Here is a 72,089-nt window from a genome sequence, read left to right as displayed (position 1 = left end):
AGTTCTGTCTGCATTACACTACCCTCTCCCAAACAAATACGTTCACTATCCCTTCTGTTTCTTCTGTGTTAACGTGTCAGCAGTGACTCGTGGCTATGACAGCCTCCTCTGATGTCTTGGAAGGCTGTACTGACTCCTGCAGGATGTTGAGGAGGAACTGTGGGAGCATATGGTGAGAGGAAGCACTGCTACGGAACCCTCCTCTTCAAAGCAGCCATGCAGCAGCATCTGCATTTCTCCCACTGCGCTCATATATCCTCAGCAAATCTGACAGTAGTATCACTTGATCATTTTATATGATATCTTTATTGCAGATATACGTTTAAAACAGTTTGGTAGCACCTGAATTGGGGAGGATGGGCTCGTGGTAATGGCTGGAGAGGAATTAGTGGAATGGTATCAAATACATCAAACACATGGTTTGAGTCCCTATCAAATACATCAAACACATGGTTTGAGTCCCTATCAAATACATCAAACACATGGTTTGAGTCCCTATCAAATACATCAAACACATGGTTTGAGTCCCTATCAAATACATCAAACACATGGTTTGAGTCCCTATCAAATACATCAAACACATGGTTTGAGTCCCTATCAAATACATCAAACACATGGTTTGAGTCCCTATCAAATACATCAAACACATGGTTTGAGTCCCTATCAAATACATCAAACACATGGTTTGAGTCCCTATCAAATACATCAAACACATGGTTTGAGTCCCTATCAAATACATCAAACACATGGTTTGAGTCCCTTACATTCGCTCCGTTCCAGCCATTATTATGAGCTGTCCTCCAAGACAAAATGCACCAAACACACCATATATTTTTTGCCAAATGCCATGGGAGTGGCTCTGCAGACATTTGAGAAACAATAATAATAATAATAATAATTCATTTAATTTGTAAAGTGCTTTTCTCACACTCAAGGAAAAAAAATATATAATAAAAATATAAATCTTAAACACAGAACATTGTAAGCAGATCTGGTGGAAGGCAGAATTAACATACAGTAGGTCCTTGAAAGCTTTTCTGAACAACTCAGTCTTTAGCTGTGCCTTAAACGTTGCCAGACTGCAGCCCTGACAGTGACTGGAAGTGCGTTAAGATAACGTGTTGTTTGCAGCGGACTCTCCATGCAAATGGGGCTGGTAGTGAGAAGAGTTTGGCGTGAAGACAGCTTGTTGTGTGTGGGGGGGAATTCAGTATCTTCACTGAGGAAAACACTGACTGAGGAGTTGGCGATTGTCGATTAGTGTGTGATGTTTGTATTGTAACCTCTTGTGGCCTTGTGTATTTTATTGAACAGTTTGCAGGTTTTAGTCCCTCAAATGTATTGACACCCACAAACCTAAACACCTGTTGCAAGCATGCAAAACTTTGTGCTGACATCTGCTATCATCTCATCACATACTAGCACTGCATGGTGCTGAAGAGGCATTTTCAAAGAGATCCTTGGTATGATGATGATGAATAGGAGAAGAGAATGGAAGTCAGTGATTCACTCACAGTATTAAGTCCAGGATGTGGGAGTTACAGATATTGGATCTTAATTTGGTAACTCTTTTGTTGCTCCGAATTTTCCTGCACAGCATGAAATGTAAGCTTGTAGTGTATTTTTGTTGTTGTAATTTTCACTTTGAAATGTCAGACTTGATTTGCCTTAACGAAAAATGTTTACAAATATGTAAATTCATTATAATCCACATAATAATTCACATTTCCTGTTGCTGCAGAAATATTTTCCTGCTGAAGCAAACTGGCTCGAATGAAGATCCTACATCTGTAGACTCCCAACCCTCATTAGCGATCTGTCCTCTGTAGAGTGAGTTTCCTGTATCCCTTCACTGTTGGTAAACAGGCTTGTGCCAGTAGAGAAGAGACAGTGGAGGTCTGTTTGATGTGTGCCCATGGAGACTAGTCTGATCCCTGGCTAGGAGGAGTGGCTGTCTGTCTAGAGTCAGAGGGGAGTCTGGGAATGGAGTCCTGCCAGGCACAGACACATGCCTGTCCAGGCCCGACCAAGCCAGACCCCTTCTGCGGCACCGGGCACCAGCATCCAATCAGTCCTTGGTCCACCTGTCTGGGCACACTGCCGGCAAAGCTGGGGAGGCTAGGACCACGGCCAGCCAATCAGAGTCTGGAGGCTTGTGAGAGCAAAATTACAAGATTATGCTATAATGTTATTGCATCAAATGGTTGTTTTATGGAATAGAATAGTGTTCTTAGAACTCTATTCTGTCTGTGTGAACTGAGAGGAGTTTCTGAGATTGAACTCTAACAACTGATTTATGATGGTCTTGTCCTTTTTTGGAGCCCGCATTCCATAGAAAGAGTTGGTGTTTGTGTGCCGGAGGTACCTTGGATAATAATGAGAGGAACCTTGTTTTGGGGGCCAGACCCTGTTTTTCACACAATGAGAATAGTCTTTACAGCAGATATTGCCTGCTGTGAATGACTAATATCTTTCATAGGAAGTCTCACCTTGTGATCCATTCCACACATCTGTTGTTTGTCATGTAGATTAAGGGGGTGTATCTTCGCTATGAAATATCTTTGTATGCTTTGTGTCGGGGCTCTCAACCCATCAATCACCTTTTGGGGTCGACCAGCCATCGTTATTTCTCTATGCTCCCTTTCGCTAAGTTTTTAATAAAGCAATATCCTGATTGGTAATTGACCTTGTCTCTCCTCATTATTGATAAGAATTTACATGACAGGCTTTAGTGAGAGAATATGACAATCCTTAATCAAAAGCCATTGAATTCTAAGAATCCTACGATATCTACTTGTTCGTGGTCATTTGTTGCAGTGCTGGCAGCATGAGGTCGGTTTGACTGTTACCAATTATTTTTTAATCTAGGGTGTATCTTTTGCTTGACAGACAGACATGCATGCACATACGTACACACACACTCACACACTTATGCCAACACACGCTCACACATACATTCCATAGTGTGTCAGATGCTGTCTGTGGCCCCAGGTCATCTGTCTGTTCAGGTGTAGGTCATTAGCACATATAGGGCTAGACACAGGGTTGGTAACAGAGTAACAGACAAAAAGATGTCTGACTATGTATGCATCTGATGACCAACAAACTGACCACAACAGCATCATGGCAAAACACACTCTGGTGTCCAAGACAAGGAACGGTGCCACATTTGCTCTCCTCCTCCTCCTACCACATTGCTCCCTCTGCCTTCCCTCCAGCTGGCTCTCCCAGCGCTGCATCTGTGAGCCCTAGCGCTGTGCAATGATGAGTCAGTATTTGTTTTCGTGGCATTTTGCTAATGCTAACGTGGACCTGGGTGAAGAGAGAAAAAACAAGCAGCAACTGTCTCTCCATATGGACAGATCACAGATGACAGATGACAGAGGGCCTGGCATGGCATGTTGCTGGCTCACACTGCCCTTTTTATTGCTCTCTTTACACTTCTGCTGGGTCTCCTACTGTGTGTGTGTGTGTGTGTGGCAATCCTCTGATAAATCACACACTGGGTTAAAGAGATACTACTTTCTATCTTGTCTCTTAACGAGAACATCGTGATTCAGAACAGAGAGTCAACAATGACTCCTCTATCCCACCAGAGTGACATGCTGTGGCATTTTGATTCCCTGATCCTGACAGCCAAAACCACGAGATGCCTCCGCCACTGAAAGGGGAACATTTTCCTCACCTCCTTATTTCCCCTTACCTAGGCGGTCCCTGCCAGCCGTCGTGTCATCGTCAGTCTCGAAGGGAGGAAGAAAGACAGCATGGGCGTTTGCATGAGACCCCCCCCTCCCCCCGTTTCCTTCACTCACACATTAACTGGGATTTCATACATGTGCTAAGCCTTGTTAATGGGTTTGCCCGCCCTCTCTCCTCCTCAGAGAAGGACAGCATCCCAAATGGCACCCTACTCCTGTGATAGTTCACTACTTTTGACTAGGGGGCAATGTAGTGCACTATATAAGGAATAGGGGGGCATTTGAGACACACTACACAGGAAGTGGAGCAGTTGCCTGAAGGGGAGGAGCTGTCAGTCAGACAGTCACTTCCTTTCAAAGGGCCGTTTCAATCACCAAACACACATTACCTACAGCCCAGGGAGAGGGAGAAAAGGTTGTTTGTGATTCAAGGGGTATTTTTGATTCAGTGGATAATAATGGATACATGGTGTGTGTACTTCATGTCAAGATTCTCTCATTACATGACGTTATTGGTACCTTTGAATGTCTTGTATGTGTTTTGTAGTGAGTGTGTGTTTGTGTGTGTGTATTATTGTGTCTGTCTGTGTAGGTGAGGGTCTGGGTGTGTGCATGCATGCCTGTATTTGTATGTGTGTATGTGTGTGTGTGTGTGTGTGTGTTTGTGTTTATGCGTGCACACATGTTTCCCCATGTGTGTGATTGTCTAGTGTGCCTCCGGTAGCTGTGATGACCTCTTTGCTTGACTGTTGCGTGGGTTGCCATTAGTGCTGTCCTCCTGGGAGGTTGGTGATGTTTATTCCATGGTGATGACTGGGATAGTTATGTTTACTACTACCACTGCTGTTTACACCCACACATCTTAATAGCCTGACTGAGCTGTCAAACAGTAGCTGCTGATCAATAGCCCTGGTCCAGGGAGGGAGGGAGGGAGGGAGGGAGGGAGGGAGGGAGGGAGGGAGAGAGAGAGAGAGAGAGAGAGCGAGAGAGAGAGGTAGAAAGAGAGAGAGAGAGAAAGAGGTGGAAAAAGAGAGAGGTGGAACAAGAGATAGAGGTGGAAAGAGAGAGAAAGGTGGAATGAGAGAGGGAAAGAGAAGAGGGGGGAAAAGAGAGAGAAAGAAAGTGAAGGAAGGAAGGAAGGAAGGAAGGAAGGAAGGAAGGAAGGAAGGAAGGTGGAAATAGAGCGAAAAGAGAGAGAGAGTGAGAGAGAGAGAGAGCGAGAGAGGGGGGAGAGAGAGAGGGAGAGAGGGAGAGAGAGAGATAGGTGGATATGGAAAGAGTAAGAAGGAGAGATTGTACTCAGCATCTTCTTCTCTCCTGGTGACCTTCTTTCACCTCCTCTCACAGCAGAAACCCCATTGAGGGCCCCCAGTAATGAAACAGATGTCATCTCACATTGGCTCTCTCCATTTATCATGGGGTTATTTGCTGTGAGGCTGCTGTGCGACGTAAGACACCTGTTCCTGGAGCCACTCTACAGCTGAACTAGCTGCTTCAACAGGCTGGCACATCCTGGATAGAACTGGGTCATTTGGACCTTTCCCATTTGGATGTGGCAGCAATGGACTGGTACTGGAGGAGAGGCACTTCAAGCATTTGAATAATAAAGAAGCTTAAATCTACTTCCATTGTCCTCCAAGAGTGGTTGAATATCTTCCTTTGGTCTGAGATTCAAGAAGGAACCCTCGTGGCTAGTTGGTTTGCTATGACGACTGTGGTCTGTCTGGACATGACCAGAATACTATTTCAAAAAAGCAATGTTCTTTTAGATGTGTTTACTGTTCTGTAAGCCTTGACCTGTGTGACCACTGGGAGTATAGTCATCTATATATTGCCCTTTGCCATTACATTTCTGGACCAATGACCTTAAATCACTGTTATGTGAACTCTGTATGGACGATTGGCGAGCAATGTTAAATCAAAGTCACTCAAGCTAACTCTCACAAATGCATAGCAGAGCCCTGCAGTACTGTTTCTGTTGTTGATGGCTCTAGTGCACAAGGCTTGACCTTCGGTCTAACATAACATTGACTTTAGTCATGCTGACCAGCCAGCCTGTGTTTTATAACGTGGTACTAGAGCCTTAGCACAGACAAACGCATGCTGGTGTCATAGCCAGTTCTACTGTCTGCATAGTGGGTATGATGCAGTGACCTAATACACAGTATGTTCAGTATAGGTTCAGTCCTCATCAGCAGTGGGTGAAGGGGTTCACTGAAATAGACTGCTGACTGTCACTGGAGGTTGGAAGGACTTAACAAACCTGGCATCTCACAACACAAACATGCACTATCTCTGAGCCCCAGCTAATGATGCTAGGCAGTGTCTCAGCTGCATTGGAGCGGTGTGTGGGTCTCTCTTCCTCTCTGAGCGGTATGCCATGTGACCGCTTAATGCTGATTCCCCTCACCGCTCTGAAAAGATGTGTTGGTAAAATGAATTCTCTCTCTCTTCAATCTCCGTCTCATTGCATTAGGGCTGCCATATAAAAGCCATGTAGACCTTAAATTAGCCACAGACAGAGGTCTTAAGAAGTGGTCATCCATAGTTTCCATGGGTCCTCATCTGTCCCTGTCCATCCCCCATTATGGTGAAGAAGATGCTCTTTGGCTCTGTATCTGAACACACATACAACACTGTATCCTGATATCTGTAACAGCCAAGTGTCTGTGGTGGATATACTGCTATGTATAGCTTCTCCTTTGTATCACCTCTCCTTCGTCTTCCATCAAGTGTTAGCACTGCGGTTGGTCCCGGCTGGAAAATACAAAGGCCCATAAGGAATATGGAGGAATATCCACTCCAATATGGAGGAATATGAAGTCAAATTAGAGTGTTAATGGCGTCAAGGTCAGAGTGGGATCGCTTAGAGAGAGAGAGAGAGACCGTGGCGGTGGCCAACTCTGAGACCTGCCATCTCCCGATCCAGACTCCTACCCTTCCCTCTCCTCATTACTAGCCCGGCCGCCTTCATCCACGTCGCCATATTTTTCAACACACACGCGCTTTTATGAATGTGTAGCTGGTAGTGGAAGTACTGAGGTTAGCACAACGCACACACCTTCCCCTGGTTGGGAATTCCAATTACAGCCCTCTGCTGCCCATGTTGTGGATGGAATGCTAGTGTGAAGGAAATTATGCCTGCCGAGCACATATGACAACAGAAGCCAGAGAGGGACAATATTAACTGTGGAATTAAATGGTGACAGGAGAAAATGGCATTGAGCTCTACCATGGTGCTTCTGTCTCTGTGTGGAGGAGAGCGAGGGACTGCCGGTGGTAGGAGGAGAGCGATGGACTGTCACTGTGCTAGCCCTGCTGCTGTAACTATGCTTGCTGTCTCTCCCTCTCGCTGTCACACAACAGACATGTCTCATTGGAGCAGATGTCTGTTTCTCCAGCCGTAACCCTGACATGTTCCCATGATCAGAACAATGTCAGTTTCCCATTAAATTCCCATTCGATTTCTGCATGAAATCATCAGCACTGGCACACAGAGGATTATTAAACAAGATTTGTGGGCTTTTTCTTGTGCTCGCTTACACTCACTGTATCTCTCTCTCCCCCTCTCTCTCTTTCTCTCTCTCTCTTTTATCTGATTCAATCTCACCTCGGCCTGATAAAAGAGTGACAAATGTTCCCTTTTCTTCAAAACATCCTACTCCTCTTCCATACTAAAACTCTCTTTCTCTCCGTCTTCTATAAGGATAAGTTACATGCTGTATTGATCCCTCAATGTTACTTTTCTCCCCCTCAGTCAAGGCCTCAGTCAATTGGTTCCTGTCCAACTGCCTTCATTCGCCCTTCATCTCTCTCTCTCTATTCTAATCTCTCTCTCTCTTTCCTCTATTGTCCAATCTATCTCTCTCTCTCCTCTCTCACTCCCTGCTTCTTACTTCCTATTAAACAATCAAATCGGGGTCTCCCGGGTGGCGCAGTGGTTAAGGGCGCTGTACTGCAGCGCCAGCTGTGCCATCAGAGTCCCTGGGTTCGCGCCCAGGCTCTGTCGTAACCGGCCGCGACCGGGAGATCCGTGGGGCGACGCACAATTGGCCTAGCGTCGTCCGGGTTAGGGAGGGATTGGTCGGGATTGTCTCATCGCGCACCAGCGACTCCTGTGGCGGGCCGGGCGCAGTGCGCGCTAGCCAAGGTTGCCAGGTGCACGGTGTAGCCTCCGACACATTGGTACGGCTGGCTTCCGGGTTGGATGCGCACTGTGTTAAGAAGCAGTACGGCTGGTTGGGTTGTGTATCGGAGGACGCATGACATTCAGCCTTCGTCTCTCCCGTACGGGAGTTGTAGCAATGAGACAAGATAGTAGCTACTACAACAATTGGATACCACGAAATTGGGGAGAAAAAGGGGTAAAATTAAAAAATAAATAAAAAATAAATAAAAAAATCAAATCAAAGGGTATTTGTCACGTGCGCCGAACACAACATCACCTTACAGTGAAATGCTTACTTACAGGCCAACAGTTTAGTCGGAGCGGTTAGTCGGGCGATTTGAGGTAGTATGTGTATGAATGTATAGTTAAAGTGGCTATTCATATACTGTATAGAGTAGCACACAATGCAAATAGTCCTGGTAGCCAATTGATTACCTGTTCAGGAGTCTTATGGCTTGGGGGTAAAAACTGTTAAGAAGCCTTTTGGTCCTAGACTTGGCGCTTCGGTACCGCTTGCCATGCGGTAGTAGAGAGAACAGTCTATGACTGAGGTGGCTGGGGTCTTTGACAATTTTTAGGGCCTTCCTCTGACACCGCCTGGTGTAGCGGTCCTTGATGGCAGTAGTTCCTTGCAGTCGGAGGCCGAGCAGTTTCCGTACCAGGCAGTGATGCAACCATCATGCTCTCGATGTTGCAGCTGTAGAACCTTTTGAGGATCTGAGGACCCATGCCAAATCTTTTTAGTTTCCCGAGGGGGAAGAGGCTTTGTCATGCCCTCTTCATGACTGTCTTGGTGTGTTTGGACCATTTCAGTTTGTTGGTGATGATGACACCAAGGAACTTTAAGTTCTCAACCTGCTCCACTACAGCCCCGTCGATGAGAATGGAGGAGTGCTCGGTCCTCCTTTTACTGTTGTCCACAATTATCTACTTAGTCTTGGTTACGTTGAGGGAGAGGTTGTTATTCTGGCACCACCCGGCCAGGTCTCTGACCTTCTCCCTATAGGCTGTCTCGTCGTTGTCAGTGTTCAGGCCTACCACTGTTGTGTCGTCTGCAAACTTAATGATGGTGTTGGAGTCGTGCCTGGCCACGCAGTCGTGGGTGAACAGGGAGTACAGGAGTGTTGATCCTGTACTCTGATCCAGTGTTGAGGATCAGTGTGGCAAAAGTGTTGCTACCTACCCTCACCACCTGGGAGCAGCCCGTCAGGAAGTCCCAGATCCAGTTGCAGAGGTAGGTGTTTAGTCCAAAGATCCTTAGCTTAGTGATGAGCTTTGAGGGCACTATGGTGTTCGCTGATCGCAGAGTCAATGAAAAGCATTCATTTTGTCCAGGTGGGAAAGGGCAGTGTGGAGTGCAATAGAGATTGCATCATCTGTGTATCTGTTTATGAAAATTAAAGTGGGTCTAGGGTTTCTGGGATAATGGTGTCGATGTGAGTCATTACCATTCTTTCAAAGCACTTCATGGCTACGGACGTGAGTGCTACAGGTGTGTAGTTGTTTAGGCAGGTTGCCTTAGTGTTTTTGGGCACAGGGACTACTGTGGTCTGCTTGAAACATGTTGGTATTACAGACTCAATCAGGGAAATGTTGAAAATGTCAATGAAGACACCTGTCAGTTGCTCAACACATGCCCGTCTGGCCCCGCAGCCTTGTGAATGTTGACCTGTTTTAAGGTCTTACTGATGTCGGCTACGGAGAGTGTGATCACACAGTCATCCAGAGCAGCTGATGCTCTCATGCATGCCTCAGTGTTGCTTGCCTCGAAGCAAGTATAGAAGTGATTTAGCTCGTCTGGCAGGCTCTTGTCACTGGGCAGCTCATGGCTGTGCTTCCCTTTGTAGTCTGTAATAGTTTCCAAGCCCTGCCACATAAGACGAGTGTCGGAGCCGGTGTAGTATGATTCAATCTTAGCTCTGTATTGACGCTTTGCCTGTTTGATGGTTCGTCACAGGGCATATCTGTATTTCTTATAAGCTTCCGGGTTAGAGTGCCGCACCTTGAAAGCGGCAGCTCTACCCTTTAGCTCAGTGCAAATGTTGCCTGTAATCCATGACTTCTGGTTGGGGTATGTACGTAGTCACTGTGGGGACAACATCCTCCATGCACCTATTGATAAAGCCAGTGACTGATGTGGTGTACTCCTCAATGCCATCAGAAGGATCCCAGAACATGTTCCAGTCTGTGATAGCAAGCCAGTCCTGTAGCTTAGCATCTGCTTCATCTGAACACTTTCTTATTGACCGAGTCACTGGTTCTTCCTGCTTTCATTTTTGCTTGTAAGCAGGAATCAGGAGGATAGAGTTGTGGTCAATACCAGGGTTTTCATAGCAGTAAGGCTGAAGGGGATTCTCTTCCATCCAAATAACATGAAGGGTGGTTTAATTTTTCAAAACAATTAACACAAAGCCCCGAACTGAAACCCATTGGCCACAATGACACATTTCATTTGCAAAATGCATTAAGAATTTCAAAACATTAAATACATGACACAAAATCAACTACCTCCATCAAACATACAAAAAAATGATTTCTGTCAATTGTTACAAAATGTCCCAATAAATACTAACTACAACTGTCAATATATACGATAACATGGTTAACCCTCTTTTATATGTCTGGACCATTTATTGATACTATAATTATAGAATGCACCATGAAAGGCAAGTAAACATGTTATCACAGTATGTGTCACGATCGTCGTAGTGAGGAGACCAAAGCGCAGCGGGATGTGAATACATACTTTTAATGTTAGACGAATGAACACGAAGTACACTAAACAAACAAAATAACGTGACCGCATTCAACACTGAGTGCAAACATGCAACATCACATAGACAATCACCCACAAATTACCCAAGGAATATGGCTGCCTAAATATGGTTCCCAATCAGAAACAACGATAAACAGCTACCTCTAATTGAGAACCAATCTAGGCAACCATAGACATACAAAACACCTAGACTAGTAAACAACCACATAAACATACAAAAACCCTAGACAGGACCAAAACACAACAAACCACCCCTTGTCACACCCTGACCTAACCAAAATAATAAAGAAAACAAAGATAACTAAGGTCAGGGCGTGACAGTATGGGCTGTATTCTTTTGTCCTAAAATGATTTGACCAACGATAACCAATGCAGTCAAGAGCATGAATATCCAGAAACAAAAGGCTTTATTTGACCTTTCTCCATTTGAACTGGGAGCTGCACTATCTTCCTCTGTGGGCAGCTCTACCTCTCCCTTGTCCTTGCCCTCTGCCTCTTAATTGGTCCATTCTTGCAAACAGCAACTCAGAGGTGACCTCTTTTAAGCATGAATAAGGACTGATTGCTGATTGAACAATTGCACAAAGAAATGTTGCACACATTGCAGAAGAGGTTCACATTCATGAGAGTAATTTGTACCAGCTGTGATTTATTCAACTGAGTTTTGCATATTTTGTAGAGAGTTGTGTTTACTGCTTTGCACAAATGTGCTTATTGTTTGCAATGTGTGTGAAAGCAATGAGAAATTACTTTTTTTTTGCAAAAAGTAATTATGTTGTGCTAATTAGGTTATGGTGGAGATCCAGTGGACAACAAGTTTCATTAAAAGTGTCTTAGCAATTTAGAAAAACTGTAAAACATCAGGGGGTGGCTAAAAGACTCAGGGAGAACTTGAATAACTTGAAACCTACATCAAAGCTCTCTCTCCTCAGTATGCCAGAAACTCCCAATCCCACCAGTTTTTCCTTCTTCTTATCAGTGAATTTCCCCCTACTCTTCATCCCTCTTTCTTTTTCCCTCCCCTTCCTTCCCATGCACACTTTGAAGGGCATCCCCTTCCCTGGCTGTCACTGCAGGGCATCCATCCATGTGCCGCTAAACACAATGTGTAATGATGTAAACAGATAAGAATCCCACTACGACAACCCACCCGCCCGCCTGGGCGTTCCGCTGATCTACCTGGGATATTGGAGTGGAGCGGGGAAACGCCAGGCAGCAGTTTTTACTCTGGCGGCCCCTCCTCTCACCCTGCCACTCTCCATTTTCTACAACCCCATCTGCAGCCATCTCTCTCCCAGGTAGAAGGAGATGAAATGCAGACAGAGCACTCCCACGGACTCTCTCTTTCTCTCCTGGACCCTGTGTGTTTGGAGTGGAAAGGCGACTTAAAAGGCCTCCATCACCGGCACCCATTAAGAGAAGGAGAACAGAGGCATTAAGGTAATTTGGGTTACAACAGCATTTGGATTGGAGTGCGGGCCGTCACCTAGGGGCGGCAGGTAGCCTAGCGGTTAGAGCGTTGGGCCAGCAACCAGAAATCTGTGATTCTGCCCCTGAACAAGGCAGTTAACCTACTGTTCCTAGGCCATCATTGTAAATTAGAAATTGTTCTTAACTGACTTGCCTAGTTAAATAAATGTTAAAATAAGCATTGTTTAATTTGCAGAACACTTCCTTTGAGCCTCCGAGCTCTCTCTAGACCTCGGGTGGCATACAGGAAAGAGCAAACTAAAAGGTTTAAATGATTCATTTGAATGGGTTTTGCTTTTGGAGAAATCTACAGAATTCATTAAATAACATCAAGAAAAGTTACATCAAACAACCCCTTCATTTTGTTTATTATATTTCATACGTGTTATTTAATAACTGTATCAGTGTATGTCTGTTATTCAAAGAAAGAAGCCGTAACCCTTGAAATAATCATTGTTATTAAAGAAAGTCATTTACAGCTGAAAAGTCTGATGACACAAAGCTGATATTGTATTGAACCTTGCACCGGGACCCTTTGAACAAACATTTCCTTTGAACAAACATTTCCTTTGAACAAACATTTCCACTGCAGCATGATGTACTTGTATCCATACAAAGAAGCTCTGAGCTACCCCCTGTAATTATATTTCAATGTGTTTTATTCCCTTTGAAATCTTTATGGTCAAAAAGGCAGGCTCAGCACGGCCCCCATTGCAACATAAGTTCGGTCCACTTGCTCCACTGGTTTAGGCGGCAGGTATCTATCTAGTGGTTAGAGCGTTGGGCCAGTAACTGTAAAGGTTGTTGGATCGAATCCACAAGCTGGTAAAAACCTGTTGTTCTGCCCCTGAACAAGGCAGTTCCCTGGTTGGCCATTGTATATAAGAATTTGTTCTTAACTGACTTGCCTAGTTAAAATAAAATATATATTTAGCTCCCGTCTAAGATTTGTGCTCCACGCCTAAAAAACTTTGCTCCCTCAGCATGCTACTCTCAATAATGGATATTAAAGGGCCAGTGGAGCCAAAAAAATGAATTTCCCTTTTAATATATATTTCCACACTACGGGGTTGGAATAATACTGAAAATAATGGTAATGCTCTTTTAGTGTAAGAGCTGTTTGAAAAGACAGCCTGAAATTTCTGCCTGTTTTGGCGGGATGGAGTTTTGGCCTGCCTGGTGACATCTCCAGTTGGTAAATTAGTTAGACCAATAAGAAAGAGAGTTTCCAACCTCTCTGCCAGTAACAGCTAATTTCCAGTTTTACTCTCTTTGTAAGAAGCAATTTGTTTCTTATTGACCATTTTAATTGAAAACAATCACAGTAAGGTACTTAACTGTTACCCAGAAATGATTGGATATTGCACTGGACTTTTAAAGCCGTGATTAACAGTGAGTTCACAAGTACAAGGATATAGTCAGACCCCGCTTAGATAAAGCAGTGTATCTGTCTCGGCTGGTTGAAGGACTGGACCAAGGTGCAGCATGGTAAGCGTACATTTTGTCTTTATTAAAAATGATGCCAACAAAACAAAGAACAAAACCAAACCGTGAAGCTTTGGGCTATGTGCCCTGAACAAAGTCAAAGTTAACTTCCCACAAAACAGGTGGGGGAAAAGGGTACCTAAGTATGGTTCTCAATCAGAGACAACGATAGACAGTTGTCCCTGATTGAGAACCATACCAGGCCAAGACATAGAAATACAAAACATAGAAAAAAGGACGTAGAATGCCCACCCTAGTCACACCCTGGCCTAACCAAAATAGAGAATAAAAAGCCAGGGTGTGACAGTATCATTACATTTCTGTATAGAGCTGAAGCTCTTTGTTTAGATGATATGAGTCACAATCTCTTCTTTATTTAGATTATTCTATCTTATTGAAGCCCTCTCTCCCTTAACAATCTAACATCTAATCAGACTATTTGTTTGTTGGATTCTAGCTAGATAATTCAGTTTTCAACAGATTCATCTTACTTACCTGGGAACTTTCCTACTACAAGAGGGAATTGCTTGCTGGAGTTAGTTTAATAGAATAAAATTATGCTTGAATTGGAGAGCATGGGCACTGTATTCTAAGCAAAAACCTGAATCATTTTAGACAGTCAGTACTGTAGTTCCCTAGTGGAGGCTCTGGTTGGAGGTATGATAGCAGCGATAATGGTCTGCTTTATCCTAGTCAGAAGCGGTCAGTCAGGTAGAGGGTACAGGCTATCCCAGGGCAGCATAATGTCCACACTGAAAGAGTTGTCTTTCTCCTCTCCTGGAGTATTTTGTCTCTCTGTGGATCTTTCTGAACCTGCAGCTCCCTTAGCTACCACAGCTCTGCAGCCACTCTAGCCTCTAGCTCTCATCTCATGTGCCATCCACAGCCTTGTCTCTAGTTCACCCTCTGTTCCCAGGCACACCAGCCCATTTAGTCCCCCAGCATGTCTAAGCCTCCCTACTCCCATAGCCTATTAGGGGCTAGAACACCTCCTGGTTTCATAGCCCCTTGCTTTAGCTCTATGGTCCTTTTAGCCCTCAGCTTCCTATCCCCTGAGCATCCTACTGCCAGCCTCAGCTCCCTATCCCCTGAGCTTCCTACTGCCAGCCTCAGCTCTCTATCCCCTGAGGTTCCTACTGCCAGCCTCAGCTCTCTATCCCCTGAGGTTCCTACTGCCAGCCTCAGCTCCCTATCCCCTGAGCTTCCTACTGCCAGCCTCAGCTCCCTATCCCCTGAGGTTCCTACTGCCAGCCTCAGCTCCCTATCCCCTGAGCTTCCTACTGCCAGCCTCAGCTCTCTATCCCCTGAGGTTCCTACTGCCAGCCTCAGCTCTCTATCCCCTGAGGTTCCTACTGCCAGCCTCAGCTCTCTATCCCCTGAGCTTCCTACTGCCAGCCTCAGCTCTCTATCCCCTGAGCTTCCTACTGCCAGCCTCATCTCTCTATCCCCTGAGCTTCCAACTGCCAGCCTCATCTCTCTATCCCCTGAGGTTCCTACGGCCAGCCTCAGCTCTCTATCCCCTGAGCTTCCTACTGCCAGCCTCAGCTCTCTATCCCCTGAGCTTCCTACTGCCAGCCTCAGCTCTCTATCCCCTGAGGTTCCTACTGCCAGCCTCAGCTCCCTATCCCCTGAGGTTCCTACTGCTGGCCTCAGCTCCCTATCCCCTGAGCTTCCTACTGCCAGCCTCAGCTCTCTATCCCCTGAGGTTCCTACTGCCGGCCTCAGCTCTCTATCCCCTGAGCTTCCTACTGCCAGCCTCAGCTCTCTATCCCCTGAGGTTCCTACTGCCAGCCTCAGCTCTCTATCCCCTGAGGTTCCTACTGCCAGCCTCAGCTCTCTATCCCCTGAGGTTCCTACTGCCAGCCTCAGCTCTCTATCCCCTGAGCTTCCTACTGCCAGCCTCAGCTCTCTATCCCCTTAGCTTCCTACTGCCAGCCTCAGCTCTCTGTCCCCTGAGCTTCCTACTGCCAGCCTTCAGTCCCACGTGACCAATTTCCCCCTCAGCCCAAATGTTTGGCTCCCAGCTATCCTCCTCAGCCTTCTGCCTCCTGCTCAGACAGAGGAGAGAAGAGGTGTCTGTCTGTCCAGAGAGTCCTGCTGCAATTACCCTGATTAGAAAAGAGGCCATGTCGCTGTAGCTCGAAGTCAACCTGAATATGTGGTGTCCACTCTCTAATGAGGTTGGAGACGTTGCCTGTCCTTCAGAGAAGACAAAACGCATTCACACATGTTGGCGGTTCGGCACAGGGCTGCAAACTATCAAGAAATTGCTCAGCCAAAGTCTCTAATCTATACTGAACCAGAGAGGGAACAGGCTAATATTTTTGGCAAATAAATAATCCCTTACAGAAAACAAATGGACGAAATGTCATAAATCTGGAGCTAATTTCCGAACAAAATTGTTCCTCTCTCTCAGCCAGGTTTCAATGAAAGTCCATCCTCTTCCAGGTGCCATTTAGTTGAATTTGCACTGATGTGCCAGTCACTCCTCTTTAACTCCCCAGACTCTGGGTTGAAATGTGGTCTCTAAATGATTACCTGCAGTGCTCCACAGCCTCATTAATTATACATGTAGCAGAGCCAGAGTGTGATTGCAATGGGTGCTGAGCGATATGCCTGTCACTCAAAGCTCAGACAGTCGGGGAGCGATCACGTTGGCAGCACCAGTCAGCCTCCTCTCTGCCAGCCCCTCAGTGCTAAACAGGAGAGTGAGAAGGTATGACGGTGACGCTGTGAAAAATAACATTTGTTTAACCCTTGTACATCATCCTGGAGATTAGTGACTGGGCAGGCATTCATCTTATCAGTCAGGATCATGGAAGATGGGAAGGCAGGGAGGAGAGAGAGCCGTGGGAGAAAAATGGGTCCTTGCTATCCGGGGTTTCCTTGGGACGTTTCCTTGGGACGTCACTCAACTCTGACATTACCCCATTGAAGTTGGCATTTAAAATGGTTAAGGTAAGGGATAATGTTAGGGTTAGGGTTAGGGTAGGGGTTAAGTTTAGGGTATGGATGTCCTAAGGATCCCGGATAGCACAAACTGTGTGGTAATCTTTCATTTGAAACAGCATTAATTAAATACAGTAAATCTGTGGTCATTAAGAAAATACAAAAACTAAGAAAATTCTATATGGAATACATAGCAGTTAGTATTACTCCTCATACATCAGCCCTTTTCATAAACCTATGTGTAGTTGTGTGTTTATGTATGAAAGTCATGCCATTTACGATGATGACAATAGCATGAAAGAGTTTGAATAATTGGTTTGTGGTTCCGGCAACAGTAAACACATTCATCTAATAAACTGCACATATGAACACTGTAAATAAGCTTAAGTTCCTAACCCTTTGGTGAGCTCAAGTTGTTTGTATTCATTAGTCAGATTCCAGAAGGTTCTGTCTGTCTTTTGTACTTTTCTTCCCTCCTCTCGTTCTGGTGAGCAGAAGCAACAGTTCAGGGACAGCATCGCACCAAGAACGCAAATGATGATTGGTGAAAGATCCATTCTCATTAGACTCTGCCTGACTTTTCTTGAGTTATGAGTGATGTTGTGGATTGTGAGCTGCATGGTGGGCTCCCCTCAGAAACAGAGCTCCCCCCTCTCTCTCTGCAGCCCCAGAATCGTGCATTACTCTCCCCACCTCTCCTTCCCTCCCACACCTTGTGGAGTCCTGCTACTGTGAATACAGATTTAATCGTTCAGCTCTGCACATGCTAGATCCCAATCCAACACTGTTATCCCCACAGTCCACCATCCAGCTCCACCTACATAATTCTCTCATTCCCACCCTGTGTTTCTCCCTCCATCCCCTGCATCTGTCCGTCTGTCTGTATGACTAGCCGTCTGTCCAGACACTTCATTATGATGACAGACACCAGGTCGACAGGCAGAGTTGGAGGAGGGACCAGGGAATGTACGCTGCATACTTTCCTCTCCTCTTAAGTGGTCAAGGACATTGGCCTGGTGTTCTGTTCTGTTTCATAGCCGGCAGGTTGTACTAGCTCTTTCGTTGACATTCAGATGAGGATCATCCCTTAGGCCTGTACAGCTCTCCTCTTTCTACCCTCCCAATAAGAGCAGATATGAATTCAAAATGACCAGGCCAATCAGTACCTTAACCTCAGAACCTGTCAGAATCCTTAGGATATGGCAACTGTATTTTACCAGTACTGCATGCTGATTTGAAATGCTATTGGACATACGCATAACATTAGTTGCTTGAACTGCAGCTCTTTATTGAAAAAAATGTGCCAGTCTTTGGAGTTACACGTCTGTAAAACAAGTTCAAAATCCCAGATGTCAGTTACTCATCCCACTGTCTGTCGGAGGGGGGGTTATTCCCTATTTTCCCCCGTGTTTTTATCCCGCTGTCTGTCTGGCCACCATCGGGGGGGGCTTTTTATTCCCTAATTGCCCCCATGTTCTCATCCCACTGTCTGTCTGGCCAACATCGGAGGGGGGGGATTGTTATTCTCTAATTGCCCCCATGTTCTCAGCCCTAATCACTTAATTAGGAAGCTAGTCTCTGCAATTCAATTAAAGCTGTGTGATGGTGTTCAGAGCATCGAGCTGACCCCAAAGGCGAGGCAGAGTCCCCAGACAATTAGACTACACTACTGAGTCACCGTGTGAGGCTAAATGGAATTGTTTTATAAGCCTGGTGTGGAACAACTGGATTGGGTGGTCTAATGACGTACACAATGCAGTGTTCAGTTGAAATATCCTGAGAACATGATTGTGTTGTCATATTGATGGAGTTAAGACCATCTGCAAGGATCTGAGTTTGGGTTGTTGAGCTGTCATGATTTTCAGAATTTGATTTATCAAGGTTGACTACATGTTGATGTCAAATTCAGAGTTGATCGTGAAATATCAGCCTGCACAGAGAAGCACGAGATTGAACTTCACTCGACTTTCTACAGTTTTCCCGTTAATTAACACTATCAATGTTTCCCTTTACTGTGGAAATTGTGATCAAATCAACGCAATATTAGAAACTTTCAATACAACATAACGAAACAAAACAAACGATGCAAGAGTTAGTATGCAAAACTAACTAGACAATATATTATGTTGTAGGCAGAATGCATCGGAATAGGATTCTATTGTGTTGACAGGAATGACTCAGGCCTGTACTCTACACAGACCACTGCACCAAAACAAATCAGAGCTGCAGTAGGCCTATATGCAAATAGACCATTGCCATATATGGATCTGTGCCATTCACTTTGAACTGCTGTTTTTACAGCATAAGCAGTTGTGAGTAGATGCGCTTGTTTTGAGATCAAAGCGAGAGCTGCATTTAGCCACCTGTGCACATTTGTTCATATTCATTGCTAGTGAGTGAGTTATTAGCCCAGTGATAGATAATTTGTAGTCAACAATATGGGTGAATGTTTCCTACAAGAGCACAAAATGTGTACATTTCTAGACACTTTTGAAAAATGTGTCAGGTAAATAACTTTTTTTGTCTTAAAGGGGCAGTGTTGTATTTTGAGACCGGCTTGAATAATCTAAGTAGCCAATAGGCAGAGGGTAGCATAATTTGTCTGATTCTCTGTAATAATGGTATGGGAATACTTGTGCATTTTATTTTGTTGAAGTGGTTTCTTGCATCAAACAACACAACAACATTTTCAGTCACCTCCATGTCTGAAGGACAAGTGGATAAACAGGTTAATGTCAAGCCCTGCAGGTTTTTATCAAAAGTCACATGGAATGTAGGCTTACATTGGCTGCTACTGTGGGCTGAATGACAGAACAGCTATTTCCATGTTAAAATGTTATGGTATGCATTTTCTCCAAACTTGTTGATGGTGGGCCACTCTCATAGTCCTACATTATGATCAAATAGCCACAGCAGTCTAATTGACCACTCTTAAAACTAACTTAAAGTGGGTACAGACTCAGTGTTCACAGTGCACTTGTGTAATAACTGATAGCTATCAGCTCTACACCCTTATTACCACATAATGACATAGTAACACACAACTACTATGTTGTTACTACAGTTATTGCTGTGTAGATAATAGTCATAGGGGCAACTTAATGTAAAGTGCTCCCCAAATTCATTAAAACCACCAGATTTTACGTGTTAAGACTTTGAATGCCCTCATCCTAATCCTTTTGGTATTCAGGCAGCACATAATGCAGCCCATAATGGAAGCAACCAGATTTGGGGAGGGCAGTCTAAATTGAGAAATGGAGGGGCCGTGCCTTCAACCTCCTGGTGCATTGTTTACATGCCACCTAATTTAAAGGGAAATTGAATGCATAATTGCCTGTACATCTGGGGCATCACCTTGATAATTGAGAGGAGGGAGAGATGGTGTGATGTTGGGAGAGGAGGAAAGGGGGAGGGCAGACTTCTCCTCTTATTTTGTGTGGAGATCAATCAGACCGTTTCCCAGCAGCGAAGGAGAATAGAAACAGCCAATTTTTCTCCAGTGTCTTTGTGCTCAATTTGACTGTTCACCCTCTGTTTCTCTCACCCCTTTTTACTGTTCACCCTCTGTTTCTCTCACCCCTTTTTACTGTTCACCCTCTGTTTCTCTCACCCCTTTTGACTGTTCACCCTCTGTTTCTCTCACTCCTTTTTCGGTTCCCGTCGTCCAAGTGTTGAAGCAACAAGTTGAATCCTTTGCCATTGTGGCTGTTAGGGAGATAATGAACAGGCTTTTTAGGCAAAGTCGTTAGTGTGGGTTGTAATTCTCATACTCCATCTGCTCATTAGCCATCAATATTGTTAATTAGTGGCGTTAGGAGTAACAAACATCTGAGGTGGAGCAGCGTTGAATCTCAGATTTTCTGCTGTGGTCTGCCTCTTTCCTGTACTGTGGCCGTGACTCCATTCATTGTTGCCTGAGAATGGCCAAAGGCTTAGCGTTCAGAACGTGCGTGTGGTAGCGATGGAACTGTGGTGTACTTATAACTGACTTGCCTAGTTAAATAAAGGTTAAATAAATAAATAAGCCACTGAGTTCAGCTTGGGTCACATTACTTCCTGTGAAACTGACCGCTAACATCCCCATATTTCACACAGGGAGTAAGTGTAAGAGAATTTCCAGTCATCTGGAGATTTTCAGTACGTATACTGTTCTCTCTGAAGTAGAAAGAAGAATCGATATAAGTTTAAATATTAGACATGTGTAAGCAGAATGAAGGTAGGCAGCAAGGTAGATCAACAAGACCTGACTGGTCTGGGCCATATCTGATCTTGTGAAGGCTACTGGACAAGCACGTGGGTGAGAACATTTACAACATCGGCCTGAACTTGTGAAGACCTTTGGACAGGAACATTAGCTAATCAGTTATAGGCACCAGTAGGAGTGTGCATGTCACGTCACCAATTGAATCTTTGCCCCAATGTCTGAGCCAATAAGAGAATGGAAACTAAGCCAGACAACAAGATTCATAAAGTGGATTGACGATGTTATGTAAGGGTAAGACTGTATAAAAGTCAAGTACTAAGAATGGAGAGTTGGTTCTTCCATGGAATTGCTCAGCTTTGCTGCTGTTTGTAATAACGTCTATTTGAATACACAAGCTCCGCTATCTGAGAAGTATTTGATTCAATATTTCCATGACATAAGTAGCCCAGGTTCTCTTAGCTACGGTACAGGACGGGTCTCAGGTTACATTGAACTCTGTTCTATCCTCCTGGGATGCCAGGCTCACAGTCATTAGATAGCTATTGTTGAGACGTACACTCCACACACCTTGAGTGTGTCTCGTTAATTTCCACAGAGCCTTTTCACTTCCTCCTGAAAACCACGTGTCCGCCAGCTAAGTTGAGAACAATGGCCTTTTATTTTGTGCCATTTTGCAAGACGCTGATGATCTCGTATTTCAAGCCTGTTTGAAACCCCCTGAAAAAGAAATGAGTCCCAGGCAAAATGCAGAGGAGTTTATTTATTTAATTTGTCATTAATCATGCTGAACTAAATGATAAGGCGGCGTGCAGCAATTCATCAATGACAACAAGGGCAGCAACATCTTTTCAGTTGTTTATTGTGCACTATTGGCACTATTTTTGTGTTCTTTAATTAGGAATGGGTTGGCTTCAGAGTCAAAACTAAGAGGCTTGTTGTGTGTGTGCGTGTGGCTGTGGAATATAGGATGAGTGTTTTAATTACGATGCAGAAGCCTGCGTGTCTTCCGTCTGATTTATGACGGCAACGGAGAGGAGACACTAGATTGTTTTCATCGTGTTTCCTCCGACCAGGGAGGAGGGAGAGTCGGTTGCTCTTTTGATTAATTTCTTTTTCTGAATTTCCTACATGTGGGGAGAGAAGACTGTGTAGGACATGCACCAGTGAGTCTGGAGAGAAGAGAGAGAGAAAGCGAGAGAGATATGTCTTTTATAATGGAGAGAAGAGAGAAAAAAAAAATAGGGAATGAGAGAGAGAGAGAGAAAGAGAGAGGACATTGAGTTTGGTGGAATCAGCTAAATGTAAAAAATGTTTGATTTCAACTCGTCCTTGGTCCATATTTATTTAGCGTCAGAGGGCTCGATAGATATGCTGTTGTTATAGCTAATTTAATTGATTTGATTGACAGCTGTGGTTTTTTTTCAAGTGGAATAGACAGAAGAATGAACATGCACATTACAGTATAGACTATATTTATTTTTTACTAGTCTCTTTGCACTTAATATATTCAGGGAGAAGCAGAGATGTCTCTACTACTCTCTGCTGAGCCAAATACTGAGCTGAGATTACAGGACCAATGGCAGACAGGAATGATTACGGAGGTTAAATGACCTCATATTATCCCAAAGACTCTTTCTCTACTTCCCTTTCTGAGGAGAACCATCACCTCTACTTAGTTTATCCTTGGGGTAGAGCATTGTGTGGGCTAGCTGCCACTTGCCTGGTCTTAATCAGTGGGCCTCTGCCTGCAGTGGCTGTGAAAAATGATTGTGCCTCTGCAGGTATTGTGATTGGAAAAAGGCAGCCATTTTGTGCTCCTGGGGAAGGAGGACCTGAGGTCATAGGTTGCTCCTCTCTCTATGAGGAAATTAATAAAACACTCCTCTGTATTTAAAGATGGGAAAAATAGTTTTTCCTTTTTTTATGAAACCAAGTTCAAGCAAGATTTACGAAGACTCAACGGTTAACAAATTATTTCTGACTGACTGTGGAGGAACACAATGTAATTCAAGTGGCAGTACCATGATATTGGAATGTCTCCGTATTTCTCTGCTAGATATTTCAGCAGTACCACAGCTGCTACACCAGCCATGAAATGAATTGGTTGATTCAGAAAGTAATTCTGGCCTCTTGGTTTATTTATTTTTTCTTCAATGAATTTCCTCTGCCTCTGTAGACGGAGAGAGTGCCCTTTCACTCATCGGAGGAGTGCAGATGACCCTCATCAATTATTACCCCGGCGACACGGCCAGCTGCTGAAGTCTGTAGCTCGTCTCAACTCCCCCCTAACTCTCCCTTTGTTTGTTGCTATTTTATTCATGTCCCCTTTGCTTATCCCTCCAGTGACAAAGCCATGTCTTTTATACAAAGCAATTTGGGGTTTTATTGCAGTGTGTTTGTGGCACAGTGAGGTGCTGTCGGAGCACCGATAAATGTAGAGGACGCCGACAGCCGGTACTCCCACCCATCCTGCCAGCCACCCACCCACAGGCAGGGTAGTCCAGACACCAGCTTACGGCCCTTATGGCCTTCCTGTGTTCTGTAATGTACACAGAGAATTTGAACTGTCAAATATGGCCTTCCTGTGTTAGGTAATGTACACAGAGAATTTGAACTGTCAAATAAATACAACAAACACAATGCAAACATTCTAACAGGAAATTATGAGGAAAATAGAGTCCATTGCATTCATTGCATGTGTCCTGTTCCCGACACAGAGGAGTTCTTGCAGTGTAAGCATTTGAGTGTTATATTCTCTTCAGTGGCACAATTCACTCTTTTTCTCTCTAGCTTTTCCTCTTTTCTAAAATATAGGGCTCTTTTCCTCTAGTAAAGGAGGAGATTGCAGCCATCAATATTGATTTTGCTCAGCTCAATTGCAGATGATTGCGTACATTTCCATTTTAGATGTGCATAGATAATGATCTCTGCCAGTTAATCGAACGTTATCACCCACCCCCAGAAAATGTTAACGGTTGGTTCCTGACAGAGGCTTTAAGTAGATCAGTAGACATATTAATGAAAACGCCTGGGTCTCCTTAAAAAGTTTTGAGCCTCTTAAAACATTGATGGGCTAATGTCTGTTGAGGGAAGAAAATTAAATATGAATTGAAATCTTAATTTCACTGTTGATGTGTCACAGCCAGTGTTGGGGAGTTACAATAATAATATTACTTTTTGCGGTAACGAGTAATATAATGGAGTACTATTCTGATTTGAGTAATAATATTACTTTTGGCGGTAATGAGTAATATGACGGAGTAGTGTTCTAATTTGAGTAATACTATTACAGTTACTGATCAGATAGGTCTCCGTTACTTCTTTACTGTTATCATCATTTCCTTCCTATTACAGTTATAGATCCAAATAAATATTTGTGATGGTTATTATTCCCTCTGTTGACGCAATATTAAATCCCCCCGCCCCAGATTCTAATTGTTTTTGTCCTTAGTCCTTTCACCAAGTTCCTGTTTACATACACGCTATTACTACGAACAGTTTTAGTGAAAAATGTCAGAAGTGTCTAAAACATTGAGTTTCTCAGAAGTTCTTCCATTACTTTGATTTGGTAGAAGGACAACATTACAAGAATATAACTATAGAATGTAAACTGTGTCCAGGAGAGAAACATCTCTCCACTGCTAGAAATACAACTTCCAAGAAGAACCTGCAAAGCAACACGCCAAGACAAAACTCATAGTGAAAGACCAATATTAAAATCCAATATTGCTCAATAATAAGTAGTGACCATTCGCTCACAGAGTTGCATCAGAATCTCTGTGAACTTTAACTTTCAACTCAATCTTAACTTTTAAGATATATTGGTGCAACCGGCATACTATACATTCAAGCAGAACCAGTATGAGATCTCCTTATAGTAAGGATCTGTGGGTCCTCATCACCCTTCCTCATATGCACATTCTATGCACAGCTTTAACAGGGTCAGAAGACATTATTTCTGGGGTGACTGGAGTTTGCCTGATGAAATGTTGACTCAGCCTTACTGGTAGAAATGTGTTATTTATGATCCGCAATATAATATAAAGTCATTTGAGACCAAATCAGAGCGATTATGTTTAAGGAAATCATAACCATAATCATTCTTCAGCAAAATCATTGTCAGTGTTGTTGTCATTTATTTAGTGATCGTTGTCGTCTTTATCATCATCATTATCATTCTCGTCGTCATTATCATCATCATCATCATCATGCTTGTCGTCATTATCATCATCATCATCATTATCATGCTCGTCGTCATCGTCATTATCATCATCATCATCATCATCATCATCGCTGTCATCACCAAGGCATAAGCATAATGTAATTATCAGATGATACCCTGGTAAAATACCAGTCCCCTTTTCCCCAACCTAATACAATTGTGGTCACAGACATATAGGACGCCCCCACCCCGAAAACAACACACAGATTACACATAAATACAATATGGACACCACTGTGGCCCATCTACAGCTCATAGACCCAAGTACATTGAAGTCGGAAGTTTACATACACTTAGGTTAGAGTCATTTAAAACTCATTTTTAAACCAGTCCACAAATTTCTTGTTAACAAACTATCGTTTTGGCAATTCGGTTAGGACATCTACTTTGTGCATGACACAAGTAATTTTTCAACAATTGTCTTAGACAGATTATTTAACTTATAATTAATGGTATCACAATTCCAGTGGGTCAGAAGTTTACATACACTAGCTTGACTGTGTCTTCATACAGCTTGGAAAATTCCAGAAAATTATGTCATGGCTTTAGAAGCTTCTGATTGGCTAATTGACATAATTTGAGTCAATTGGAGGTATACCTGTGGATGTATTTCAAGCCTACTTTTAAACGAAGTGCCTCTCAATGACATCATGGGAAAATCAAAAGAAATTAGCCAAGACCTCAGAAAAAAACTGTAGACCTCCACAAGTCTGGTTCATCCTTGGGAGCAATTTCCAAAAGCCTGAAGGTACCATGTTCATCTGTATATACAATAGTACGCAAGTATAAACACCATGGGACCATGCAGCCGTCATGCCGCTCAGAAAGAAGACGCGTTCAGTCTTCTAGAGATAAATGTACTTTAGTGCGAAAAGTTATGTTTGGAGGAAAAAGGGGGAGGCTTGCAAGCTGAAGAACACCATTCCATCCATGAAATGTATTTGGCTAAGGTGTATGTAAACTTCCAACTTCAACTGTATGCATTTATTCTTAGGCGGAGAAAAACCTTTTAAACTACACAATTATTTACCACATCCAAAGTTTCTTTGGAATGTATGGTAACATACTGTACTTTTTCTTTTTTTCTACAGTATCTGCCTGTAAGTATTTTTTATTTTTACATTGAAGCAGTTCACTCTCATTCAGGTGAGAAATGTCTTAATATGCAAGGTAGGGTCTTATCTGTCTCCTTGGTGACCTGCACTCATCCTAGTAGGTTGAACACTGTCAGTACACATAGGAGTTCAGGAGATCTCTGAATGCTCTTTGGGTTTTACAGGCTAAGTCCTGTCTTTATCATTTCTATGCTAATGTGATTGAATACAAACAGAGATTGCTACAGTAGCCAGTTATGAAGTGTACTGTCCTTCCCTTCATGGTGGAGGTTGGCCTTGCTATTCTACAGATGATGCCAAACCAGTAGTGTGAGATGTGAGTTAATTTATATTCCCTATATCCACATGTCTACCCCTCAGAGAAAAGCCAGTCATTGTGTGCTAAGTCTAGAGGACTGTGTAATCATGCAGTAAGTTCAACGGAACTATTGATCAAGTGTGTTGTGAGGTTGCAATTCCTTGGGACTGTGGTTTGACATTTGCAGGGAACTTGACGTTGTTCAGGTCTGAAGACTCGTGTCCTCTGCAGCAGGGCCTCGGGGCCTCAGAGCTTACTGCTTCCTGGAGAGAGGCGCTCGAGACCCCAACAGATCCACAAACTGGTAAACCGACACAGAGGGGAGCATGCAGTCATAGAGTATAGAACGTACACACTGCACTGTCCTCTGGAATATAACGGTATATGAATCAACGTAACTGGAGGAGAGAGACAGTCAGATCCCTTTTACATGAAGGAAACCTTGTGGGGATATCACTGATGAACAAAACAGAGGATGAATGCTTTGAAGATTGCAGTTCTGCAGTCATGGATTATTCTTATTTGTATGCATGATGAAATGACCCAAGGTACTTTTTACATTTTTATATATATATATATATATATATATATATATATATATATATATATATATATATATATATATATATATATATTTTTTTACCTTTATTTAACTAGGCAAGTCAGTTAAAAACAAATTCTTATTTTCAACGACAGCCTAGGAACAGTGGGTTAACTGCCTGTTCAAGGGCAGAACGACAGCTCAGAGATTTGAATTTGCAACCTTTCGTTTACTAGTCCAACGCTCTAACCACTAGTCTACCCTGCCGCACTTTTGCAGATTATAAGAATTAAAGTTGGGATGGTATTTGTAGGATAATAGCAAAGATTTTAATTTGTATTGCATGAAGAGAAAAAATACATGTCTGTCCGTATGAATTTAATCTGTTTGTATCTGCTTTTTCAAACCTAATTATTCTAGTGATGTTATTGTGCTGAGTATGATGCCTAGTGTGTTGACATTGGTGTTTTATATCCTGACCTAGTGGTCTCTCCTGATAATCAACATATTCACACAGACCTCACCACACATGAAACAGCGCCCAGAGAGCGCTCAGAGAGGAGAGAGGTGGCAACCTGGTTCAATCCCTGGGAGACAAAGAAGGGAAGTGACAGATGTGTTTCTGCCTGAGCAGCAGAGGACAAGGTTCATATCAACGGTGAAACTAGGTTTCAGGGTCCAACTCTTGTTTTTTTCTGCGATCTGGTTCATTGTCCCCTGGGCGCCTGTGGCTGACAGTCTGTTCCAGACATGTTTTTGCATCGCTCTGCACCTGGACAGGGACATACCGCAGGCCAGAGAGGGGGGGGAGAGGAGCGGAGCTGCAACCCTGTGATCCAAATCTGTGAGCTCTTGGGGCCTGCGGCTCGCATTCTGCATTTGGTGTGACAGTGTGTCTTTCAGGGGCATAGTAAACACTCAACACTTCTTCTTCAGTTGTCTAAACCCAAATGTATGTTTCATGCTATTCAGCAGAATTATGTTAAACCCCAACTCCCTTGTGACAAATCACAAATGCCATTTATTTACCAACATTTTATTTATGATGATTCCTGAACATTACAGTCTCAGGTTGATGTTAATCATTGACCTGAATGACCTCAGATCACATCCTACTGTAGTTTTGATCTGATGATTAAAAAAATAAGAAGAAGATGAGGTCATTGCTCATGGTGTATCACTGCATTGTATGGGGCACAAACCAAATTAATACAAGGTGTTTTTCAACACTCTGTGCGCGGCTCATTCATTCATTAGGCAGCGAGACAGGGGTGTTTCGGTGGTGGGTCTGCCACGCTGGCGCTGCCTCATTACTCTCCCAAGGCTGGCAGGAGTGTACCACGTTGTGGAATATCTAACACCCCCTCCACTGTCCCCAACCCTGCCAGGGAGTGATGTGAGCTCAACATGTTGGAGTGTCTGCTCATTATTGCAGTATCATCATAACTCAGTCAAGGACGTTGTGTGTGGAGGAGAACGGGATAAGTGACGTAGAGCTAGGGAGGGGTTTCAAATCCCCGCGAAGGGACGTGGGAGGGATTTCTCTGATTTAAATACTAATAGCCTTGGAAGATAGAAACCTCCTCTCTCTCTCTCTGTCTCGCTCTCTCTTTTAACTGCCTGTCATAACCTATGGCTTAAAGATTATTCTTCCCTCCAAGTGCATCTAAAAAAGATTGAAATCCAACATTTGATTTATCTTTGTACCTATTAAGAGCTTATTTTTAAGCCTTTGTCCCAAATGGCACCCTAGTCAGAATGGGGCTCTGCACTAAATGGGGAATAGGGAACAAGGTGCCATTTAGGAGGCACCTAGTGCTGTTGAATGTAATCACCCCGTATTGATCAGAGAGGACAAAGGCCAGGTTATTACTGGTCTATGAGTGTGTCAATGCTCCTACCCATTTGACTGTGATGCATTAGTTCCATTTACATGGCTGAAATGTCCTCACCTAATTACTGTAATTTCCCCTTGTTTGAAGCCAGCCTCCATTTGGAGCCAGGTAAGGGCTTTTAGCACAGCAATTATTCCACTTCCTTGTATCTTCCTATCTTTGACTTTGGATTACAATAATTTCCCCTGCTTTGCACGGTTCCGAAGGATATCTGCAGCCACACCACAGAACGACCCACTGTCGTTGTGTTATTAACAGTTGCATGTGCACACCTTGAAGTGCCTCAAAAAATTGTCAAAGACTCCAGCCACCCTAGTCATAGACTATTCTCTCTGCTACCCCACGGCAAGTGGTACCAGAGTGCCAAGTCTAGGTCCAAGAGGATCCTAAACAGCTTCTACCCCCAAGCCATAATACTCCTGAACAGCTATTCAAATGGCTACCCAGACTATTTGCATTGCACCCCCCCCCTCCCACCACGCTGCTGCTACTGTCTGTTATCTATTCATAGCCACTTTAATAACTCTACCTACATGTACATATTACCTCAATTACCTCGACAGCGGTGCCCCCGCACATTGACACATTGACTCTGTACCGGTACCCCCTGTATATAGCCCCGCTATTGTTGTTTACTGCTGCTCTTTAATCATTTGTTATTATTATCTCTTACTTTTTGGGGTATTTTCTTAAAACTGCATTGTTGGTTAAGGGCTTGTAAGTAAGCATTTCACTGTAAGGTTGTATTCAATGCATGTGACAAATAAAATGCGATTTAATGTGATTTAATAATAAAATAGGACTATTTCTCCTTCACTTTAGAAACTGCAGTACAGGATTGCTTCAATCTCACTGTATCCGAAGCCACAATAGTTGTTTTATCTGTACACAATTTATACAAACACAAATGACTTATAACATTCTTATCCCATGTTGTTCTCTACTCTCCCCAATGGGAACTTCAGGGTTTGTTTTCTTTCCAGCTTTTCTTGGTGATGGGTACAGTATGTCTTCTCTGGCAGCCTGTAGAGACCAGACTGTGATGGGTGCAGATGTTGGAGATGAGGGGCGATGAGGGGAGATGAGGAGGAGGTGCAGCGTGGTGCTGGAGGATCATGTGTTGATAGCTGCCATGTCTATTTTCCTATCAGATGGGGAGAGCCGAGGCCCTATGCCTCCCTCGGGGGAATTCTGGGCTGTTTCCATCTCACACATTTCTTCTGGCTCTCACTCTCTTCCTCACACACACACACAACACACACAACACACACAAACACTGTATCATCCCAGATGCAAGAGCCAGATTTACTTATTTCATGATGGGCTTTTTATCCCGCATTATCAAGCGATTTCAAGGAAATTTTATCCCCCACCAACGCAGTTATGATTTATCTGCTGGAGCCACAGTGATAAATGTTCTTGAGAGTAAAAACATTATTTGTGTAGTTGGATCATTCTTCGTCCCACTCCCCATAACTCCTCTGTCTGTTCCTTGGTAGAGTTATGAGCGCTCATGGCAGGTAATGTATTTCATTATACGCTAGCCTAGTTTTAAATATAGAAAATGGGTGGGATGGGACCAGTCCAGCCTGAGGCCATTTGCTCGGCTGGTCCCTGAAGGTGCATCCAATATTGATTGCTATAGAGTGGAGTGTTATATCCCCACAGAGCAGGATGTGTAGGCAGCAGGAGAGACGCTGCTGCTTGTTTCCTGGCCAGATTTAGACTACCAAGCAACACTAGCGATGACAGACTACTGGCGGAGGAGCCATGGATCCACAGTGAGCTGCAGCTTCACAGCTTGAGCTGCTAAAGCCCCCCACGCTGTCTGCAGAGCAGAGAGGCACAAGTCAAAACAGACACTAGGCACACACTATCTTTCCCTCTCTTTCTCATCATGTCAACACGTGGGCATTGATTAAGGATGAGAAGATGTATGCACCCTACCCCTATTTCCCTTGATGACAAGGGGGAGGAGAGAGTAAAGGAAATGCTAGAATGTTCTGTGTTTACCACCTGTTATGCAAGTAGGTTGTGTTTCCATCTACTGTGGGATAGGAACACAGCATCCATGATAGGACAGGATTGTCTACAAGAAAGTACAGAATTCAGAACAGAAAATATCTGTCACTGAAATCCTGCTGCATAAGGAATGAATTTCCATTCAGATTGTGACCAGAAAAATATGGGTATTTATTCCGGGCTCTAACTCGCTGGATGATGAAGAAGTTTTGCCCAGTGATCTTCTTGCCTAGATTCACGTCAAAAGTATCCTACTTTGCATTCTGGGTAGAAGGTCTGGCTTCATCTGACTTTCACTTTGAGCTCTGAATCTGCTGAACAGTTTTTCTCCCTATAAAGGGACGTCTGATTAAATGAAAGGCGTCTGATTCTCAGAACAGTGGTGGTTTGGCAGCCCAAGTATGATTCATCGTCATAATCTCCTTTGCACAGCGAGCGATTTTTGTAATCAACACATTTCAATTGAAAAAGACGTGAATCATTCTCTCTCTCATATGTGCCTAATCAAGAGGGGAAAGCAGCAAATGAAACAAGCTGGTTAGGACTGCTTGGCTCATTAGACAGCTCAGGGCGTGGTGTGAGAATATGGGTGTACATAATGGGAAAGTTAGGCCTCTACTTAGTATAGAACATCGTTTCTCAAGCAGTTATTTCTACCAAGCCGTGATTCACGGAAATTATGATTATTTGAATATGGTGTGTTATTGCTGGGCTAGAGACAGGAAGGGGCGAAGTGGGACTGTCCCCTCCTGTTGAAATCTGTCCACAAACACAGCGATAAGCAGAGCAATAAGCAGAACACCTACCTTCCTGCCTTTGAGACGACTCCCATTGTTAGGGTGGAGACTAGACCATTTCATCATTATATACAGTATATCTGGCGTCCACCAGGAATGGATTGGGATTGTTACATGACAAAAAACACAAAAAAACGCTGCATGTGTCCAACCCTGGTAAATGTTTTTACCTGGGACTAATCATTAATGCTGACAGAGGAGCAACAATGTGCACAAAGGGCTTTTTCAGGTGAAGTGCTACACTACACAGATTCCGAAGCTGACCCAAGCGTAATGCATCAAAGTAAGGAACTGTTTGGTCAGCAATAATAAAACGGCTCTAATTTTCTGCATTATTTTTCCACCCCTTGTCTCTCAGGGCTGTAAAGCTGGTGCTGAAGTCTCTGAGGTGTTTATGTGGGGCAATTTCAGTTATTCACCACGAGGAGCGAGGAGGACGGGAGGAATACCAACCTCATCTGATACCCACCTGGGGCATGAGTCTGACTGCATTCCACACAAGTAATTACAATTATGCTAATCAATTGCACCATTAGGCCCGGAACAAACACAGACACCTTCTATATAAACACACACCACATATACAGACACGCCCACTTGCACTCACACATGGTTTGGTATGTCACTCTCTAAATCCGTTACAGTTAATAGTTATCTTTCCAAAATTGTAATCAGTAAAGTAACGTTTAGATTAACCAAACTCAGTAACGTAATCTGATTACTTTGTTACTTTTGGAGTACTTTCCAGAAGAAGACAAAAAGGATCCATCAAACGCTTTTGGTGTGTCATCATAGTAGTCACTGACTTGTGGTCAGACTCGCTCAGGTGGAACAAATTTAAAATTGCACCTTTTTTCAATGTTTAATTGAATTGTATTCATAAAACAGCAAGGTGTCATGTTTTTTTTCTTCTCGCAAATCATTTCTATATTGAAAGTAATCCAAGAAGTAATCATCTTGTTTTTCTAAAGTATCTGTAATTTGATTACAATATTTTTGCTGGTAACGTAACTCAGGATTTCCCAAACTCAGTCCTGGGTCCCCAGTGCACATTTAATTTTTGCCCTAGCACTACACAGCTGATTCAAATAAACAACTGATCATCAAGCTTTGATGATTTGAATCAGTTGTGTAGTGCTGGCGGGGGGGGGGTTGTTGGACCGAGTTTGGGAAACCCTGAGTTACGTAAAAAAAAAACGGATGACATGTAACTGATCACATGTAATCAGTTATTCCCCAATCACACACACGCACATCATCAATCTTATCATCATCCTATGCAACTGATGAAATGAACAAGTAGTTAAAAATACTAGGCTATACATCTAGCACACAAGGACATAAGCGGGCAAATCATGGCCACTCTCAAGAAGAACTCTGAAAGTAGCCGCAATCTTCTCTCTCTTGTTCCTGATTCAGTTTCCTAGATTGGCTTGGGAAGGAGATTGAAACATGCAACTGGGTGGGAGGATGGGGGAGGTAATAGGTTTTGGACCAGGGCCTTATGAGACACAGGACAGGTGATGAATTGAGCACTCTCAAGGGGATTTGAGTGTGCACAGGAGGCAGTGGAGGACCATGTCAGTAAGGCACCTCTGGATAGGGCAAAATAGCACAGGACTCAACATGAACCAGAATGGATACACACAACTATACAACATTTCATTTAGCATCTACACCTAGTGATTTATGAGTGTAGTTACAGTACAAGTGGAGAAACAGATTGACAGCAGTCCTTGATGATGTTTAAAACAATGTATTATATACCTTGATGCAGCAACATTTCCATAAGCAATCACTCTCCCTGCTGCATAGTGATTGATGCCTGTTGCAGGCCAGGACTGGTATGGCTCACAGCCTACAGCCTATAGTTTACAGCCTACAGCTTAATTTACAACCTACAGCCAATACAACCTACACCCTATGCAGCCTAAAGCCAGCAATGGCCAGGCCTACACATTCCCTCCTGCCTCCCGGAGCAACAGAGCGAGTGCTAATGAGGCCATCTTCCATTCATTTAATTTAGCATGGCCCATCCACGGGGCTCTACCTCCTTCTGCCATGCGGCTTCCAGCTGCTGGGTGATTAACCTGGGAGGAACTCTAAAGGATTATATGGTGAATACCACTGCCTGCATGGGCCATTACTGTGGAGGGCTGCCCAGGCACCCGCCCACCATTAGCCTCACTCAGCCAGCCTCTACGGCGGAACAACATTCAGCTGTGGCTCTCCTGTCTCACGCACACACACACACACACACACGCACACACACACACACACACACACAACCACCTACAATGTGCTTATGCAGACCACATCACACACCACATACGCACAGACACACTCACATCTGGACTTCATTAATGAACTTCTGTGGTGGATCTGGGCGTTCCTTTATCTCCATTCTAATTGGACGGGGGGGGGGGGGGGGGGGGGGGGGGGGTGAAAAAGTGCTATCACTCTCCTCTGATTAATTTATTTCTCATATCACTCTGACGGTATCTCATGATGATCATTCTTATTGCTGACGTGCTTTCAGCTCTAGTTGAACTATGCCTTGATACAACACTGAGTCAGCATAGAGAGCAGTTCCTTTTCCTTAAAAGACAGCCCACTGGTTGAATCAACATTTTTTCCATGTCATTTCAACCCAAAATTAAATGTGATGTGGTTGAATCAATGTGGAAAACTGATCATCAACGTAAGATAATATTTTTTTTTTTCACCCAACCTAAATCCAATGGCAGGGTGAAATTTTTCACTTTGAATTCATGTTAGTTGACAACTCAACCAAATGTAAATCAAAATTAGATGTTGAACGCCTTTGCCCAGTGGGAGGGGTCACCTTGGAATCATACGTGTTACGCTCGCCGTCGGAATGAGGAGACCAAGGTGGAGCGTGGTAAGCGTACATCTTTCTTTATTAGATGAACACCAAAAAAAAAAATATATATATATATATAAGGTGAGAAAAAGGCGATAGACAGCTGCCTCTGATTGGGAACCATACCAGGCCAACATAGAAAATACAACAGATTGCCCACCCAAATCACACCCTGACCTAACCAAATAGAGAAATAAAAAGGCTCTCTAAGGTCAGGGCGTGACAATACGATTAAACTAAACGCTAAACCAGTGATAAGAATGATTATTTAACATATTTGATGAGTCCCACGTGTCTGTGAAACATGTGGGAGCATTCATGTGCTCCCAATGTGAAACCAGTGAACAAACAACCGGAAGCTAAAAAGTGAGCAGTGTATACAGTCACACACACATATGTGTATATATAATTCATTTATAAGTCCAAAAATGGATGTAGCAACTAAGGATTCTAGCTTTAAAAATGCTAACGTATACATCAAGCACAAAAGGACATAAGTGGGCAAATCATCGCCACACTAAAAGCAAACTCTCAATCGCAATCTTCTCTCTCTTGTTCCTGATTCGGTTTCCTAGATTGGCTTGGGAAGGAGATTGGAGTCATGAAACTGTTGATTAGAGGGGGGAGGGAACAGGGTTTGGACCAGGGCCTTATGAATAGGGCCAGGAGTTTCTGGCCACAACTGTAGACACTGTGCTTTTACCGGTATTTACAGCGTTGTCCACTAGTATTGGCATAAACTGTCTCCAATCAATCATTGTCTGGTTGTGCATGTGTGTTTGACGCAGGGATTGCTTAAGCCAGGGGAGGCGTAGCTCTGCAAATCTTAATATCACAAAACATATTATTTGTTAGGGAATACTATTTGTAGATCAGTGATTCTACACCTCACTTTGATCCTCTCCATCTGACTCGGAAGTTACTGTCGAGTTCCTCCCAGATTAATCACCCAGCAGCTGGAAGCCGCATAGGAGACGGAGGTGGAACCATGTGGGAAGGTTGACATTTATTGACATGAGTCTTGTCCTGGAAACAGAACTGAGCGATTTCCCCTTAGATAGACCAGCTGCAAAGTCAAAATTGGAAATATTGTAAAAATGTGTACATTTTCTGTCTTTATTTAAGGTTATGGTTAGGCTTAGTTAGGGTTAGCAGTGTGGTTAAAGTTAGGGTTAAGGAAAGGGTTACGTTTAAAATCGGATTTTATGATTTTATGCCAGCTACAGTGGTTATTAATAGGCTCTTACTGTAGCCTTTTTTTCTCTAGAGATAGGACAAAGTGTTTTTTGTTATGTTGAACATGTGCTCTTCATGACAGAATGTTAACATCAGGTGAAATAACATTTTTTCCCCCACACTACTCAAAAGGCACCTGATTGGAAACCCACAATTAAACAAAATGCTAGGTAATAAGGGTGAATATTGACCACATTTGATTAATGTCTGTGAAACATGTGGGAGCATTCATGTGCTCCCAATGTGAAACCAGTGAACAAACAACCTGAATTTAAAAACCCAGAAATGGAAAAGTGAATAGTGTAGACAGTCTGCCTGAGGTGATCTGTATCCCTTAGCAATCAGAAGTGATCTAATGTGATGCTTAGCCCCTCTCCTTCACTTTGTGTTCCTGAGCCCCTGAAAAGAAAAGTTCAGAAGGCTGTGAATCACTCTCTGTTCAGTCCCTTGCAACCTTGAGAAATCACCTGAAATCAACAAAAATTCACAGGAGTGTGCTGTTTTCTCTCGCAAGAATCAGAGACAGACTATTCAAGATCTAGTATTGTGATTTTTTTTTGCTGGATATCAAAGAAGACAGTGAGCCTCCTGAGCTAGAGGACAGCAGTTACTCCATAGCTCTGTGTACGCGCACCTCTGTCTTCTGTAGTCTCAGGCAAGGCAACTAAACAGGGTAGCTAATGTCAACCTACACTCTTAGAAAAAAGGCTGCTATCTAGAACCTTAATGGATTCTTCGACTGTCCCAATAGGAGACCCCTTTTGAAGAACCCTTTTTGGTTGCGGGTAGAACCCTTTTGGGTTCCAGGTAGAACCCTTTCTACAGAGGGTTCAGAAACTAAAAAAAAAACAGGACCCTGTCTTTCAAAGATAATTTGTAAAAAATCCAAATAACTTCACAGATCTTCATTGTAAAGGTTTTAAACGCTGTTTCCCATGCTTGGTCAATGAACCATAACCAATTAATAAACATGCACCTGTAGAACAGTCTTTAAGACACTAACAGCTTTCAGACGGTAGGCAATTAAGTTCACAGTTATGAAAACTTAGGACACTAAAGAGGCCCTTCTACTGATTCTGAAAAACACCAAAAGACAGATGCCCAGGGTCCCTGCTTATCTGCGTGACTGTACCTAAGGCATGCTGCAAGGAGGCATGAGGACTTGCAGATGTGGCCACGGCAATAAATTGCAATGTCCGTACTGTGAGACACCTAAGACAGCGCTACAGGGAGACAGGACGGACAGCTGATCGCCCTCGCAGAGGCAGACCAAGTGTAACAACACCTGCACAGAATCGGTACAGGACAGGTACAGGATGGCAACAACAACAGCCCGAGTTACACCAGGAACGCACAACCCCTCCATCAGTCCTCAGACTGTCCGCAATAGGCTGAGAGAGGCTGGACTGAGGGCTTGTAGGCCTGTTGTAAGGCAGGTCCTCACCAGACATCACCGGCAACAACATCGCCTATGGGCACAAACCCATCGTCGCTGGACCAGACAGGACTGGCAAAAAGTGCTCTTTACTGATGAGTCGCAGTTTTGTCTCACCAGGGGTGATGGTCGGATTCACGTTTATCGTCGAAGGAATGAGCATTACACCGAGGCCTGTACTCTGGAGCGGGATCGATTTGGAGGTAGAGGGTCAGTCATGGTCTGGAGCGGTGTGTCACTGCATCATCAGACTGAGCTTGTTGTCATTGCAGGCAATCTCAACGCTGTGCATTGCAGGGAAGACATCCTTCTCCCTCATGTGGTACCCTTCCTGCAGGCTCATCCTGACATGACCCTCCAGCATGACAATGCCACCAGCCATACTGCTCGTTCTGTGCATGGTATCCTGCAAGACTGGATTGTCAGAGTTCTGCCATGGCCAGCGAGGAGCCCGGATCTCAATCCCATTGAGCACGTCTGGGAACTGTTGTCTTGGAGGGTGAGGGCTAGGGCCATTCCCCCCAGAAATGTCCGGCAACTTGCAGGTACCTTGGTGGAAGTGTGGGGTAACATCTCACAGCAAGAATTGGCAAATCTGGTGGAGTCCATGAGGTGGAGATGCACTGCAGTACTTAATGCAGCTGGTGGCCACACCAGATACTGACTGCTACTTTTGATTTTGACCCCCCCTTTATTCAGGGACACATTATTCCATTTCTTTTAGTCACATGCCTGTGGAACTTGTTCAGTTTATGTCTCAGTTGTTGAATCTTATGTTCATACAAATATTTACATGTTAAGTTTGCTGAAAATAAACGCAGTTGACAGTGAGTTTCTTTTTTTGCTGAGTTTATATAGAACCCAAAAGGGTTATCCTATGAGGACAACTAAATAACACTTTTTTTGAAGTGTAGCAATACTCATAATGATGAATTGCTGTCTAATTGGGCGGCTGGAGATTGCATAGATTTTCTGACCAGACTTATCACAAGTGAAGTCTATGTCTCACAAGCTGTGAAAGATAAGGAACAACCTTGATTAAGTATGAGGAGAAACAGTTGTAAAAGTTGACTGTTCTATCTTCCGGTAACGTTCCCTCGATCCCTCGAGAGGGAAATCTAAACATGCAGAAACATTTAGCTAAAGTGTTCGGAAGTTTTTATTCACCTAATCCCATTCATTTTCCCCTTCTGTCTCTAACTCTAAACTTGGAGGCAGAAATTGGATGATTTCCATTGGCACTCGAGTGACACGCTTTTTCACAAGGCACTGCTAATCTCCCAGACCTCCCTCTGTTTAACTCATTCTGTGACATATTGACAGAGGGATTTCTCCATTCATTACTGTGTTAGAGAACAAATCATCTAACTTGACTCATTCTGTAAATGTAATACACGTCAATTGAATAATTCGTCATCTATTTAGACATTATCAAGTATTACCATAGTTTCACTTATATAGATATTGGCTAATGTATTTTACTGTGGGCCCAAGTAGTTCGTATAATCAGCATGATCAACATGATTTCCCTCAGTCCATGACCGGTACATTGAAGTAGTTATCATGTTACAGTTTTCTTCTGGTGAAAGAGAGGCGGACCAAAACGCAGCGTGGTTGAAGTTCATGGTTTTTTTTTATTAAAAAAACTATACATGAACAAACTACAAAAACAAGAAACGTGTAAACCCGAGACAGTCCTAACTGGTGCAAACCACAGAAACAGGAGACAATCACCCACAAGAGACTTAAAGAATATGGCTGCCTAAATATGGTTCCCAATCAGAGACAACGATAAACACCTGCCTCTGATTGAGAACCACTCCAGGCAACCGAAGACTTACCTAGAATACTTAACTAAACACAATCCCATAACCTACAAAACCCCTAGACAAAACACACCACATAAATCACCCATGTCACACCCTGGCCTGACAAAATAATAAAGAAAACACAAAATACTAAGGCCAGGGCGTGACATATCAACCTTACATTGAGTAGTTTCTGTTGATTTAGCCTACAGTACATACAAATGTGTGGTACATTAGTACAACCTCTATTGCACCTCTATGTGATCTGTCCCCTCCCCCCTCCACACCCTCTACAGTGCTAGAGGAAGAAGCTGATGATGCTTACAGGTCAATAGAAGGTGGTGATTGGCTGCTCTGTGTGATGGGTGTGACTTTATTCCCTGAATCACCGAGGCCAGGACAGAATGGAGAGACTACATCCCAAGGGAGGACTGCTAGATGGTGAGGGAGCGGCGTTGATAATAAGGGGAGATATGCTGGAAGGAAAGAATGAAATAAGATAAAGAGAGTGAGTGGGAGAGAGAAAGCGAGCAAGAGAGAGAGAGAGAGCGAGAGCCGCCCGTGAAAACTGGGGCCCGCGGCGCACATCGCTCCATAGTCCAGCAGAGAATGGAAGCAGGCTGACTGATTTGTGCCTAATACAGTTGTCACATCCTATAAACAACCACATCGACAACGTGCAGCACAAACTCTCAGTCAGGGCCATTTAGGGGTGACCAGGGGCAGCCAATGGCATGACAGGGCTAGCTGAGGGATGGATGATGGGACGAAGTACTGCTTGATGGGAGCGGGGGCGGATGATAAAAGGTTATAGGGGTTAACTCTGGACAGAGGACATGCACTGTACATAATATTTGCTATGTAGTTGTACATTATATTTACTATGTAGTTGCAGCTGTATAGTATTTTTACTATGTAGTTGAGCAGTATATTTACTATGTAGTCGTTCAGTATTTTTTATATGTAGTTGTTCAGTATATTTTCTATGTAGTTGTACAGTATTTTTACTATGAAGTTGTACAGTATATTTACTATGTAGTTGTTCAGTATTTTTACTATGTAGTTGTAGCTGTTCAGTATTTTTACTATGTAGCTGTACAGTATATTTACTATGTAGTTGTTCAGTATTTTTGCTGTGTAGTTGTTCAGTATATTTCCTATGTAGTTGTACAGTATTTTTACTATGAAGTTGTAGCTGTTCAGTATTTTTACTATGTAGTTGTACAGTATATTTACTATGTAGTTGTTCAGTATATTTACTATGTAGTTGTACAGTATATTTACTATGTAGTTGTAGTTGTTCAGTATTTTTACTATGTAGTTGTTCAGTATTTGTACTATGTAGTTGTGGCTGTTCAGTATGTTTACTATGTAGTTGTACAGTATATTTACTATGTAATTGTACAGTATTTTTACTATGTAGTTGTACAATAGTTGTAAATATGTTATGAGATAGCGTTGTTGACTTTATTCCAAACATTGTAGATGTATGCTAGTACAGCCAGAACACACTGCTCCTCTGGGGGCACAGCACCCCTCGTCTAGTGAAGTGAACTTGGGTGAATCTTAACATTTACATTTCAGTCATTTAGAAGATGTTCTTATGCAGAGGAATTAGGGTTAAGTGCCTTGCTCAAGGGCAAATCAACAGATTTTTCAGCTAGTTGGGTCTGGGATTCGAACCAGCAACCTTTTGGTTACTGGCCTAATGCTCTTAACCACTAAGCTACCTGTCGCCCCTAAAATGGCGACATCTTTGAATGAGAGTAACTGTTGCTATGTGCTACATAATTCCAACGGTTGGAATGTAGTTAGAATTACACCGTGGCGGCTTTGTAGACAGGGTCCCGTCCAGGAGCCTTCTTATTTTCTCCCCACCCACACAGCCACGCTCCCATGTGGAGTGGCAGTATAGGAGTATCTAAGGCCTGACCTCGAGAGCGAGGCAGAAGCTGGAGTCAGAAAGCAGCCGTATACCCGCAGTCCCACTGCCTTTAATAGATGCGGAAATTCAGATATGGTCAATGGTCAGACATGCTCAGTACAGAACATGTTCCCGCCACACTGTTGATGATGATCTCTGGACTCTGAGTGGTTTCACCGTTTTACAATGGCCTGCTTTTTATAAACCTGTCAGTCAGTCAGCTTTATATATGTAAAGAGAATATGTTTTAAGAACTTCCCAGTGTTGTTCCTGCCAAACTATTTTCAGAGTGAAGCCTTTGTTACCTTGTTATTAATTTCATAAAGTTAACGAGATCGCACAGTACATTAAAATGATACTCCATTAAGTTGATTCAAATGTATTATTTGGTTATTCCTCAGGTGCTTGGGGAAATGTAGCGTGGATTACATGTGGTGTGAAGCCGATGTGGAAAGGAAGACAGATATAGATTTATATACATCTGGTTTTAATGGTTTAGAATTGCAACTAATATGCAGCAAGCAGCATTAAACTGATATGCATTAAGACTCTTTCTACCACAGGAGGTTGGTGGCAACTTAATTGGGGAGAATGGGCTTGTGGTTATGGCTTGAGTGGAATAAGTGGAAAGGTATGAAATACATCAAACACATGGTTTCCTGGTGTTAAATACCATTCCATTTGCTTCGTTCCGGCCATGATTATGAGCTGTCCTCCCCTCAACAGCCACCTGTGCTTTCTACAAATTGCTAAACTGTCTCCTAAAGCTAGAATCCATAGTTGCTAAATATATTATAAACGAATGATACATACCCATTGATTGTTGAAGAATATAATTTATAAATGCCTCATGAGCTTAGTTCAACTGTTGTACCCCATCAGATCCCAGATCCCAAAATATAACTTGTTGTACTTCAATGTTTGTAACACTGTAAATGTAAAAAAAAAACACCATATAACTTCAAAAGATATTAAAACTATAGTTTTGATATCATGGATGCACAGTCCTTAGTATCCCAAAGCTCTGTCTAGGAATTTGAGATTTATTACATTGCTCCAAGCCCATCCCACTGTTTAAAAAAAAATCAAAACAGAGGCGGGGAGTCACTTTGTTATTGTTTCAATCAAGGATTCTAGCTTTAATATGTAACGAGACTGATGATAGTACTGTTGAACCATGCTGTCATTCTGTACAGGTGCTGTTGTGCACTCCAGAAACAATGCTTTGGTTGTGCTGAGGGGAAGGGAAAGCATATAAGCCCCAAACGTCCTCTTCTCTCAATATACACAGTATCTTCCTCTTCCCCTTTATTACTTTTCCAATCTGCATTTTGATTCATTCTACAAACACGCCAAAGAGAAAACAGAACTATATTATGCAACTGTCTTATCAAAACTTTCCAAAATGTGAAGCCGCAAGACCAGATGCTGCCTCTCTTCATCATCATTTATTTCACTCCTCAACATCAGAAACTGACTAGAGTTCATATGGAATATCTTTGAGTATAAATGGTTTGCAAGGTTTCAGCATGCTAGTCTATATCAATCATGGTCAGCTGATTACTTTTGAGGGTGACTTAATGTAAAGGCTCTGCGGAATTCTGTGCACCGCAAATATGGAAGCAGTTGAAGGCTCAAGCGAACACTGATACAGAAAAACAGTGGTTACATAACCAATTATCAAGCGTTTATATAAAATCACTTACATCCCTTCAATTAATCATATATTTTACAAGTGCAATCTCTATCAATTAACATTTTCATTAAATCAATGTTCCAAATAAGTAAGGCTGTATAATTAAGCAATAAGGCACAACGCATCGCAGAGACACAGACCTAAGCCATGGTATATTGGCCCTATCCCACAAACCCCCGAGGTGCCTTATTGCTATTATAAACCGGTTACCAACGTTACTAGAGCAGTGAAAATAAATGTTTTGTAATAGCCGTGGTATACGTTCTGATATACCACGATGGCGGCCAATCGGCATTCAGGGCTCGAACCACCCAGTTTATAATCATGTATATAATGTATATAACCATGAAGCACAATGTTATTGTAGTATTTGTCAATTTGTAGTCTGTCTCTGTCTCTGTCTATGCTATGAAGTGATGTCATTGTGTTGGGATCTCCCTGGCTGCTGTATGAACCCGGCACGGTCTGTCTCACTAATCATCAGCCAGTTAGCATTGACAAGACTGATAGAGATGGATTACTGCAACATGGTCAGCACATGGATTACATGTCAGTACTCTGACTAGCTGACCGAGCTGGAGAGGTGGAGATGCTCTTATAGGTATCAGAGCTTGACAGAAAGCTGGAGATGAGTTTGCTATGTGGGGCAGACAGAAGAAGAGAGAGGAAATTAAAGAAGCAGGCCAGACAGAAGAAGAGAGAGGAAATAAATGAAGGGTAGTAAGAGCGGAGAAGAAGGATGAGGAGGAGGGAGGAAGATAAGGAGAGCATGTAGGGTGAACTAGACCTCATCCATACCATTCAATTTACCATGTGGCACACTTTAATATTTTTCACCTTCATGTTTAATTCAAACCTTCTGAAATGAGAATGAATGGCATTGCCTGGGAGGAGAGAAAGCTTCTTATTTGTCAAAGTTTTTGGACACGGTCTCTGAAAATGCGATCTTTCATTTAAGTTAATGAGATTCTTCTCCAACTTTTCTTTATCTTTGCGGTGCGATAGAAAACTACTGCCTGGTCACTAGCAAGACAACTAAAGAGGACATGTGCAGTCGTAGCCAAAAGATTTGAGAAGGACACAAATATTAATTTCCACAAAGTTTGCTGCTTCAGTGTCTTTAGATATTTTTTGTCAGATGTTACTATGGAATACTGAAGTGTAATTACAAGCATTTCATAAGTGTCAAAGGCTTTTATTGACTATTACATGAAGTTGATGCAAAGAGTCAATATTTGCAGTGTTGACCCTTCTTTTTCAAGACCTCTGCAATCCGCCCTGGCATGCTGTCAATTAACTTCTGAGCCACATCCTGACTAATGGCAGCCCATTCTTGCATAATCAAAGCTTGGAGTTTGTCAGAATTTGTGGGGTTTTGTTTGTCCACCTGCCTCTTGAGGATTGACCACAAGTTCTCAATGGAATTAAGGTCTGGGGAGTTTATTGGCCAAGGACCCAAAAAATCTATGTTTTGTTCCCCGAGCCACTTAGTTATCTTTTTTTGCCATATTGCATGGTGCTCCATCTTGCTGGAAAAGGCATTGTTCATCACCAAACTGTTCCTGGATGGTTGAGAGAAGTTGCTCTCGGAGGATGTGTTGGTACCATTCTTTATTCATGGCTGTGTTCTCAGGCAAAATTGTGAGTGAGCCCACTCCCTTGGCTGTGAAGCAACCCCACACATGAATGGTCTCAGGCTGCTTTACTGTTGGCATGACACAGGACTGATGGTAGCACTCACCTCGTCTTCTCCGGACAAGCTTTTTTCCGGATACCTCAAACAATCGGAAAGGGGATTCATCAGAGAAAATGACTTTACCCCAGTCCTCAGCAATCCAATCTCTGTACCTTTTGCAGAATATCAGCCTGTCACTGATGTTTTCCTGGAGAGATGTGGCTTCTTTGCTGCCTTTCTTGACACCAGGCCATCCTCCAAAAGTCTTCACCTCACTGTGCGTGCAGATGCACTCACACCTGCCTGCTGCCTTTCCTGTGCAAGCTCTGTACTGGTGGTGCCCCGATCCCACAGCTGAATTGACTTTAGTAGACGGTCCTGGCATTTGCTGGACTTTCTTGGGCACCCTGAAGCCTTCTTCACAACAATTGAACCGCTCTCTTTGAAGTTCTTGATGATCCGATAAATGGTTGATTTAGGTGCTACATTACTGCCAGCAATATCCTTGCCTGTGAAGCCCTTTTTGTGCAAAGCAATGATGACGACACATGTTTCCTTGCAGGTAACCATGGTTGACAGAGGAAGAACAATGTTTCCAAGCACCACCCTCATTTTGAAGCTTCCAGTCTGTTATTCGAACTCAATCACCATGACTGGAGTGATCTCCAGCCTTGTCCTCATCAACACTCACACCTGTGTTAACGAGAGAATCACTGACATGCTGCCAGCTGGTCCTTTTGTGGCAGGGCTGAAATGCAGTGGAAATGTTTTTTGGGGATTCAGTTCATTTGCATGGCAAAGAGGGACTTTGCAATTAATTGCAATTCATCTGATCACTCTTCATAACATTCTGGAGTACATGCAAATTGCCATCATACGAACTGAGGCAGAAGACTTTGTGAAAATTTATATTTGTGTCATTCTCAAAACTTTTGGCCATGACTGTACTAGAAAATAAGTTCAATATCAGTTTCACAGATCATGTAAGATAGAACTGAAAATAGGGTATTATTCATTGTTTTGAGAGAGAAAATAAATATTTAAATTTTTGCCTCGCTTTCTATTGGAAACGGGTTCATATTTTTGCTGCCTTGGGATTGTTTTACCAAAGTGAAAAATGGAGGTGCCATATACTGTCAAATCTGTAGGAAGAAATGGTGTTACACTCCATTCCTCAAGATCAATGCAGCATCTATGTGACAGAAAAGTGTATGTCCTAACTTTACTCTCCCTTTAGAGTTCTGCCCGAGCATTCATTTTGAATATGGTGCCAATCCATCTACGTTTACTTCTTAGTCCAGCAATCTTCAGGCTTTATTGTCTATAATAAGGTGGGATGTCCTGTAAATAATCTGCTTTAAAGTGTGATGTGATGTGATTATAATCAGCAGGCTTACTAGCCAATGATAATTACGTTAGCACATTGAAATGTTCACTACAATCCTCATTAGGTATTGCAGTGGGGACATTTCAAAGGAACACAACAGCACCCAAGAACATTGATTTGAGTTTTAACCAGCCATCAACATTCTGTATATCGGCCTGCTGCTCTTATATGCTGCACTGTATGAACTTTAGATCACCCCATGGTGACTCATTTGAGACATGTATGAGACATTAGCATGCCAAGCAGGGGAATGTAGGGAGTAATGGCCTTTGTCCTCATCCCCATGTGGCGAATAGATACTCCAACCCATACTCTGGAGAGTTTATTACAAACACATGAAGCAGTTTTAATGGGCACCCTGAGCCTCTCCTCAGACAAGCAGTGTGTGTATGGTACATCTACCAGGCTTAGAAGAGGGGGGGACGGGGGAAGATGTTGGGCTGCAGGCAGGGAGTTGGAAGAGAGAAGAGGAGAGTTAGAGAATTTCATTACCTTCATTTTTATCCCCAGTGTAGAGCCCTATTGAATTTTCTCCAAATGGCAACTTTTATAGTCACTTTTTGTCTGCTGGCCGGGTTTGTTTTTTGCTCCAGAGTGCTTATTTGATGTAATAATAGTGCTACAAACAGCCATTCATCACAGAGAGAGCGGGAGAGAGGGACATATAAAGCCATTTGATAACGTGGGTTGAGAGGGGGGGGGGGGGGGGGGGGGGGTAGTAGAGGGTGGAATATAGATGTGCAGGTCTTCCTGTTAGGGAGGCTAGAGACTATGACATGAGGAAGATCTAAATTGCATACTTCCTGTTTTTTCTCTCTCCTCATCTCCTTCTGAAAACCCATTGGAGGAGAAGGTCAGAGGGGAGGGACCTCTGCCTTTCTCATCCAATGGGTTTAGAGATGGAGATGAGGAGAGAGGATCTGAGGAGCATGCAATTGAGATCTTCCCATAGCCTTGAACATCTCTTATATTGGCCTTGCCCCTTCACACTGATTGACATTAACCTTTGATAAAATGTTCAATCTTCTATCATCAGTGGCTATTTTGACCCATCGGGAGCTTGGTTTAGTCCTGATGTGTTTTTATTAACCTGTGGGTTCAGCAGACCTGGTATCTATTAGTTCCATTGAATAGTACGAGGGAGGTAATGGAAATTGCCATGGAGTGAAGAGCAGATGCCAGGAGATGGGGGGTTACTTCCTTTCTACCACCCAGAGCCAGTCACACTCCTCTGGGCTGACTGAGTGATGAAAGGAGCTGTTACACCACATGCCTTACAGACCCCAAACTAACAAATGTAATTGTCTTGGCCGAGCCTTTCCAGTAAAATAAAGCTCTGTATAAGATCAGTTTTGCTTGAACTATAGACATTTGAGTAGTGTGAAAAGGGTAACTGACAGCTGATCTGAGATCTGGGAGACGGAAGGATGACACGAGGGAGAAAGAATGGCGCTAAGAACAAACTGTACAAACCAACATTTGTGAAATATAAGTGGTTACTTTCTCCTATGAGTCAACTACAGGAGAGATAGTTACATGTTCCTCTCCTGTCTTCCACCCAGAGGGAGTGGACACTCTGTGTCACGTGCCTCGTTGCTCTTGAGTTTCGCAGAGGTCTAAGGCACTGCGTCTCAAGTGCTAGAGGCGTCACTACAGACCCTGGTTCGAATCCAGGCTGTATCACAAGTGGCCGTGATTGAGAGTCCCGTAGGACTGAGCACAATTGGCCCAGCATCGTCCGGGTTAGGGTTTGGTCAGGGTAGGCCGTCATTGTAAATAAGGACTTGTTCTTAACTGACTTAATAAATAAAAGGACAGAGCTCTGTCTAGCTATGCTCTCCAGAGCAGAGCGCCACTGAAGTCAGGGGGGGCCGGCAGGTAACCTAGTGGTTAGAGCACTGGGCCAGTAACCGAAAGATTGTTTGTTCAAATCCCGGAGCTGACAAGGTAAATATCTGCCCTTCTGCCCCTGAACAAGGCAGTTAATCAACTGTTCCTAGGCTTTCATTGTAAATAAGAATGTGTTCTTAACTGACTTGACAAGTTAAATAAAGGGGGGGGGGGTCAGTGATTATGGCTTTGAGTGTGGAGATGGATCAACGGAAGTTGAAGATCCCTGGTATCTGTGATGCATGCCATTTGGTGAGATGCAGATCCAGTGGTTAGCGTGAGACTGAGGAGACTCTGTCTATCCTTGATATTGAGTGTTTGCCTGATAAAGTCATGCTTGGATATGTTAGTTATCCCGTGAGAGTTTTTGTGGGTGTCAAGGTTATGGTCATGTTGCAGCAGTGTGTGGGAGGGACATTCCGAGGTGTGGGAAGTGTGCAGGAGGACATGGGACAAAGGAAAGTGTAGTTTCAGAGGGGAAAGTAGGGTGTTGCAATGTTGAATCTATGTTGCTGGGGATCATGTGCGAGTGAAACAGGTTGAGGTTCCAAGGGTTTGAGCAGTGCAGAAAGTGACATATGCTGAGGCAGTGAGGAAAGTAGAGGATGAGGGGCAAAGGGTAAGGGATTATGAGAGAATACCAGTAAGTAGTAGGGCAGGAATGAGTGTCCTGAAATAGTTTGTGTTTTAGCAAGGTTGGTTTATTGGCGTATAGCTATGGTAATTAACTGTACAGCACAGATGAAAAGGAACAGAAGTTGCAGAAGATAAAGTAGTAGCAACAGCAGAAAAGTGATTGGGAGTGAAAGATTTTACTGTAGAATAGGTACAGGAGATATTGAAAGAAGGAGTCCTGTTCTCCCAAGCTAGTGGCCAGGAGTAGGAACTGTTAGAGAACAGTAGTGGGATAGGGGGGTGTTTTGATTTTATAGGTGCAGGGTTAGTGGGTGGTGCAAATTGTATTTTTCCAGTTCACATTTCCATATATTTTTTGTTTGTTGTTGTCACAAATGTGGAATTCACATTCCGAACTTTGAGAAAGACTGCAATACTGAAAAAAACGTGTCGTCAGGCGGAAATTCACACGAAGAAGAGCTGCGTTCTCGGGTCGTCACTAGTTACCACAGCCACAAATTCATAAACCCCTCCCATTTCTACAATTTATCTTGAACATAATCTTAACTACACTTATAACAGTATGCCTAAATCTAAACTTATTTTTTTAGAGTTAATTGTTTAGATCTAGACAATTTTGACTAGATTTTGACAAGCGGACTGAAGGGTTAACTTCCGGATGTGCGGCATCGGAAACGCTTCACGAGAGAAAGGCGGACCCCTCCTCTACTGTCCTTTCTTTGAAACTTTATTTTTTAACAATTGCCTGCACTCTAGAAGTACCAGGTGTTCAATTTGGAAAATTATTTAATTAATGTAACACTGCAAGTGTTATAGACGTCTTTCCCTTTACTACTGAGAGATCTGTCAAGCATTGCTTGCCTAGAGAGAAGTTTGACAGCTGCCTTTTTCAACAGGGAAGCCGCAGTGAACTGTTGAACACAAGAAAATGGGGGATAAAGAATTGATGTGGGCCTTGAAAAATGGAGACCTGGACGAGGTTAAGACCTTAATGAAGGTACGATATACTGTAGATGACCTACTCGCAAATCAGCCTGCTAAGTGTGCTATCTAGCGAACAATAGCTAGCTATGTTTTGTTTGTATAGCTAGCAAACGTCGTTAGCTAGCTATGGCGTTGCAAGGTTAGCTAGCTAGGTACTAACTTTCATAGCTAGCTTAGCATGCATACATTAGCTAACTATCCGTTCACTCAACTATCACAAACTCATTGTAGTTAGCTAGCTAGAAGGTTTGCGTTTACAAATGTTTGTAACAATCTCTAGCTATATTGGGTAGATTGGATAGGTAGCGCTAGCCAAGTAATTTACCATACTATAGATAAATGGCTAGCTAGCTACGTTGCATCCCCACTGCAACAACCCACTGCAACAACTTGTCATCTGATTTAATCGGTGTGTCTGTTTGCTATTGCCTAATGAATGACAATTTCTGCAGACAAGCGCATATATATATACACACACACACACACACACACACACACACGTTTGCTAGCTATAGGTACTTGACATATATATCAAGTACCTAGCTAACGTAAACTACTTATTTAGCTAGATGGTTGGCTCCTTCTTGAGAATCAGTTATGTTTGGTTTTAGCAAGCAGTCTGTAACTAGCTATAGCCAGATCCACTTGTCCGTGTTGTGACAGCTAGTGTGAAGTGGGCGGGTGTCAAAGAGCTTTGTTGCAGGGCAGATCTATCTAGATGGCTGGCTTGCTAACTTCATGGTGTTGAAAACTTTAAGTAGGCCTAATCGTACTACGTGTCTGCTTTGAATGAGGATGTTCAGGGAAACTGTTCAAATTATTATTATAATTCAGCCTCCATACTGAGGCTCACTAATTCAGGCCACACCTAATAGAATTTTTAGAGCACTGACACATTAGCTATTGGTCTGTAAACTGGTCATTTTTAGCCACTAACTTATTTTGGTCCAATTCTAGACATGAAATAGGCTCTGAAACTTAAATTAATCATATTTGAATTACACTTCAATGGTGGCAGTTTTTTTGTAGGCGTCTCCTTGAAATAGATTGGCTGTGTGCCTAGGGTTGTTGTTCTGTTGGAAGGTGAACCTTCACCCCAGTCTGAGGTCCTGAGTGCTCTGGAGCAGGTTTTCATCAAGGATCTCTCTGTACTTTGCTCCGTTCATCTTTGCCTCGATCTTAAACAGTCTCCCATTCCCTGATGCTGAAAAACATCACAACATGATGCTGACACCACCTTGAACAGATGGCAGGAAAATGATGTGGCTATATTGAAGCAACATCTCAAGACATCAGTCAGGAAGTTAAAGCTTGGTTGCAAATGGTTCTTCCAAATGGACAATGACCGCAAGCATACTTCCAAAGTTGTGGCAAAATGGCTTAAGGACAACAAAGTCAAGGTATTTGAGTGGCCGTCACAAAGCCCTGACCTCAATCCTATAGAAAGTGTGTGTGCAGAACTGAAAAAGCATGTGCGAGTAGGGAGGCCTACAAAACCTGACTCAGTTACACAAGCTCTGTCAGGAGGAATGGGCCAAAATTCACCCAACTTATTGTGTGGGAAGCTTGTGGAAGGCTACCCAAAACGTTTGGCACAAGTTAAACAATTTGAAGGCAATGCTACCAAATACAAGTTAAGTATATGTAAACTTCTGAACCACTGGGAATATTGATGAAATAAATAAAAGCTGAAATAATTCTCTCTTCTATTATTCTGACATTTCACAGTGGTGATCCGAACTAACCTAAGACGGGTAATTCTTACTAGTATTAAATGTCAGGAATGGTGGGAAAACAATTTAAATGTATTTGGCTAAGGTGTATGTAAACTTTCGACTTCAACTGTAGGTCTAACTCCTGTGAAATAGCCTAGCCCTGAACATTTGTGGTCAGTATTTAGGCTCTGCTTTCCTTTTCAGCTTTTGGTAATTGAGTCTAATCAATGTCAGAGGTATGGCTATTTCATAAGTCTTTACTGATTTTGGCAAACAAGAACATTAATAATAATGTTAATAATAAGCACTCATATTGATCTCAAAGGCTGCGTTTACACAGGCAACCCAATTCTGATCTTTTGCCACTAATTAGTGCTAAGGCCAATCATATCAGATGTTTTGCCAGTAATTGACCAAAAGATCAGAATTGGGCTGCCTGTGTAAATCCAATCATCTCAGATTACAATTAAGTTGCAGTAGGATGCAAATGTTTCAGATATGGGCCATTCAATTGCAGGGATGGGTAATTCTGCCCGTTGCCAAATTTTTTCAAAAGCAGGCCGCTCCTAGACACTTCATACTGTACATGTGGATATTAGACTGTGATCCACTGTGGTTTCCCTTATCCCTCAACCCTAATGAAACCATTTAAATTAGGCCCCGTGTCACCCAGCTCCTGGAGGTAATATTTGAAAACTATTAGAACGGGGATGAGATTCCATCATGCCTAATGGATTCACTTGGATTGGTTGTAAAAATGGAGTGGAATCCATTTCCCACTGTTTTCCTTGACCTTCAGGCGAATTGTGATACAGGGGAGCATGCCAGAGGCAGACCAGTGGGGCTCTGTGGGTGATTGGTGCATATAGCCAGTCATACAGCTAGTGACGAGAGCAGTTTGCCTACACATGTCACTGTTGGGGAAAGCAGTTATGTTTGTCATATGTATTCATAAACTCAGCAAAAAAAGAAACGGCCCTTTTTCAGGACCTTGTCTTTCAAAGATAATCTGTAAAAAAAATAATAATAATCTAAAATATCTTCATTGTAAAGGGTTTGAACACTGTTTCTCATGCTTGTTCAATGAACCATAAACTATTAATGCACATGCACCTGTGGAATGGTCTTTAGGACACTAACAGCTTAGACTGTAGGCAATTAAGGTCACAGTTATGAAAACTTAGGACACTAAAGAGGCCTTTCCTCTGACTCTGAAAAACACAAAGAAAGATGCCCAGGGTCCCTGCTCATCTGCGTGAATGTGCCTTTGGCATGCTGCAAGGAGGCATGAGGACTACAGATATGGCCAGGGCAATAAATTGCAATGTCCGTACTGAGACGCCTAAGACAGCGCTACAGGGAGACCGGATGGACAGCTGATCGTCCTCTCCACTGGCAGACCACGTGTAACAACACCTGCACAGGATCGGTACATCTGAACATCACACCTGCGGGACAGGTACAGGATGGCAACAACCACTGCCCGAGTTACACCAGGTACGCACAATCCCTCCATCAGTGCTCAGACTGTCCGCAATAGGCTGAGAGAGGATGGACTGAGGGCTTGTAGGCCTTTTGTAAGGCAGGTCCTCACCAGACATCACTGGCAACAATGTCGCCTATGGGCACAAACCCACCGTCGCTGGACCAGAGAGGACTGGCAAAAAGTGCTCTTCACTGATGAGTTGCGGTTTTGTCTCACCAGGGGTGATGGTCGTATTCACGTTTATCGTCGAAGGGATGAGCATTACACCGAGGCCTGTACTCTGGAGCGAGATCGATGTGGAGGGTCCGTCATGGTCTGGGGTGGTGTGTCACAGCATCATTGGACTGAGCTTGTCATTGCAGGCAATCTCAATGCTGTGCATTACAGGGAAGACATCCTTCTCCCTAATGTGCTACCCTTCCCGCAGGCTCATCCTGACATGACCCTCCAGCATGACAATGCCATACTGCTCGTTCTGTGCTTGATTTCCTGCAAGACAGGAATGTCAGTGTTCTGCCAAGGCCAGCGACGAGCCCAGATCTCAATCCCATTGAGCACATCTGGGACCTGTTGGATCGGAGGGTGAGGGCTAGGGCTTGCAAATCTGGTGCAGTCCATGAGGAGATGCACTGCAGTACTTAATGCAGCTGATGGCCACACCAGATACTGACTTGATTTTGACCCCCCCACCCTTTGTTCAGGGACACATTATTCCATTTCTGTTAGTCACATGTCTGTGGAACTTGTTCAGTTTGTCTGTTTAATCTTATGTTCATACACGCATTTGCTTAAAATAAACGCAGTCGACAGTGAGAGGACGGTTTTTTTTTGCTGAGTTTATTTGAACTGCAGAACTCATGAGAGTAGAGGGGAACGTGTAAACTCTGATTACAACACATGGATTGACCATAGATTGGCTACGTTTACCTGAGCTATGACCTATCAAGCTTCAGAAATCCAATGAATTGCAGCAACAGCATCCATTGGATCACTGTGCTGTCTAGCCTAAGCTTTTGAGAGCAGGTGAGTGGAGCGAGCATTATCCAAAGCCTGTCTGTAACCTCTTCTGAGCCAGATTGATTATCACGCCCGGCCGGCACAGCTAAAGACTAGCCCTGACCCTTCCCCTGATGGCCTCGTTGCCTTAGGGCCGATCCGGGGTAATGGAATTATGCGGAGACTCAAACAAAAACCATTGATTTCAAAGTTTGACAAACCATACAACTCTATGCACAAGGACTTGCCTACTCTTAACAATTTCCACTGAACATTTGACAAAAACACATTTTACAGGAACTATGCATAAACTAAGTTTGGTAACTTAGGGACATATTACTGTAATTCTGTTACCAGACTTTGCATCGTTTTTTTTGTTAGTGTAAATTGAATTTAATGTGGAAATTGTTTGAAGTAGTCATTGTGCATAGAGCTGTATGATTTTGTTAAACTTTGAAATCAATGGTTTTAGTTTGGCATACATTTTAAAGTGAAAAAATCTGAGTCTGCTGGAGACTGACACAGAGACGAAGGATAGCCATGCACTCTCAACCCCAGCTCCAGTGTCTCTCCATCACACTCTTGCTTCCTGTAAAAAGATATATCTCTGTCACACAAGGTCAGAGTAGGTACTGTTTCATGTTCATGGGTACACCGTAGGTCCTAGCTAACTTATAGAACTGCTGTCTGGGAATCCATTTCTGTCCTTTTGCTAGCCAGGTACTTTAGAAAGTCATTCAAAGCTAACATGTGTTGGTTTTATGCAGCATAGCAGGATGCTTATCAGGTGAATACATTCCAGTCTTCTTTCCTCAGGCCACATAGCCAGCTAATGAGAAAGGTGCTATGGTATGACATGGCACTGACAACGCTGCCCGGTCTGAGTGACCGGTCTCTGTGATGAGTGTTGTCTCTTCAGGACTACCCACCACTCCACACAATGGACTGTGGCTATAGAGCCTGCCTTTCCTCTCGCCTGCAGGCTTGACAGTTTGAGGCCTCGCAATACCACAGCAGGGAGACTCTGGGAGGAGGTGTCTTGTATGGTGTTATTGTGTGACTGTCTCTGTGTGTTTTGAACTGAGGGGGGTTTCTGGCACAAGAAGGGATTTCCATTGTATTAAACACTTACTGTATGGACATGCACACAGTTCTGTTCCTTTTTTAGCAAGCGGGTGACCAAGTCTTGATACAGGAGGGGAAGTTGTGTCGGTGATGATGGTGTCTTAACCGTGTTTTTTTTTTTAGGATGAGGATGTGAACAGGACCCTGGAGGGTGGCAGGAAGCCCCTGCACTATGCTGCTGACTGTGGCCAGGCTGAGATGCTGGAGTTCCTCCTCTCCAAGGGAGCAGATGTCAACGTAAGAGCTGCTAGTGGGAATACTGCTATCAATATAGGCCTACTGCTGTTATACACTTATTAGAATACTGCTGTCGATATAGGTCCTACTGCTGTTATACACTTATTAGGATAATGCTGTCGATATAGGTCCTACTGCTGTTATACACTTATTAGAATACTGCTGTCGATATAGGTCCTACTGCTGTTATACACTTATTAGAATACTGCTGTCGATATAGGTCCTACTGCTGTTATACACTTATTAGAATACTGCTGTTTATAGGTCCTACTGCTGTAATATTAGTATTTAACAGCAGCATTCTAATATCAGTCCCTTTCCATTTTATTAGTACTGATATGGAAGAAGGCTGTGGTGGTGGGCCTCTGTCACCGATCTGCTTACGTTAGAGATCAGTTATTACTGATGACCAAGGAGGAAGGAATGATGCGTTTTCCCATTCTGTGTTTGCATTAATTTGCTTATTGAATGGTACCAGAGAACAAGTCCCCTGTTCTGTATCCACTCCTACAATGCTTCCACTATAGTCAACCACATGCTGTAGTAACGACACAGACGGCAGGTAGCCTAGTGGTTAGAGCGTTGGGCCAGTAACCGAAAGGTTGCTAGATTGAATCCTCGAGCTGACAATCTGTCGTTCTGCCCCTGAACAAGGCAGTTAACCCACCCACTAGGCAGTCATTGAAAATAAGAATTTGTTCTTAACCGACTTGCCTAGTTAAATAAATAAAAAGCGACGCAGACTTAACTACTAGTGTTGTTCAGACCTGTAGAGAGTGGTTTGTTTGGACCAATGGGATTCCTCTTTTTATAAGGGACTTGTCATTCTCCTGAAGCCATCTCCCCCATCAATTCCCTCAGAGCAGCAAAGACTAACTGACCACATAGTCTGTCAGAAAGCTCCCCTGAGCCTGTACCCATTACCACACTGCAGTGGAGGGAATCGATCTGCTTTTACAATGGGATTGAGTAGAGTGATGGTTGTGGCATTTACAAGTTAGGGAAGGGGACCTTATTGTATTGTACAGTTCTGCGCTAGTATCTTTCTAGGTAGCCTCGGTGTGCAACTATTCTTAATATCATTAGAAATACTTAACCTTATTCGAAGCTATACTTTGGTCTCAATCCCCTCAGGCCCTCAATAATGCAACAAAATGAACGTGCTTATGGGTGTCACTGACCCAAGACGTTATAGTTAGTTTCACACAGACACGTGTTGACCGTTCAGGCGATACTTCCTAGAACTGGAAGTTCTGACCTTAATGTACCTGTGTGAATTTGAAGGGCTTGTTAACTAGGCCCAACTCTCACTGCGCACAGTCTGTAGAGCCATGTCCCCTCCCAACCTCCCTTATCTGCCTCATGGTCTGATCAACACACTTGTCGTTCCCTCCAACATCCTTCAGTCTGGCTGTTACACCATTTTGCTTCCTCTAGTCTTTTAACACTAACGCACACACACAGAATGTGTAACTCTGTCTCTATTCCCCAGTCCCTTCAGATAAGGGGCCCCAGCCAGGGCTCCTGAAACAGGGGAGATAAATAGTGGCAGAGTGGGTTTCCTTTATTATTCATTGATGTGATAAGGAGAGAAATAAAAGCGCTCCCTCTGAGTTATTTCCTCTGATAACGAGAGTGCCCTTGTGTTGGAGGCAGGGACGACTGGTCTGCTGATGTATGGCGCCTGTCCACGCACAAACCCGCCCACTCTCTTTTTCTCACACTTTCTTTGGTCTCCCACAGGCCCCAGACAAACATGGTATCACTCCCCTGCTCTCTGCCACGTACGAGGGTCACCTGACCTGTGTCAAGATCCTGCTAGAAAAGGTAACGCCGCACACACATGCACAGAGCTGTCTTTACCCTCGTCAGAGCCATTTCTGTGTTGGAAGTTGTGTGATGTGTAACTGCTGCTGAGAGGAACTCCTGTATGACAAAGGACTACAATGAAGGCTGAATGTTCAGTGACTGTCTGGTCCTGCCTGCCCAAACCTTCTGTTCTGTGTGGAGGGAGCTGGAATGTTCCCAGACCTCATCACACAGCACTGCTGCTGTTTGTTCCTATCCCACTAGCTAGCTCCACACACACACCTCTCGCTCAGCTCTGGAACACTGAGATGATGATGATGATGATAATCCAGTGGCTGAATGTGACACCTCTGTAGTTAGGAGGAGTGGTGGTGTGGTGCCAACACTTCTCCTGGACACCAAGGAGCTGCTTTTACAGTCCTGTAATGCAGCCATTTTGGATTCATACAATCAGATGTGTTCTTTGAGCGGTGATCTTTGTCGAATTATTAAAAACATCTTGCGCATAGTACCCAGGAACTACCATCACAGTGCAGTCGTAGAGCAGTGATTTTCAGACCCTGTTTGTTTGATGCAGAACTGTGTGCATACAGGACATGATTTGGGCACTGCCTTGTGGAGGAGTCAGTCACTCACTGTGTGGTGTTTTCATTCAGCTCACGTTTTCCCAGCTGCTATCATGGCGTGCCGACTCAGTGAGGAGGTACCTGTGGTGCAGCTACATAGAAATTACAGATGTCTCTGTTCTCTAATAGTAAGCCCTATGGAGGCTTATATCACTTTCCTCTCTCTCCCCCTCTCTCTCTCTCTCTCCCCCTCTCCCTGCCTCCGTCTGAAAACGTGCCAAACTGCTGTGAAATGGATGCAACCCCCCCCTCCCTCACTCGTAGCTGCACAGCACAAAGGGTAGATGCACAATATGGACATTTCGTTACCTTGTGAATGTGCCTTTTTTATGTCAGTACAATTACAAATTGCTTTCATAAAACGTGTGTGTAATATATAGGTGTGTGTGCGTATGTATATACACTGCTCAAAAAAATAAAGGGAACACTTACATTGTGTTGTTTATCTCCAAGTCAATCACACTTCTGTGAAATCAAACTGTCCACTTAGGAAGCAACACTGATTGACAATAAATTTCACATGCTGTTGTGCAAATGGAATAGACAACAGGTGTAAATTATAGTCAATTAGCAAGACACCCCCCAATAAAGGAGTTGTTCTGCAGGTGGAGACCACTTCTCAGTTCCTATGCTTCCTGGCTGATGTTTTGGTCACTTTTGAATGCTGGCTGTGCTTTCACTCTAGTGGTAGCATGAGACGGAGTCTACAACCCAAGTGGCTCAGGTAGTGCAGCTCATCCAGGATGGCACATCAATGCGAGCTGTGGCAAGAAGGTTTTCTGTGTCTGTCAGCGTAGTGTCCAGAGCATGGAGGCGCTACCAGGAGACAGGCCAGTACATCAGGAGACGTGGAGGAGGCCGTAGGAGGGCAACAACCCAGCAGCAGGACCGCTACCTCCGCCTTTGTGCAAGGAGTAGCAGGAGGAGCACTGCCAGAGTACTGCAAAATGACCTCCAGCAGGCCACAAATGTGCATGTCTGCTCAAACGGTCAGAAACAGACTCCATGAGGGTGGTATGAGGGCCCGACGTCCACAGGTGGGGGTTGTGCTTACAGCCCAACACCGTGCAGGACGTTTTTAATTTGCCAGAGAACACCAAGATTGGCAAATTCGCCACTGGCGCCCTGTGCTCTTCACAGATGAAAGCAGGTTCACACTGAGCACATGTGACAGTCTGGAGACGCCGTGGAGAACGTTCTGCTGCCTGCAACATCCTCCAGCATGACCGGTTTGGCGGAGGGTCAGTTATGGTGTGGGGTGGCATTTCTTTGGGGGGCCGCACAGCCCTCCATGTGCTCGCCAGAGATAGCCTGACTGCCATTAGGTACCGAGATGAGATCCTCAGACCCCTTGTGAGACCATATGCTGGTGCGGTTGGCTGTGGGTTCCTCCTAATGCAAGACAATGCTAGACCTCATGTGGCTGGAGTGTGTCAGCAGTTCCTGCAAGAGGAAGGCATTGCTGCTATGGACTGGCCCGCCCGTTCCCCAGACCTGAATCCAATTGACCACATCTGGGACATCATGTCTCGCTCCATCCACCAACGCCACGTTGCACCACAGACTTTCCAGGAGTTGGAGGATGCTTTAGTCAAGGTCTGGGAGGAGATCCCTCAGGAGACCATCCGCCACCTTATCAGGAGCATGCCCAGGCGTTGTAGGGAGGTCATACAGGCACGTGGAGGCCACACACACTACTGAGCCTCACTTTGACTTGTTTTAAGGACATGACATCAAAGTTGGATCAGCCTGTAGTGTGGTTTTTCCACTTTAATTTTGAGTGTGACTCCAAATCCAGACCTCCATGGGTTGATACATTTGATTTCCATTGATAATTTTTGTGTGATTTTGTTGTCAGCACATTCAACTATGTAAAGAAAAAAGTATTTAATAAGAATATTTCATTCATTCAGATCTAGGATGTGTTTTTTTAGTGTTCCCTTTATTTCTTTGAGCAGTGTGTGTGTGTGTGTGTGTGTGTGTGTGTGTGTGTGCAGTGCCTTGCGAAAGTATTCGGCCCCCTTGAACTTTGCGACCTTTTGCCACATTTCAGGCTTCAAACATAAAGATATAAAACTGTATTTTTTTGTGAAGAATCAACAACAAGTGGGACACAATCATGAAGTGGAACGACATTTATTGGATATTTCCAACTTTTTTAACAAATCAAAAACTGAAAAATTGGGCGTGCAAAATTATTCAGCCCCCTTAAGTTAATACTTTGTAGCGCCACCTTTTGCTGCGATTACAGCTGTAAGTCACTTGGGGTATGTCTCTATCAGTTTTGCACATCGAGAGACTGAAAATTTTTCCCATTCCTCCTTGCAAAACAGCTCGAGCTCAGTAAGGTTGGATGGAGAGCATTTGTGAACAGCAGTTTTCAGTTCTTTAGACAGATTCTCGATTGGATTCAGGTCTGGACTTTGACTTGGCCATTCTAACACCTGGATATGTTTATTTTTGAACCATTCCATTGTAGATTTTGCTTTATGTTTTGGATCATTGTCTTGTTGGAAGACAAATCTCCGTCCCAGTCTCAGGTCTTTTGCAGACTCCATCAGGTTTTCTTCCAGAATGGTCTTGTATTTGGCTCCATCCATCTTCCCATCAATTTTAACCATCTTCCCTGTCCCTGCTGAAGAAAAGCAGGCCCAAACCATGCTGCTGCCACCACCATGTTTGACAGTGGGGATGGTGTGTTCAGCTGTGTTGCTTTTACGCCAAACATAACGTTTTGCATTGTTGCCAAAAAGTTCAATTTTGGTTTCATCTGACCAGAGCACCTTCTTCCACATGTTTGGTGTGTCTCCCAGGTGGCTTGTGGCAAACTTTAAACAACACTTTTTATGGATATCTTTAAGAAATGGCTTTCTTCTTGCCACTCTTCCATAAAGGCCAGATTTGTGCAATATACGACTGATCCTGTCCTATGGACAGAGTCTCCCACCTCAGCTGTAGATCTCTGCAGTTCATCCAGAGTGATCATGGGCCTCTTGGCTGCATCTCTGATCAGTCTTCTCCTTGTATGAGCTGAAAGTTTAGAGGGACGGCCAGGTCTTGGTAGATTTGCAGTGGTCTGATACTCCTTCCATTTCAATATTATCGCTTGCACAGTGCTCCTTGGGATGTTTAAAGCTTGGGAAATCTTTTTGTATCCAAATCCGACTTTAAACTTCTTCACAACAGTATCTCGGACCTGCCTGGTGTGTTCCTTGTTCTTCATGATGCTCTCTGCGCTTTTAACGGACCTCTGAGACTATCACAGTGCAGGTGCATTTATACGGAGACTTGATTACACACAGGTGGATTGTATTTATCATCATTAGTCATTTAGGTCAACATTGGATCATTCAGAGATCCTCACTGAACTTCTGGAGAGAGTTTGCTGCACTGAAAGTAAAGGGGCTGAATAATTTTGCACGCCCAATTTTTCAGTTTTTGATTTGTTAAAGTTTGAAATATCCAATAAATGTCGTTCCACTTCATGATTGTGTCCCACTTGTTGTTGATTCTTCACAAAAAAAATACAGTTTTATATCTTTATGTTTGAAGCCTGAAATGTGGCAAAAGGTCGCAAAGTTCAAGGGGGCCGAATACTTTCGCAAGGCACTCTGTGTGTGTGTGTGTGTGTGTGTATATATATATATATATATATACACTCACGTCACGTCACATTTATTTATATATATATATATATATAGCCCTTTCATCAGCTGATATCTCAAAGTGCTGTACAAAAACCCCAAACAGCAAGCGATGCAGGTGTAGAAGCTCGGTGGCTAGGAAAAACTCCCTAGAAAGGCCAGAACCTAGGAAGAAACCTAGAGAGGAACCAGGCTATGAGGGGTGGCCAGTCCTCTTCTGGATGTGACGGGTGGAGATTATAACAGAACATGGCCAAGATGTTCAAATGTTCATAAATGACCAGCACGGTCAAATAATAGTAGTCACAGTGAACAGGTCAGGGTTCTATAGCTGCAGGCAGACCAGTTGAAACTGGAGCAGCAGCACGGCCAGGTGGACTAGGGACAGTAAGGAGTCATCATGCCAGGTAGTCCTGAGGCATGGTCCTAGGGCTCAGGTCCTCCAAGAGAAAGAGAGCATACTTAAATTCATACAGGACACCGGATAAGACAGGAGAAATACTCCAGATATAACAGACTGACCCTAGCCCCCCGAGACACAAACTACTGCAGCATAAATACTGGAGGCTGAGACGGGAGGGGTCAGGAGACACTGTGGCCCCATCCAATGATACCCCCGGGCAGGATATAACCCCACCCACTTTGCCAAAGCATAGCCCCCACACCACTAGAGGGTTATCTTTAACCACCAACTTACCATCCTGAGACGAGGCCGAGTATAGCCCACAAAGATCTCCGCCACGGCACAACCCAAGGGGGTGGCACCAACCCAGACAGGAAGACCACGTCAGTGACTCAACCCACTCAAGTGACGCACCCCTCCTATGGACGGCTTGGAAGAACACCAGTAAGCCATTGACTCAGCCCCTGTAATAGGGTTAGAGGCAGAGAATCCCAGATACACACGTGTGTGTGTGTGTGTGTATATATATATATATATATATATATATATATATTTACACACATATGCCTCAGCATTTGTACATTCGATGGATTAAGTTTGTGTTTTTGACTGTGACAGTGGAAACCAACAGGCTAATATTTCCAGTGGGTAAGCATCTGTCTTCTCCCAGCCAGGCTACATGAGGCGGGGTACACGAAAGCACCGTGCCACGCTTCTCCGGGAGTTACGTAGGCGGTCCTCACTCACCGAGTGAGCCAGCGCCACAGCAGTTAAGGGACTTACCCGTGCCACTTGCCTGTGTCCAACCTCCAAGTGGCACCCCTCTTTGCATCCTATGGACATGACCCTCCACGTAAATCGCCCGGCACCAACATTACTGGGAGTGGACACCTCTTATGGAGAGGACACAGTTATGATGCATGAAGAGACAGAGGGAGAGCTGTGTGTGTGTGTGTGTGTATATATATATATATATATATATATATATATATATATATATATATATATATATATATATATATATATATATATATATATTGAACCAGATCACCTCGTAGGGAGTGGATAGTCTGAGCGCCATGCATCAGCAATTGAAACCCCTTCAGGCAAATATGAGAATGTGGCATTTGTCATCAGGCGAAGGCAGGCCCGGGTCGCCACCAGCCAAGGGCTCATCATCGGGGGTTAGTCCCGAAGCGGAGTGCAAGGAGATATGAGTTGCCGCTCCACACCACAGCAGCCTGATGGCTCCTTTCAGCCAGAAGCAGCAGGACTGGAGCTCTGAAGCACTTTCTCTCTGGCCCTCTCTTTACCCACGCTGTTATTACAAGAGCAACAGCAGGCCAGTGCTTGAATGTCTACTCATTGATTCATGTCCGCTCGTTTATTCAGCTTTAAGAAACATTCAGAGGAATCTGATACTGCATCGGTAGTCCACTACTACCAGGATGTATGATTCATGATAACTCAAGTATTCATTCTGGACAAAATGCTTGATAGTCTTGGAAGTGTGCCCCTGAGCTGACCTCTGACTGCCCCCAGGTGGATTCCTGCATTATCGAAGGCCTGTTAACCCTGTCTGACCCTAACCAGCCGGCAGGCTGGGGGAAGGAGAGTTGCTAGCTTGACTACAGGCCAGAGAGACGGCTACCGAACAACACGAGGCTTATTAATTATGAATTAACACTGAGAAGACCTAAACAACTTCCACTCGTTTTAAAATAGATTCTTATTAACCCATCGACCTCACCCCCCCTTTGTCGGACAAATCTAAAAAAATATATATATTTTTTTACATATACATACATTTTACATACACTGTACTTGTATATAAAGCAGTCAGAAATACATTACTAAACATAAGCTCTTCAATCCCAACCCTCAGCCACTCTCAGCCCATCCCACCATTCACCATAGACCACACTCTTAACAGTGGACTGTTGACTTCAGCCCTTGGGTCAGGAGTATGATATTATTCAGGCTAGCCTTTTCTCCTAGCTGCATTAGATCTGGGGTGTATTCAGTGACGTTAAACTTTTCAGATGGAATAAGGAACCTTGTCAGCTCTACTCATTCTCTGGCATTCATCTGTTCTACGTCATACCTTTTCTATCTACAGAAGAATGTTCTGTAACGTTACGTCCTCCTGATCAGGCCCCAGTCTACACTGCTAGGCAAGCCAGGGAAAGTGATTGTCTATGGGCACCGCAGAGTGAAGAATGTGTCGTGATGGATTTATCACTTGGATAAAGGGTGGGCTGGGTAACAGGAAATGAGTTAGTAGGATTGTGCAGACTACCATTTCCTCCCTGTCTAAATGTAGCCTTCTGCACACCACTATGGGCATGTTGCTAGCTATAAGGGGGGAGGACTGGGGGGAGTGAGACGTGCTCGTACTGTCATGGATGCTATTAAGCTTCTCTCAGGACGATGTTTAGTCCCAAAAGCTAACTAGCCAAGATACTTTTTTATGTGCTCGCCAATAGATGCCACAAGTGGATTGTTGTGGACCACTGTGTGAGTGTGTGTGTGTGTTTTTATATTTATTAGTACTACCGTTTCAGTCTTCTAGTGGTTCCCGTGTAGCTCAGTTGGTAGAGCATGGCGCTTGTGGGTTCAATTCCCACGGGGGACCTCTGAAAATGTATGCACTCACTACTGGAAGTAGCTCTGGATAAGAGCGCCTGGTAAATGTTACAGTACAGCATCCCCCTCACTGTTGTCTTACAGTACAGCCTCACCCTCACTGTTGTCTTACAGTACAGCCTCACCCTCACTGTTGTCTTACAGTACAGCCTCATCCTCACTGTTGTCTTACAGTACACCCTCACCCTCACTGTTTTCTTACAGTACAGCCTCACCCTCACTGTTGTCTTACAGTACAGCAGCCCCCTCACTGTTGTCTTACAGTACAGCATCACCCTCACCCTCACTGTTGTCTTACAGTACAGCCTCACCCTCACTGCCTTACAGTACAGCACCCCCATTGTCTTACAGTACAGCACCCCCTCCTTGTCCTGTTTCAGCCATCAGCACCATGCTTGTGTTTTGGTCAAACAGCCGACCTATCTTTTCCCACTTCTTTGAGCACAGTGCAGCCAACAAAAGTCTTTCTCCATCCCCATACAGATACAGATCCCTCCTTTCTTTCCTCTTCTCCCTCGTTCAAGGCCATGTAAAATATGCGCTGTGAACGGCCCCCAGCCGCTTGACTGGAGTGGGCGGGTCGATGGACTCCTGTAAGCATCACATTTTATAACCAATCCTGAGGGGAGGAGGTCTGAGGGCCTGTATATGCATGGGCAGTCTGTCATTGCCACTCAATGGCATAATGAAGACTTAATGGACACCTCGGCCGAGTGGCAGTCTTACCTAAACCCCTATTACTACTTACTGCACGTCACACACACCGTGGTGTTTGGCTCTATCACTCCAGCGCTCTCTATTTGACTGGGTCACTCTTATTCATTAGGGCTAGCATACATCTCGCTTAGTTCAGCCTGTATCACGTCCGGCTGTGATTGGGAATCCCATAGTGCGGCGCACAATTGACCCAGCGTCGTCAGGGGTAGGCCGTCATTTGTAAATAAAAAATGTGTTGTTAACTGACTTGCCTAGTTAAAGGTTAAATAAAAAAACTTGTTACAGCCTCAATCTCTTCCTGGGTGGATGTTTGGACCGTCAGTGATTACTGTCAGTATTCCCATTTTAGACTAGCTCATTATTCTAAGTGGAGACCGGTGGATGTCCGTGGTAGATAAGATGACAACTGTAGACTTGAGGGATGGGGAGGAGGAGGCTCTCCCCCCTCTTAGTAGAGCCCAGGGAGAGTGAGAAGCCGTGTCGGTGTAAGACAATACGAGTTGGTCTTCACTGGACAATACAACTCGCTAGCTCCAGTTAAATAATGAGTCAGGGAATGCTCATTAGATGGTGCTGGGAGTCTCCTGTACGTAGGTAGCACAACCTTCTCCCAGGTTGTTGACTAGGAGTCTTGTTGAGGTGAGCGTCAGGGGGTGAAGTGGTGCTGTTGTGTAAATGAGGCCTGTGGAGTACTGCTACGTCTGGGCCCTCCGTCCTCCTCCGCCGGTACCAGCTGCTAGCTAATGACTTCCCCTGAGCTAGAGAGCCTCCGCCTCCTCTTCCTCCTCGTTCTCTTTGCCGTCAGCCCACTAGCGCTGAGAACACGATGACCATGGAGAACACCAGGCTTGGTCACAAGATGCCTCACGAACATTCTATCCAACTACAGATGTTGAGGTTTCGCTCGTTCTCTCTCACTACGTATCTGCAGATTGATGGTTTGTTTAACCATGTTACATTTCTTTAGTGATCGTTTCATAATAGGACCAATGTTGACCGATTTTATGATTTTTCAACGCCAATACCGAACATTGGAGGAACAAAAAAAACGATACCGATTAATCGGCCTATTTTATTATGATTTTTTGTAATAATGATAAGTACAACAATACTGAATGAACACTTATTTTACCTTAATATAATACATCAATAAAATCAATTTAGCCTCAAATAAATAATGAAACATGTTCAATTTGGTTGAAATAATGCAAAAACAAAGTGTTGGAGAAGAAAGTAAAAGTGCAATATATGCTATGTAAAAAAGCTAACGTTTAAATTCCTTGCTCAGAACATGAGAGCATATGAAAGCTGGTGGTTCCTTTTAACATGAGTCTTCAATATTCCCAGGTAAGAAGTTTTAGGTTGTAGTTATTATAGGAATTATAGGACTATTTCCCTCTATACGATTTGTATTTCATATACCTTTGACTATTGGATATTCTTATAGGCACTTTAGTATTGCCAGTGTAACAGTATAGCTTCCGTCCCGCTCCTCACTCCTACCTGGGCTCGAACCAGGAACACATCGACAACAGCCACCCTCGAAGCAGCGTTACCCATGCAGAGCAAGGGGAACAACTACTCCAAGTCTCAGAGCGAGTGACATTTGAAACGCTGTTAGCGCGCACCCCGCTAACTAGCTAGCCATTTCACATCGGTTACACCAGCCTAATCTTGGGCGTTGATAGGCTTGAAATCATTAAACAGCGTAATGCTTGAAGCATTGCGAAGAGCTGCTGGCAAAACGCACTAAAGTGCTGTTTGAATGAATGCTTACGAGCCTGCTGGTGCCTACCACTGCTCAAATCCATAGACTTAATTATAACATAACACACAGAAATACGAGTCTTAGTTTCCGTATTCGACGATATTAATGACCTATCATCTCAAACAAAACATTTAATTTTTTCAGTGAAATACGGAACCGTTCCGTATTTTATCTAACGGGTGGCATCCATAAGTCTAAATATCCCTGTTACATTGCACAACCTTCAATGTTATGTCATAATTACGTAAAATTCTGGCAAATTAGGTGGCCCAAACTGTTGCATATACACTGACTCTACTTCACCTGGTTAATATTGCCTGCTAACCTGGATTTCATTTTGCTAAATATGCAGGTTTAAAAATATATACTTCTGTGTATTGATTTTAAGGCATTGATGTGTTAATGGTTAGGTACAGTCGTGCAACGATTGTGCTTTTTTTCCCGCAAATGTCCTGTTGTTAAATCATCCCAGTTTGGCGAAGTTGGCTGTCTTTGCTAGGAAGAAATAGTCTTCACACACTTCGCAACGAGCCAGGTGGCCCAAACTGCTGCATATACCCTGACTCTGTTGCAAGAGAAGTGACACAATTTTCCTAGTTAAAAGAAATTCATGATTGGTTGTTTTTTATAAGATAAGTTTAATGCTAGCTAGCAACTTACCTTGGCTTCTTACTGCATTTGCGTAACAGGCGGGCTCCTCGTGAGGCAGGTGGTTAGTGTTGGACTAGTTAACCGTAAGGTTGCAAGATTGAATCCCCGAGCTGTCAAGGTAAAAATCTGCCGTTCTGCCCCTGAACAAGGCTGTTAACCAACCGTTCCTAGGCCGTCATTGAAAATAAGAATTTGTTTTTAAGTGAAATAAAGGTGTAAAAAAAAAAAAGAAACCTGAAATCGGCGTAAATTAATCGGCCATTCCGATGAATCGGTCGACCTCTAGTTGAAACCCATACTATCTCACTAAGCCAGGTCGTCATTGAAAATAAAACTTTTTTTTTTCTTCACAAAATTGGATCAGAACAATGTAAACTGTGTTGCTAGATGCAAATAAACTCTTAAATGTAGCTCCCCCCCCCCCCCCCCCCCAATTTAGAGATTCCTATCGAAGAGGGTATCCATCAGTCCTGTTTAATCTCTGTAGCCCGTGCCCGCTCCGATGCCCCTTTTGGCGGCACACACTCACTCAAACGCAACCTCTCTCTCACGAACACACAATTACCCTCTTTTGCTGACACACATGCATATATACAGTTGAAGTTTACATACACCTTAGCCAAATATATTTAAACTCAGTTTTTCACAATTCTTTACATTTAATCCTAGTAAAAATTCCCTGTCTTAGGTCAGTTAGGATCACCACTTTATTTTAAGAATATGAAATGTCAGAATTGTAGTGGAGAGTGATTTTATTTCAGCTTTTACTTCTTTCATCACATTCCCAGTGGGTCAGAAGTTTACATACACTCAATTAGTATATGGTAGCATTGCCTTAACATGGGTCAAACGTTTTGGGGAGCCTCCCACAAGCTTGCCACAATAAGTTGGGTGAATTTTGGCCCATTCCTCCTGACATAGCTGGTGTAACTGAGTCAGGTTTTGTAGGCCTCCTTGCTCACACATGCTTTTTCAGTTCTGCCCACAAATTTTCTATAGGATTGAGGTCGGGGCTTTGTGATGGCCATTCCAATACCTTGACTTTGTTGCCCTTAAGCCATTTTGCCACAACTTTGGAAGTATGCTTTGGGTCATTATCCATTTGGAAGACCCATTTGCGACCAAGCTTTAACTTGTGATGTCTTGAGATGTTGCTTCAATATATTCACATAATTTTCCTACCTCATGATATCATCTATTTTGTCAAGTGCACCAGTCCCTCCTGCAGCAATACACCCCCACAACATGATGCTGTCACCCCCGTGCCTCACTGTTGGGATGGTGTTCCTTCGGCTTGCAAGCCTCCCATTTTTCCTCAACATAACGATGGTCATTATGGCCAAACCGTTACATTTTTGTTTCATCAGACCAGAGGACATTTCTCCAAAAAGTACAATCTTTGTCCCCATGTGCAGTTGCAAACCGTAGTCTGGCTTTATGGGGGTTTTGGAGCAGTGGCTTCTTCCTTGCTGAGCGGCCTTTCAGGTTATATCGCTATCGGACTCGTTTTACTGTGGATATAGATACTTTTGTACCTGTGTCCTTCAACATCTTCAAGGTCCTTTGCTGCTGTTCTGGGATTGATTTGCACTTTTCGCACCTAAGTACATTCATCTCTAGGAGACAGAACGCGTCTCCTTCCTGAGTGGTATGACGGCTGTGTGGTCCCATGGTGTTTATACTTGCGTACTATTGTTTGTACAGATGAACGTGGTACCGTAAGGCATTTTGAATTTGCTCCAAAGGATGAACCAGACTTGTGGAGGTCTTCAGGCCTTGGCAGGTTTTTTTTTTTTTTTTTGATTTTCCCATGATGTCAAGCAAAGAGGCACTAAGTTTGAAGGTAGTCCTTGAAATACATCCACAGGTATACCTCCAATTGACTCAAATGATGTCAATTAGCCTATCAGAAGCTTCTATAGCCATGACATTATTTTCTGGAATTTCCCAACCTGTTTAAAGGCATGGTCAACTTAGTGTATGTAAACTTCTGACCCACTGGAATTGTGATCGTGAAATAATCTGTCTAAACACACAAATAATTTTTCCAACAATTGTTTATCTCACTAAGTAGATGTCCTAACCTGACTTGCCAAAACTATAAATTGTTAACAAGAAATGGAGTGGAGTGTGGAGTGGTTGAAAATTAGTTTTATTGACTCCACCCTATGTGTATGTAAACTTCTGACTTTAACCGTGTATATCTATATATCTCACACACTTTCTGCCTGGCACTCAAAGTGGGTCAGGCTTTTCCACTCAATGGCGTGTTCTCGGCCCGGGCTCCGTAAGCCCCCGCTAAGAGGCTAAAGTTGGCGAGGCTAAAGTTTTCCATTAAAGTTGTTGGTCTGGTAATGCTCGACCACTCGTCAGTTTTATCCCCCTTTGTCCGTTATTTACAGCCCTTGCTGCATTCCCTTCACCCTCATTCACCTTCACTGTCTTGTTCTGAAATGTGTGAGAAACATTGGGTTAGAGTGAATCTGCCAGAGCAGGGCACTCCACAGCTTTGCTCATCTTGAACCTTTAATGTTTGGGATGCTAGGTGATTAGTTAATCAGTGATTTTGCGCAGTGCTTTGCCGGTCCTTTTGAATGCACTTGGGGAGGGTGAGAGACACAACATCGTCAGAGTGGGTTGAGGGGGACAGGCAGGTTGGCCCACACTCTCACAGAGCATTACTAATGGGCTGAACCTGTGGCCTTCGGTAGAGGGCTAGATGGGGGTGTAGGGTGAACACTGACTCTAACCTTGGCCTGTAGTTAATTTTGAGAGAGTGGGTTCACACTGAGGTTGAGGCCTTGATGCTCTGCTCAGGTCATAATGTCTCCCTGTCATGTCTCTCTCTTCCCCCAGGGAGCCGACAAGGAGCGGAAAGGACCGGACGGCCAGAGCGCCTTCGAAGCTGCCGAGACCGACGCCATCAAGGCTCTCCTCAAGTGAGACGGGAGCCTAGAAGGGACGGACGGATGCAGCAGTGGTCCCCCAGACAGACCAGATGGACACACCCCTTCCCCCGACCTCTGTCTTTAGCACTGCTTTGTCTGTTTGTGTTTTTTGGATTTCCCTTTTTATTTTTTTAAGTTGTAGGGATTTTCTCTTGCCTCTTCAGTAGCCATTGACTAGATGGACTTGTCAATCATGTCTCCCTTAGGGACCAAACACTGAGGGGAAAAGCACCCAGACTTGGACCTTCCCTGAACACACAAGGATGCAATGTAAAAATTTATAGAGCTTAGCGCTTAAATATGATCGCTCTCAAGTCCTGTGTGTACTCCTTTCACAAAGATGTTGGCAGAAAAAATGGAGACATTCAATAGTGTTCAATTTTGTGGCCTGTTTTCAATATTGTAAGACCACTTGGTTATATTCATCTTCCAAACATCAGTTGTGCTAGATGGAGAACGGTTGTAAAGATATTTTATTAGCCCAGTAAGAGGCCTCTTTCCCCTGGCTGTGTGCTGTAGCTCTTCTCTGTAGACCTGACTGGCTAACTGTCCAGCGCTTCAACTAGGGGGGTTTGTACTGTATGAGAGGGTAGGTCCTGTTTAGGCTGCTAATAATATTGGTTACCCACTCTATGTAACCCTCTACTGATAATATATCACACTAAACATTATTGACCAAGGTTACTCTAACGTATAATAATAGCGTAAATACCCCCTTGACCAATCACCACGTTGGCATTACAAAATGTATGTAAAAAAACAAAATTGATGTATCTGTTACTTATTAAAACATTGCTGTGTAGTGATGGCATTATGTCAACATTGGCCATTATTCAATTTAGAATTGCATAATATTTTTCCCTTTGAGTGAGTTTTGAACATGTTCTGGTCTGCAATCCTTTGTTGCCGCTGTCTGTTTTCTATTAGATGAATGGGTGGGTTTAGGGTTCAAACTGTGGATCGGGGAAATGATCGTCCTCTCGCTCTCTGGGTTTGATTAACCTGCCGGCTCTGCTGCATTTCAGAACTTCCTCTGCTTCTACTGCTACGCTCTCCAAAATGGCTGCCTTCCTCTTTTGGTTGCTTTCAAATAATTACAATGCAATGAAAACAAAATACGAAACGCTTTCTCTCTGGCATCGTTGTGAGGAAAAGGCTGTAAAAACTGAAATAAAAAATCTTAATATTATTCTCTTCGTGTGGTAATCCATTGATTTTGTTTTCTGACTGAAAAGTTGACAATACCAGCAGTGTTTCAAATAGAAAAACACTCATTGACTCTGCTCTTAGAACGGACACTTCTGAGCGGTGAACACACTTAACTGTAATCTATATTAGTTCCTTTGTATACACGTCTCGGCACACACTTACTTGCAAGACTGCAATCCATACTAGATGCCCTCCATCTTAATGACTTGAGTATTGCTTGTCTTTGTCAAACTGTCAGCAGCAAAGCCCTCCTCCAGCTGTCTGAGCCTGGAGCGCAGTGTGTTGTCCTGAATGAATAACAAGCAGCAGCTATTGATTCCTCATTATACTGTCTGGGCTCTCTGAGTGGTGAGATTGTCTCTGGCAGGGGAAAAAAAATGACTTGCTCATATTGTTCTCTGACTGCTGCCTCTTTAGAGTGCCCTCGGTCCCAGGTGAACTAGCTAGCTCTCCCTGTGCATAATACCCTCCTCTGCTTAGTTGATGACTAACACCTAGCCAGTTGCCTCCCATTGGGTAAAGGGCCAATGGAACACTGTATCAAAGGTCTGTTGCTCTCTCCGGGCTATAGGATGACGTTAGAAAATAAAGGCTGAGGTTTGAGGAAGGGATGTTTAACTTCTTTGACATCTTGGCATTTGATTTTCCCTTCGTTGGTGTCTTCTTGTTCATATCCTTCGGCTTCTCAATACAAATCAGGCCGTGTTCATGAGCTTGACCTGAACGAAGTCTCCTTTTTCAACTCGCATAGGCCTGTGTCTTTCAGGAGGTGAATGAGGAATCTTAATGGTATGGGGGAGTATGGGCATTGAGTTGCTTCCCTGACGCTTGTAGACATGGGTCACCTACCAGGCACATTGCCCTGTACAGAGGAGGGCTGAGAGCATGACATCAGTCTGAAATATACAACAATG

At 43.7% G+C, this 72,089-nt stretch overlaps 1 protein-coding gene across 3 annotated transcripts; it reads left to right on the top strand.

Moving 5' to 3' along the window:
• Window positions 1-11,712: 11,712 nt before the first annotated feature.
• On the top strand, window positions 11,713-71,155 carry LOC139393236 (myotrophin). 3 transcript variants are annotated; one of them, XM_071141704.1, is made up of 6 exons: window positions 11,713-12,082; window positions 31,999-32,141; window positions 49,108-49,208; window positions 54,641-54,754; window positions 56,498-56,581; window positions 69,875-71,155. In XM_071141704.1, the coding sequence occupies exons 3-6, from the start codon at window positions 49,140-49,142 to the stop codon at window positions 69,959-69,961; spliced, it is 354 nt and encodes a 117-aa protein (XP_070997805.1). In that variant the 5' UTR covers window positions 11,713-12,082; window positions 31,999-32,141; window positions 49,108-49,139; the 3' UTR covers window positions 69,962-71,155. The 3 variants fall into 3 exon arrangements, with proteins under 3 accessions (XP_070997805.1, XP_070997806.1, XP_070997807.1); XM_071141705.1 differs by lacking the exon at window positions 31,999-32,141 and having other exon boundaries at window positions 11,827-12,082; XM_071141706.1 differs by lacking the exons at window positions 11,713-12,082; window positions 31,999-32,141 and adding an exon at window positions 48,745-48,976.
• The last annotated feature ends 934 nt before the right edge of the window (window positions 71,156-72,089 follow it).

Source organism: Oncorhynchus clarkii, chromosome 33 (genome assembly GCF_045791955.1).
Source record: "Oncorhynchus clarkii lewisi isolate Uvic-CL-2024 chromosome 33, UVic_Ocla_1.0, whole genome shotgun sequence".
Classification (NCBI taxonomy): Eukaryota; Metazoa; Chordata; class Actinopteri; order Salmoniformes; family Salmonidae; genus Oncorhynchus; species Oncorhynchus clarkii.
This window is presented reverse-complemented; position numbering and strand designations above follow the sequence as displayed.

What these genes read in the sequence shown, in the direction of transcription:
- LOC139393236 (XM_071141704.1), top strand. Translation starts at nt 49,140, where the DNA reads ATGGGGGATAAAGAATTGATGTGGGCCTTGAAAAATGGAGACCTGGAC. An exon ending in AGGTTAAGACCTTAATGAAG is followed by an intron (nt 49,209 to 54,640) that starts GTACGATATACT and finishes TTTTTTTTTTAG; the next exon opens with GATGAGGATGTGAACAGGAC. An exon ending in TCAAGATCCTGCTAGAAAAG is followed by an intron (nt 56,582 to 69,874) that starts GTAACGCCGCAC and finishes CTCTTCCCCCAG; the next exon opens with GGAGCCGACAAGGAGCGGAA.